General features: G+C 36.4%; 1 long non-coding RNA gene across 3 annotated transcripts; it reads right to left on the bottom strand.

The window, feature by feature from the left end:
• Positions 1–32519: 32519 nt before the first annotated feature.
• On the bottom strand, positions 32520–56724 carry LOC138920920 (uncharacterized). Of its 3 annotated transcripts, none has more exons than XR_011432931.1 (4): positions 56331–56724; positions 50880–50935; positions 50295–50439; positions 32520–32923 (listed from the first exon to the last, which is right to left on the bottom strand). It is a non-coding gene; the product is annotated as an uncharacterized lncRNA (long non-coding RNA). The 3 variants fall into 3 exon arrangements; XR_011432932.1 differs by lacking the exon at positions 32520–32923 and adding an exon at positions 47654–48046; XR_011432930.1 differs by lacking the exon at positions 32520–32923 and adding an exon at positions 48150–48796.
• Positions 56725–72089: the final 15365 nt, after the last annotated feature.

Raw genomic sequence — 72089 nt, 5'->3', positions numbered from 1 at the left:
GGGTCGCTCTTGCCACAACATGGCTTGATGAGTGGTGTAGGTCCACACCTGGGATCCGAACCTGCAAACCTGGGCTGCCAAAGAGGAGTGCGCTGGACTTGACCATTATGCCACAGGGCCTGACCCGAGAGTATTCTTTATGTGTACTGAATTTTCTTGTAATTCCACAGAAAATATTTAAGGTGATTTGTCAGAATTATCTAAGGCTCTACAAAACCCTGAATATATAGAAAATACTGGCTTAGTCAAATCTTTGATCTTCCAGGAAGTGCTCTTTATCTGGAAAAAAGTTTTCTAGGTTATCGGAAGTTAATGACTAATGTGATTCTATATAGGATAGTACATGAAGTAGCAAGGAAAGATTAGGTGCAGGGTAAAGTAAGCCTGGTATGGGGGCAGGCAGTGAGATCCTGTGACACCCACAATACTGCAGGAGGGCTTGAGGCCACAGCATACAGGCCCTAGTATTTGACATATGTTGGTAGTAGTCAAAATACCATTTTAAAAATACTTTCTTACATTCAAATAGGAGGTACAATGATAATGTAAAGAGGTTCAAATGAGTTAAAAATACAGTAGTAATTCATGGTTAATAAAATGAATAAAGTTTATTATTCTACTTGTGTACATTTTTTTACACCATGGTCTGATTATATATGTCAGCAATTACATATATTAACATGCAGAAAAAACGTTCTAAGATTAAGGTCAACTTGACACCGCTAGAGTTGAAATGAATCATAAGAGTGTGGCAATTTTTTAAATAGGAAGATTTATGACAAATTTCAGCAGACTTTCCAATATTTTTAAACTTGTACTTAAGTCTCATAATGCATGTTTCATAAAATACCTGAGAACTGGCTACGTGGCTACTTGGGGTGATTATTTTGTCTATGCGAATTCCATCTAAGATAAGAAAAACCTGGTTTTCTAACATCTTGGCTTACGAACAGACTTGTGTAAAGTTTCCGTACATAAATGATCTGTCAGTTTCTAAGGGGCATCAAGGGAGAGAAATTTTTTTGTACTGTATACGTACAAATGGGGTGGTGCAGCTAATTGACGTAGGAAAGTTAATTTTTCTGTGCTCGTGACCGATCGCCTACTTCATTCTGAAATTGTGTTCCATCTCATGCTTTAAAGCTGGTGACACCAAAGGCATTATGGGCAGTCGGGGAATGATTATATACTGAAATGAACACAGTAAAAGTGAATATAACAAGTGTTGAGGAAATCATTGGCCACGGAATTAATGTCTCATGAAGTAAAGTGAAAAAAATAGATAATTTATGTACAGTTAGAAAGAGAAGATGATCGATTGATCATTTATTTATTTATTCAGATATTGCATGAATATTGGCTTGATACCTGGATCTTCGTTCTCTACACTACTCCAGAACATTCACTCAATTACTCCACAAATACATATTGAATTTTTACTATTTGATGTGGTCACATACTTTGGACTGTAAATTTCTAAAAGGCAGTGTCTAAGGAAATCCTTGTGATGCAATGCAACTGCATCAGCACATGTAGTTTTGGGTTTTAAGATGATGATAAGGATGGTGATTCTGTTGATAGAAAATATTAAAAAATCCTCTTAAAATACAATATTGAAAAATAATACAGGAAAGACAGTGAAAAATAAAGCAGCACACTTAGTTTTACATTATTTTGTAGGAAAGGAAATGGTTACCATTGAGGAAAGATCATGAAGATATAAAAATACTTTGTATCATCTTTAAAAACTTGCTAGTATAATTTTAAACCTTGCATAATAATCCATTTTATGGCTGTACCATAATTTACTTAGTCATTTCCTTACTGATCATCATACAACACATATCTTGGCATATAAATATTTACCAGTTTAAGCTTTAACTCAGCATAGATTCTCAGAAGTAGAATTTTGACTCAAAGGGCATGATTAATTTTACGGTTCTTTGCCTTTACCATCAAATCAATTTCTAGAAATTTGCACCACTTAATATTCAAGCCAGCAGTATATGGTGAAGATTAACATAGACTTGTGTGACTAAGAAGGGAAAAGAAAAGTTACACCTAGTATATACCTACTGCTCCAGGTACAGTGCTTTCACACATACTGCATTATTTAAATAGCACAGCTACTCTGTGGAAAGTTTTGTGGTTGAAGTTAAGACTTGAAAATGGGCTTGAATGATGCATAGATTTGGAAAAGGTGAAAAGAATGAGGAAGTGCCTTCCAGATGGCAGACACTCCTGGAACTTGAAGTTATGAACAAATATAATTCTGTGGTCTTTGAGGCGACACTGAAATAGCATCCCTGCTATGTGTTCCAGACCAAGTGAAAAATAAGACAGTAGTAAGGAAGAGGTGAACAAAAGTGCTCCTTCTGTGGTCAAGGGTTTTCTAAAACTGAAATCCCCAAATCAGTCAGCAAACATAAGACTTCCCCCTCTACCCCACCTCACTCCACTGCTGCTAAGCTTTACACAGGATCCTTTAAATTTGAGGCATGGAATAAAAAAGGAACATGTGTGTCTCCTGCAGGTAGGCTCATTCACAAGGGTGGAGATAGAGGAGTTGAATTATGGGTACCTGATTTCTCCTTCCATTCTCAGCAATGGGTAAATTCCTGGAAATGGGAAAAAGAATGAGCAAGAGAGGGAGAAAAGGCTAGGATTCCTATAGCTAGAAGAGTTCCATCCACATGGAAGCAAAATTAGGAGTAGAGAGTAGTTTGCCTCCAACAACCACAGGATTAGTGCAAAGACTGGCCAGTTTAAGGTTAATGTTGGAAATTGCTAGAAGGCTGAATTGTGGGCCATCTGAAGTAACATGTTGAGGCATCAGCTTTTGCCTTTTAGGGACCTCTGGTGATTCCTGAACAGTAGAGACCTAGCATAACATTTCTATCTCTTTCATATTGTAATTTTCTCTTTTGATTTCTCCATTTGTTGAATTCCACACCAATGGAGAAGATGCAAGGTCTTAAGTAACAATTCTGATTTATCTTGGATTGGGTCCTTCCTCCAGGTGGCATTCTGTCTTCCACTATGTTCTTCTTCTGTAGGCCCAAATCAACAAAACAAAAATTGGCAATGAAATAATTCCATTATAGAAATCCTCCTAAAAATATGTCTCAGAATTACAAATAGTCAGTGGCCACAGACAAGGTAATAAAATTACTAATTTAATCTTTACTGTGAGGTGACAGGGTGACTCCTGGGTCAAATCTATTTTGCTCATCACCAACTTTCATTTCTGAGAAGAGATAATTCTACAGACAATTCAATGTGCCTGTCAAATACAGCTTATAGATCAGAAGCATGAATTATGTCTTCAGAGTGGAACATCTGAGTAGGAGAATGATGGTGCTTCCAGAAATGAATGGAAAGTGATGCCCACTATGAGTTTTTGGTTAAAGCATAAAGCTACCCTCAGCAGCAGGCAATGGTTTCATATATGTGTCCCCTACAGAGTCAGATGTAGGTTCTGTTCCAATTTACGACTGTAATAGCTGTAAAACATCAAGAGGTAATCTTTGCTGTTGTGGACTATAACCTGTGTTTTAGGGCTCTGCTGCAACAAAACATCACCCCCAGGCCTTGGACTCTCCACTTCCTGTAAATAACCAAGACGACACATTCTTTAGGGCCCCGAAACAGCTCGAATCTGGAACAAAGTATTTTTTCCCCATAGATTTTAGAATATTGTTGTTGAGTATGTTTGAGCATAGTATTTTCCCCAAGAGATTAAAAAGAGTTGTTGTTCTTAATACTTGGGGATTATTAAAGTGGGCAGTGAAAGCCATGGCACTATTTCTTGGAGTGAACGAGTTTCCCTTAGCAAGGCCAGAAGGAAGGAAAATCGGCTGTGGGTGTGTATCACCACCTCACTGCCCTCAGATGATATTTCCCATCTTTTCCCCACATGAATGTTCCTCAGTGGATGATAGGTTTGTCTCCATCTGGCACTTTCATAGTGTCATCTATGAAGTAACGTGTTGAGGTATCAGCTTTTGCCTTTAGGGACCTCTGATGATTGCTGAACAGTAGAGACCTAGCATAACATTTCTATCTCTTTCATGTTGTAATTTTCTCTTTTGATTTCTCCACTTGTTGAATTCCACACCAGTGGAGAAGATGCAAGGTCTTAAGTAACAATTCTGATTTATCTTGGATTAGGTCCTTCCTCCAGTGTCATCTGCATTCTCCCCACAGTAGTGGCTTTCATTCTGCTGTTGAACAAGACCACTCTTGGGCTTCAGCCTCTATTCCCAGAGATCCCTGAGCAACAACTGCTCTTTATCACAGAACAGAAAATGGTTTGTGATTTGCAAATATAATGTTCATAATTTGCTATAGAATGCAGCATTTTCCTCCTCTTTTTCTCCTCATTCTTCTTTTGGTGAAAGAAACAACAAAATCACATTTCTTTTCATCTCAGTACATTGTTGGAGATAATTTTAGCAGACTAGGAAAGTGGCAGAGTTTGAGTGCACCATTTTATTATGAGAAGGGGAATATATCACTTATAATGTAAATTTTTGTCAATAAGAGGTCTTAAAATATTTTTTTTCTATATTTGTGAAAAGACGTACATAATTATAGAAACTATGATTGCATGGCAAAGAAACCCAATATATACCCGTAACCTGGTTTAGGACAGCCAAAAGTCCAAAATGTTTTCAGTTATGTTTTACATAATGACAAGGAGACAGTACCAACACCTGATCTTCACACTCCACCACACAAGAGAATAAGAAGGCCATTGAGCACCGAATTTTCCCATTGTACTGCAATTACAGGAACACCTGTGCTACCTAGCTGTGCAGTAAACCCCATGAAATGCAATGTTCCAGAGCTGTCAAAATGTCTCATTTCTTGCCTTTAATTCAGGGCCCTAATTGTGGTCGATCTGGTTATTATGTTGTACTATGCTTCATTTATAAGCATACAGCAGAAAGGCTAATATTTTAGATTAAATTCAGAGGCCTCTTATAAATATTCACCCAGATCTGTGTACCTTTCTTTAAATAGGACTCATGGTATATTTGCCAAAGAAAAATGGAATTTGTGTAATATAAAAATAATCATGAGGATGCTTGAGCAGAAGATGTTAATCTGGACTCAAATGCCTGTTCTTTAATATACTCAGCTCTAAGATCTGAGTTATATAGTTTAAGCTCTGTCCAAACACAAGTAGCATGGAAGGTTGACTTCAGTCACTGGCTGATATGGTGTAATTGCAACATCTGAACCAATTTACAGTGAATTTTTAAAAAATCTCAAATCAGATCAGGTGGTCTGGAAAGTATATCGCCTAATGGATGAAATTATTTATATGATGAATTTAGAAAGGAATAGAATTTTTAGGTTATATATTTAATAAGTTAGTTTTACTGAAATGGATACAGCGCTTAAGAATCAACACTGTACTGGAAACCTCCTTAGAAATGGGATGTATCATTTCCGCATTTAATAGCTCTCAAGAAGATGGGTTAGGAGGAAAATGGTATCAACTGGTAAATATGGCAATAAAGTCAGATTACGAAAAGATAAACATTCCATGGTACAGGCGTATACCAGGTAAAAAAGGGAGCTCTTGTTAAATTTTTCTAACACAGACTTTGCCTTTCTACTTATTCTTTTATTTAATATAAAATTTTACTGGGCTATGAGCCCTTTGAGGTTGAGGCTGTGCTTGGTCTCTACTCTCTGCACTCAGCAGATCCTATGACACAGAATAGGCCCACAAATGTGGGTAACATTTGTTGAATTGAAATAAGACTCACATTTGGTTATTGAGTATTTTTAGTGAATCTTATATCTGTGAATTGCTCTGACAACTGACTTTCAATATTTCATGAGTATCCAACTGAGTTGTTGGATTTTCATTTGGAGAAAACTGAGACTGTGGCGCATAAATTACCCTCGCACAGCGCTCCCATGTCGTCTTATGCTTATCTCTGAGTGTGAGGCCGTGTTGTTCTACAGCCATGTTCATGTGTCTGTCACTTCAACTACCTGAAGGGCAGATGATGATCTTTTTCATTTTTTGTATTCGCTGCTTGGCACTATTTGCCTTGCAAATAGTGGGCTTTTGAGTTTAATTAGTTAATGTTTAACATTTTGGTGATGGTAGGTACAGTTATTGGAATAAAATGTCTATTCCGTTCATTGATATAGATACTTATGCTTAGAAAATTAATCATAACAATGGATTTTTTACATTTTAATATACTTCAACCCTTTTGTGTATGATTTGTCAATATTCTAGAAGTGCTTTAGGATCCTTGGGAATGTTAGTCTATAAATTTGTTAAATTATTTTGAAAAATCACCACTGTTTCAAAAAGAAAAAGAGTTAAACTCTGTTGCTTAGCCTTATTAGATCTTGTGTTATTTTATTTCTATTCTTAGGTCGAGCTGCAATCCCACTTATAAATGTGTCAGTTAAAGTCATCAGCACCGTGTGCATTACATAACGGGATTTTCCTGTTGCTCTCCCACCAAGGAGAGTTGATGCTCCATTAGAAATAGAAGTTAAACTAAGGCATCAATTTTCTTTAGTTTTGTTTTTTTCCTTTCTGAAGCGAGTGCAGTTATGGAGCTAGATCAGAATTTTTTTTAGTCAGAGAAACTAATTGATTCATATGGAGATGGCATCTGTGATATTAACCTTATTTGTGCCATTTGTTGGTCAACAAATTCAACTCTCTAAATGAGTAAATTGAAAAATTGAGTAAATGGAAACCATTTTTGAAAACATCATGTGTTTACTCTAGATTTTCTAATGCTGTGGTAAATTTCAGCTGCATACTTGATACAAAGATCGGTTTTGAAAGTAACACCTATAACATAACCATGTTATTATGCTAATGTGGTATTAAAACCTTTTATGCTGTAATGAAAAATGTGCCCCAAATATCCTCTAATTAAAGGGTATGATTTAGCCAGAAATAAAATTAAATTCATGGAATGGAGAGACGATAGCAATGTTTATACACAAATTTTATATAATTGAATAAAATATTTACAAAGTAGTTCTAAGTCCAGATGAAAAGATCCTTACTCTGTCTATGGAATTAACACGTTATGTTGGATCGACGCTTTTCATTAAGCTTGCCATCTTCCTTCTCATAAAGCAAATCTCGTCATTTGTGCCACTTTTTAGTATTCAAGTGTGTACCAGGAAGCAAGATAATTCTAGAGCCATTCCTGAAGACATATTGGGTGTGAAAGCAAAGAGCTCTCAGGTCTGTGAAGTGGCTGTTTGAGTTCAAAAGCAAATGAGACTAAGTCACTGTCATTTAAACCTTCAGACGGTCCCCACTGCTCTCTGGATGAGCTTCAAACATCCTAGTGAACTCCTTCCTGCCCCCCAACTTCTGCCTTTCTCCTCTGCCTCCTGTTGACCAGACTGACTTCCTTTCACTTGGGTTTCAGCCAGACCTATTTTCCAATCCCCCAAATACCCCCCACTCTCTTGCTCCTAGGCATTTGTACATGTTTGCCTTGCCTGGAGTGCTTCTGTTTTATTTTTGCCTGTTAGTTCCTTAACCTTGAGGTCTCAGTCTAGAAGAAACTTGTTCTAAGAGTCTCCTCTCATCCCCAAAGTCATGGTTGGTGCTCCTCTGATGGACCCTCCTAGGTGCATGGTGCTTCCACTCTGCAGCCGTCACTGCTCAATGGAATATTGATCGCCTCTTTACTCCTCTGACTTCCTCATTTGATTTCACACTCTGTGAGAGCAGGAAGAGCAGGAACTGTGTCTTCCTTAATTCTACAGTATCCCCTGTAGCAAGCACACTCAGTGCCTGGCAATTAGAAGGCTCTCAGTAAATGTTTCTTGAATGAATGAATGATTGAATGCATTGAACCCATTATAGATATCTATCCTTTCTTCTGAAAAGGTTTTTGTTACATTTACAAGTGCTACTAGTTTAGCTTAAGAAAATATTTAATAATTGCTATAATTACACATATTTTTGAAGGTTTAAGACTGAAGTTATTCATCTCTTTTGTAGATTTTAGTTTTCTTTTGTAGATTTTAGTTTTCTTTTAGTTGTCTCATTAATGCCGTTTTTTGAAGTTAGAAAGAAACAAACAAATCAGTCCAATTCTACCACTTGCCTGAGATTAGCACTCAAAATTAAATGAGTAAAATGTGGCCGCACCTCACCACAATCTGCTTGCTTTTATAGTTTGCCATCAAGGGGCTATTATCTAAATATACCTAAAGGACCTTATTACTCAAAGCAATCCCCCACATAGATGACCTTCAACTTCGACTTGCCAAGCTCTGTGATAGAGCAAAGGCTTACTACAGTTAATTTTGGAGCTTATGCTAGGTGAATGAATTACATTTTTAAAACAAGACTTTTGTTAGAATTTTCATTATATGAATTTCTTTTATAGTAAAGAAAATGAACATTTTTGTGTAGATTTTAAAAATAGGAAGCTGCGAAGTCTACTATCATTACATAGCACAGTAGGGCAGGGTGTTAAAGATCACTTGGGTACCCATAACATAATTTTGAATTTAATGGAGTTCTTTGACATAACTTTCTTTATATTAATTTCTTACTTCCTACATGAAAATATTTGTTTCCTGAATGCTTTGATTTTATGGAAAATAACCTTAGACTGAAAATTCCTACTCCTTTCTTGCCTTTATCTGTTGGAACAAAAGGTGTAAAAATAATTCACCCAGTTGAAAAAATAAATTATTGTGAATTTCTTTATCTTTGCTGATGGAAACCTGTCCCCTGGAAGCAGAATTAGCCTAGCACTCCAGGGACTCTGCCCATTTTCATCTGTTCCATATTGCGTGGCATTAGTGTCCCTCGCATACACTGGGATTGCCTTGCCTCTCCCAGGGTCTCTGTCAATTGTTCTCTCCTTCGCTATATAATATAACATCCTTGGCTTATACTGGGATCACCATTCTTCCTAAGTGTACTTTGTGTTGATGGAACACCCAGCATATAGCCAGGGCATTGTGGTTGCACCTGGGAATGTCAGCCTGAATTCCTGCATTTCTTGCAAGTTTACTTAAAAACTTGTCATCTTTATCTTGCATAATGATACAGTATGACAGAGCACACTTAATAGGAACAAATACAAATTAAGTGAGCTTTTTAAATAGCTATTGTTTTTCACAGTATATAACAAAACTGTGTTATAAAACTACTATAACTGTGAGATTTTAACTTTGTTGACCTTAATTTTGCATTCTCCTATTAAAGCATAGACTCATTGTCTTACTGAAAAGAGTTATTTTATTTTAATGATTAAGAAAGCAATAGGTACTGCCAAGAAACCAGTAACAGATTTTATTTCCAAATGAAGGCAAGGACTACCCACTAAGAACTGGAATATTCTCAGCTTGAATAAAACTTCTTATTGGCGAGCACAAAGTGTTTAAAATTGTCTGTGCTGAGTATTTAGTAAGTTAAATCACTATTATTAGAAAATTGGCATTTTGATAAAATATATTTTTTTTAAAGGACCCAAGATACCAGGCTTTTACACTGATGTATGAAATAAATGAGCATTTCTTGAGCTATGCTTCAGGGAACACTAGTGTCCTGAGAACTATTAATAGGTGTTTTGGGGAAAAAAGGATTCCTTGGCCAAATTAGATTGTTAAATGTTGCAAGCTAAATCACCATCCTAACTATTCACAATGTGCACTAGCATCTTAAAGGCAATAAAAGCTCCCAAAGTAAAGAAACCTGTTTAACCATGTTCAAAGCAGTATTTCTTAAACTTCTTTTTAAATTTTTAGTCTTAGCATTCAAATATGTGAATTCAGAAAATCCAAGATGTGTACAGCTTAACGAATTCTAAGATGTACATCCTTGTAACCACCATCCAGGTCATGAGATACAACATTCCCAGCCATCTCACGTACTTTCCATGTGCTCCCTCCACCTCCAATCAAACCTCACCACTACCACTCCCACCAAAAGGAAATACTATTCTGTCTTCTTTGGTACTCTCTTTCTTATGTTTCTTTCCCACACAAATGCCACTGTAATTTAGTTTTGTCTTTTTATGTATGTATTTAAACATTTAAAAATCCCTCTTTCCTTATAAATATATATCATAATATTTCTAAATATAAATATAAATTTAAAAGATATATATACTTATTTCTTCCTCCTATTATAGTTTTATGTGCACCTTTGTCCTCTGGTTTTCCTCTTTATTGGCAGGTTGATTTAGAAATTTAATGAGATTCACGTTCAGTTATTTGGTAAACCTACTTCGTAGGTGGCAATAAGTCTTCCATCAGGAGAAGCTTAACCATTCGTTGCCTTTCTTTGTGATGTTAGCAGTCATTGTTACTCAATGACTGGATCCATCAATTTATTAAGGCTTACAAGATGATTATTGGGTTTTTAAATGTCTTCTTCCTTTATCAGCTAGAATACTTCTATGAAGAAATATTTCACTTCATTTGTTCTTTGGCTACCCGAAGTTGTGTAGTTAAGATAGGAATTACAGAATAAATGCCAGATACTTTCCCCTTATCAATTTTTAAAATCAAGAATTGATTTCTTAGCATTTTCCACAGGTGATATTTTAAACATATTTGATTTGCTTTGATCTACTGAAGACATAATCCTTATTGATGTTCAAATTGTCCCATCTTTGGCCAGTAGAATCTCTTCAAGTTTGTTCCTGTGTCTTCTTGATTCAACCTCAATAGCCTTTTACAGTTTCCTTACTATCTGAGGTGACAAGATGTTTCAAGTTTATCTTTTACAGTCTTGGAATCTGTCTCTTCTCCAGGAAGCCCTGGAGGCTTTTAAGACCATGATCTGGGGACTAGGGATGCTCTTGTTACTGAGTTAGTCATTGTTTCTGAGCCTTTTCAGTGTTTAAATATAAAATATCTTATGGATTTATAGGGATCTCTCAAATTATTTCTTTCATTTATGGCTAATTTACTTGATTTAAAGTTTTCAGTATTTGTTCTGATTTCTTGCTTGCTCTTTTCCCCATTGGCGACTCCTGTTACATGATTTGATCTTTTTTGTCTTGCTTTGTCTTTTTCTCTCAAATCCTTTTCATCTCTTTCTTCATTTCTTTTTAATTTTAAAAAATTTTCTCCACTTAATCTTTTATTTTTCTAAAGGCGTTATCTCATGTCTATTTGCTCTTGTGTTTCTTTTTGTGTTTTTTGTATTGCCTTTATTTCTGAAATATTTTTTTTTATTTCTAATTCTTTCCAGAGATTTATCACCTCACTTCTGAATTTTTCTATTCTGATGTATATTATTCTTTCATATCTTGTATCATTGCTTAATGTCCATGTTGTCTTTTGGCTTATTTAGAAATGTCTGTTTATGTTCACCTCTCTTGCGGGTTTTTCTTTGGTGTGGTTTTGATGCGGGCTTGGGGAGTCGAGGAGTTGAAAGAAAGATTTCTTGGCTCTCAAGGTCTGGCAGTAGTACTCTTTTATTCAGACAATAGTATGGAATAGCATGGGGACAGGACCCATGGGCAGTAAAGAGCTTCAGGCACGGGTTGAGGGTAGGGCTAAATTTAAGGCATAGGTATATGAATTATCTGTTTACAAGACAAAGGAAAGATTATGTAAAAGAAGTCGTTAAAATGGTATCAGTGCAGGTGGGGTCTGTTTATTGGGTGGTCCTATAACTTTAGATAAGAATCAGATCAGATTAAGTAAATGGCTGAAGCCACCACCTTAAATATCATCTTCAGCTAAAGACAAAGGAGGATGTTGGTGGTGGGGGGGAGGGGTCAGTTATATGAGCTTACCAGACAAGTACAGCAAACGAGAGCAAGATTATCATGCAGATTTAAGTCCTTGCCTTCCCCATTAAGAGTTTCTAGAGATAAGGTCATCCCCCCTTCTTCCTGGTACAGAGAGGGAGACACCATCACAGATGGAGATTTCCTTTACAAATGTAAATGTCTCTTAACAAAGGGCAAGCAAATTCTACTTTTCAGAGTTTCCCTCCGGTCTGCAGTTTTTAAAAGTAACCAGCCCCAAATGATCCTCAGCAGTTTCATTTCGTATAAACATGTTATTCTGCTCATTATGTTCTATTAGTCATTTTTACACAAACTGAGTTCACTGAACTTTTAGAATGGGCATGTGGTGCACAGGAGGTTTTCTAACTTCACTGCACTAAAGCTCCCCTTCCTGATGTTTCCATAAAATCTTCAAGAATAAGCATAGTGCTTCATGAGAACTCCAGAATTTATCTTTTCCTCCAATTTCATCTGGACATTCTTGATCCTTTGTGTCTAGTCTTCCTATTCTGCTCAATTTATCTTTTCTTCCCAGGTTTTGTTCTTTAAGTGGCCTTTGTGTTCTAGGGAACTTTGGCTGGTTCGTTTTGAGAGTTTATAGGGCCCAGATTGCTTCCATCCATCACATTTTACCTTGAATTCCTCCTTCCCTACCGTGAGTATTTTGTAAGCTGAACAGAACTAAACAAACGTAATAAAGTGCTTCTTATTGTCATTGTCTTTCTTGCCTTCTGTCTAAATTATTAACTGTTGGAGGAAAAGAGATAAATTTCATTTAAATTTTGTACATTGATAGTGTGGGGAAGGAAAAATAATTTCCCCACTACCTTTTTAGGTTCTTGGCTGGGAACCCCCTTATAATAAAAGACAGGTTAATAGAAGAAAAACCAATAGAAGTTTAATAATATGTATACCTCCTGTACACATAGGAGATACCCAAGAAAAGTGAATGAGTCTCTGAAATGGCCAAAGCCATCACCTTAAATACTATCTATGGTTAATGATAAAAGATGTTGGTTGGGGATAGGGGAAAAGCGAGCCCTGGTGGTGGTCTGGTGGCTAAGATTTGGTTCTTTCACTACTGATAAATAAATGACAAGCAGCAGGATATTGGAATATAGGAAGAGGCCATTTGGTGTAAAACTAATTCAGCCTGAACTTTTTTTTCCAAAAGGGATTGATGTGGCTGGTGACCAAGCATTGTATATCTGATTCAAATATATTGTAAAAGGGACATTCCAATTATATGTGATACATGCTCGTTGAGGGTATATCACCACTCTGTCAACACCCACTTCTTTGGAGTCCTCCATTCCTTTGCAAAAGGCCTCTCCTGGGCAATATGGTTCTCAGATATGGCTCATAATAAACTCACCCTAATTTTGATTTATCGATTGGTTATGGATTATTTGTGTTGACTCTGCTATGGCTCAGGTTCTTTTCTGGTCAGGGAATCATACCACCTATCTGTTGACTGTCACACTGTAATGGCTGCATGTTGCTGGGATGCTGAAAGCTATGCCACTGGGATTTCAAATACCAGCTGGGTCACCCATGGTGGGCAGGTTTCAGCAGAGCTTCCAGACTAAGACAGACTCAGAAGAAGGGTCTGGCCACTTGCTTCCGAAAAGATTGGCCATGAAAACCCTATGAACAGCGGTGGAACATTGTCTGATACAGCGTGGGAGGGTGAGAGTGATGTGGATGAAGGCTGCCCCAGGTAGAGAAGCCCAAGGTGACCTGGCCTACATGCCGATCTATATGACCCAATGGATTTTATGGTGTGGATTAAGGCTGCCTCAGGGAGAGAAGCTCAGGGCATCCTTGCCTACATGCTGATCTATATGACCAGATTCATATTTAAAGTTATACGACCACACAATAACCAGACCCCATCTGCACTGAAACCTTTTAATGACTTTTTACATCATCTTTTCTTTTTCCAGTAAAAATAAGTCACATACGCATGCTTTATACATTTAGCCCTAACCCTCAACACATTGCAGCAGCTCTTCACTGCCCGTGGGTCCTGTCCCCATGCAGCAGCTCTTTACTGCCCGTGGGTCCTGTCCCCATGCTATTCCACACTATTCTCTAAATAAAAGAGCACTACTGCCAGACCTTGAGAGTCCAAGAAATCTTTCTTTTGACTCCTTGGCCTGTATCATTTCTGGTGGCCCGTAGGGGGAACTTGCTTCATCGGCTTGTGAACTCACGTTCTAGTAAGTGCCCTTTTCTTCCTTGTGCCTTTCCCTTTTTCAAGGATGGATCTAAATTCACTTCTTCATCGGGAACTTTTTTGGACAGCTGTATGAATCCACGTTTGCTGCCCATGGCTACTCTATCAGGCAAATCATGGCATTCAGCTTGAAGAGAATCAGTACCTTAAGCCTCAGGGTGATGAAGAATGAGTTAATCCATTCCTTCCTAATCCTATCTCTAATATATAAATTTTACATGGGCGTGGGTCTACCACATAAGTCATTAGGATGGTCGCCAATCTCCAAGACTCCCGTGGCAGGTTTCTTTTCCTAAGGCTGGATTGGGACCCCTCCCTATGGCTCCCGACCACACTCCGAACTTCGGGAAAGTCTCAATCCGGACTCCGGTTCAAGGAAAGTACCAAACTCTAAACTTTGGTTGAGTATGGGAACCCCTTCTTGGGAGAATGGTTCCAGGATGCAATTGGGTAGAACGTCCCCCAGACCGGTGGAAAATTCCTCACTGTTTTTCTCTAGCCTTTTATCTGGGACCATTCACCAGGCACTTATTACTGCCAGGCATAATAGGGAAGGTACACAAGGGATGCAATGCTGGGGGACGCCCCCATTTCCCCTTGCTATAGGAACCCCACAGGAGGAACAACGGGTAGCATGCTGCCCTAGGTTCAGGGGGGATTTTCAAGATAATGGACCCATTTCTTTCATCTCTCTTAGAGTTACAGTGGCCATTTTGGTCTCCTTTTGAGCTTTGCAACTGGGAAACAAAGAAATCTTTAAAGAGAAAAAGTCTCAATCCCTGGGAGCCCCAACTTTGGGTTTGTGGGCCTGATCGCCCCAGCAACCCCAAGTGGGGTGCCCTCTCTTGACGGTTGACTCATTGAGTATTTTAGTCACCTACTGAGTCAGTTATGAGGTTAGGGGACCTGTGATTCATTCTGTGAGCTGTCCTGCTGGGGTAGTGTGCCCCAGCATGGGAACTGTTGTGTGACTCTTATCTTGATAACCCTCTGGAAGAGGCCATGAGGGCGAGGTCTGATCTCTTCTTTTCCTTTCTTTGTCTGTTTTATTCATCATCTCCTCTGTTGTCACCAAGTCGAGGTTAAGTTCAGGCTGGACCTGACCAGAACCTGGACCTTCTGTAAAATAGAAAACTTGAAAACCTTTTGCCAGGGACTTAAGTCTCAACCCTGGCTCTGGGAGCCCTGGCCTCCAGCCAGTTCCAGGCCTTTGCCTCCTGATTCCCTGCTTCACCTTGTGCTGGCTCAGGGACAAAATACCCTGGCTAAGTGGGACTTGGCTAAATCTTATAACTATGTGGACACCCGCAATCGGGCTCTGCACCCTTTCTCCAGTCCACTGTCAGTCGGACACTGGCTTTACTGCCGTGGGGAATGCCCTAACCATCCCCAGAGACTCACCACTCCGATGCATTCTAACTAGAAACACTTTCAATTAGATGAGTTATGCCCCAGAAACTCCAGCCAGGAGAAAACTTGAGGGGTTTCTCTGTGCCTTTATGATGTAGTTGGACAGGTAGATCAACCTAGAATGTCATTCAAGTTACAATCCAGTTTCTGGGAAATCAAGAGCAACTGTCCTTAGGAAATCCTTGCAAGACTGGAAATACAGCTCTAGAGGCAGTTCAGATTCTGCCCAATTCCTTTATCTCAAAAAGGATTATCATCTTCCCTCTCCAGGAACTACTACCTAGCCCATCGCTAATTCCTAAGACTGAAGAAAAAAAAGCAGGGGAAAGGAAAAAACAGCCATAAGCGTGCCCTTGCCAAAAAACCTAGCATCTTGAGTGTCTTCTCCACAAATATTGGTAAAAAAAAAAAAACTAGCTGTGGAGATTCTGTGTATGTGTGTCTGTATGTATGTTGTGTATGTGTGGTATTTTACCTCCGGATGGTATGGCCAAAATTAAGAGCTCTATTTAATTGGCTTAAAGTAAGCACTTACATAAATTCTAAATGCAGTAGAAATTAATCCGATGTCTTTCAAGTTAACGTGATGTTAATTAATCTTTGGTAAATGAAAGCTTGTTTAAATTTGTTGGTTTGATTGAAAATAGTCTTGTTGTCAGAGTTGTTGGTATTTGCATATGATTTGGGTTTACTAGTCAAATGAGTTCATGTTGTCTGTTAGAAATTCATCAGAAAAATAATAGCTTTAAATGATGACCAGTTTTGTCTAATGTCTCATGAGGTTTTCATAGGTAATCTGAACATAATTGTTGGAAATGATTAAATAGATAAAAGTGGGTACAATAACTGTTTTATGGTCTGTATACTTGGAAAAAAAAGAAAACAGCTTCCAAATTCTTTTGATAACAATCTTGAGTTAAGTTAAATGATAAAAGCTAAGTTAAGTTAAATGATAAAAATTTGAGTATCTGGGTCATTTTTGGATTGGATAGAACACAAACATTATTGCTAAACATATCTAAGTTATCTACTTTTGGTTTCTTATTGCAGAGGGGCTAAAAGTCTTTGGATCTGTTACTGTAAAATGGTGTGTTTCTAGAAATTATGAAGTGTTTAGAATGCTGATATAAAAGACAATTTGTAATGGCTTACATTTTTAGAGTTTACTAGGGTCTATTAATGGTTAAAAGTTCTAATTAACATACATAATTAAAGCTACTGGAAATTAATAAGGAAAACAGCTCTATATTCAAGGAAAGTTAAAATGTATGTTTTCAGTAAAGAGGGTATAAAGAATGGAAGTTTTTTTGTTTGTTCGGTTCAGAAAGATAAATTTGTCCTAATGTACTAGAAGGGAAGAAAGCAAGCATGGGACAAATTCTGAATGTACAAAGAAAGTTGTAGAAGGTTTGTGAAAGAGAAATTCAGAAAGGAGTTTTATGCCTGGTCAAGTAGACTAAGATTAAAGTAAATCCAATCAAGTAAATGAATTTTAATGTTAAAAATCAGCTGGTGCAGAAATTAAAATTTGGTTTTCTTTCAAAGGATAATTTTCTTGAACTTTTGGCCTGCTCTAACTCTACCTAAAAGACAAAAATTTATGTTTTGTTAAAACGGTTTCCTATATTCAGAAAGAAAGAGGTCTCTTCTAGAATTTTTTGACTGTGTTGTTTGCTCTTGCCTGTTTCTGTTGTCACTTTGAATGAATACCTGAGCATTGTTTCACAGTGAGCATTGTTTCCTATTTGAACAAGTATTTTAAAAACTTTTGACATTTTCAACAAGCCTCTCCCTCAAAAATATTTAAATCCTGAATGAAGGCTTTCTTTTGACCTGGTAGAAGGAAGAAAAATTTCTCTGAGGATTTTCAGAGGGCCCCTGAGACTTCTCAAAGAATTTGTTCTCTCTCTTCCTATAAGGAGGAAAATACTAAACTAATTAGGCTTATTTGGTCTATTAAACAACATGGGAAGCATTGTCAAATAAGTGATGATAAACTTTCTTAGGTGGTATTATGTGGGTGAATGTTATTGATACAGGTGTCTTAAAATTACATGACATCCCTAAAATTCTGATCTGTCCTGGTTGTCAGTCATAATTTCAATTATTATCTTGAAGTGTTGTATGTCACAGAAGTAGTCAAGTTTCTTTGTCAATTTCCCTTTTGAGTCTTTTGTCCATTTACAGATAGTTGCTGTTTTGCTGTGATGCTTTTTGCTTTTGCAAATATGTTTCATCTTTAGAGAAATTCCTGGAAAGGATTCTGACACAAGGGTTCTAAACTACAGGTTTCTGATAAATTTTCAGATTGTAAAACTGAACTGGGTAAGAAATTATAAACTTCTAAGGGAGAAACTGAGCTCATAGATCTGCTAACAGAAAGTTAAGCTCAAGAATTGATTATACAGGACTGTGTGAACTGATTATAATTTTTTATGACTTCTGTTTGAAATATTGTTGAGTTTTCATGTGTTTTGTTTTCTCAGATTTAAGGAAATCTTTTCTCTTATGCTGACTATGACTTACAGCAATTTAGTGAAATTATACCTTTATGAGCAAAACTGAAACATTTATCTTTTTCTCCCTACCTGATCCCTCTAGAATTTGGAAACTCTTTGTGAGTATGGTTATTTCGTGGCAATATAATTATTCACATAAGTTCACTAAGAATTTGGTCTCCTTATAACAGGACACATTGGTTATCTTACCAAAGCTTTGACTGGAACGTCATATTGGAGAGAAACATACAGGCTCAGATATGACAAGACAGCTTTTCAGGAACAAAGATTGGACTTTCTGGAAATAAAGCCACTTGGAAATATTGACCTGGTGCCTTGTTTACAGAGATTCTGGCAATATTGCCTGGTAAGTAAGGAAGCTTGCTTATCTGGCAGGTGCAAGGAACCTCAGAATATTTTGGGGGACCTCGAGAAGAGAGCAGTCCACCCAAATCTGTAGGTACTGCAGGCAAAATCTGATGGAAAGTCCTTGGCTTGGCTTTTCTGGCCTCGAGAGACCTTTACAGTTCAATCTGAGATTCCTCATAAAAAAATTCCAGCAAAGCAGATTTAAAAGAGCCTGTATAATCAATTGCTATTCCTGCTGCACTTATGTAAATAATTGGACCAAGTTGTATTGAAACTACACTTTATTTGCAAACCAATTAATCTTAATTTGGCTATCTTTTGTAAAAATGAGGGTGATTTTAGAGAAAAAAATTATGTTTCATAGAAACGATAATACTCATTCATGGATATTAGATTCTAGCTCTTCTCTTCTACAAGATTGGTCTATTACTAATCATAATGTCTCCTTGTGGTCATCCATCTCTGATACCTGGGAGCTCTTTGGGCACAAAGAAACCTTTTCCTTCAACACTACTGCCCAAATACTAACAAGATTTGCCTTGTCACAGAAGAATCATAAAAAACAAGTTCCAAAGGTAAAGTCCCCAACTTATCGATACACACAGGATGCACTATATCAAATTTGGGATGAATATATTTGGCTCACTCCTATTAGTGATCAACTCAGTCAAAAGGCCACCCTATGTTGGGAACGAACCAATCACACCTGTGATACATGGCCTAATAGCACCCGACATATGGGGAAAATTCCCCATTATATGTGTTCTCATATCATAACCTTAAAAAAATACTGATTTATTTGGGACTGACTGGGATAGGTGGCACAGCATACGTTGGTTAGCCCCTAATGGCACTCAGTGGCTGTGTGTCTCCAACTTATGGCCTTGGCTACCATCTGGATGGATTGGATGATGGACCCTAGGCTTCATCTGGATGCAAGGTAGAACTACATTTACTATATCTCCTCCTGCTAACCTCCCCAGCCTGCAACAGCGCTGGACCCGCTTTGTCTTCCACTGGTATGACCACGTTTCCTCAATTTTCCTTCTCCAATTAGGAATTGAAAGTGTCATCTGGCACATGGAAGCTCTAAAAAAATTTACTATGAAGGCATTAAATGATATACAACATAGCCTTTTGCTGCTTGATTTAGAAGTATCCCAAATGTGTAAGGCAGTCCTCCAAAACCGAATGGCACTGGATGTCTGGACAGCAGCACAGGGGGGCACTTGTGCCATTATAAAAACCAAATATTGTGTCTATATTCCTGACTACCATCAAAATATCTCTGGCTTCCTATCTGATATGAGCCACCAAATTAAATCCATGTCTGACCCTACTCTATCCCTAAATGATTGGTTGAACTCTTGGTCAGGACCAGGTTTCTGGACTACTATCAAAACCTTACTCATTGGGTTAATCATATTGCTTGTATTTCTTATTATAATTTGTTGCCTATTTTATCGTTTGTTTTCTACATGTCAACAAAGTTTCACCTCCTGGACCACCTCTCGTCAAATGATTCTCTCATCTCCAGAGGATCTGAACACCTTGTCAACCTTGGACTCCACAGGTGAAGTCTTCTGGTCTGCTGAACCTCCTACCTGTACCTATGGCCCCATTTAGGGACGGCTCTATGACCTTGTACAGCCAGAAGTAGTTACAGAAGACTGACCATCATCCATATCCCCAAAAGATTTCAGGGCCAAATGGATTCAGGGGGGATTTTATGATGTGGATTAAGGCTGCCCCAGGTAGAGAAGCCCAAGGTGACCTGGCCTACATGCTGATCTATATGAGCCGATGGAGTTTATGGTGTGGATTAAGGCTGCCCCAGGGCGAGAAGCCAACGGTATCCTCGCCTACATGCCGATCTATATGACCAGATTCATATCTAAAGTTATACGACCACACAATAACCAGACCCCATCTGCACTGAAATCATTTAATGACTTTTTACATCATCTTTTCTTTTTCCAGTAAAAATAAGTCACGTACCCATGCCTTATAAATTTAGCCCTAACCCTCAACACATTGCAGCAGCTCTTCACTGCCCGTGGGTCCTGTCCCCACGCTATTCCACGCTATTCCACGCTATTCTCTAAGTAAAAGAGCACTACTGCCAGACCTTGAGAGTCCAAGAAATCTTTCGTTCGACTCTTTGGCTCGCCTTTGACCCGGCATCAAGAAGATGGCACAATAAGACTGGGCTGGGTTCTGCTCTCCTGTACACAGGGCCACTAGGAGTTGGAATGACAAAAACTAGGAAAAGCACAGTAACAAGGATTGGGTTGTCATGCAGACCCAAGTTGTTGCCTTCTCCATTGAGAAGAGTTTCTAGAGATTTAGAGTCATCCTTCTCTTCACCCTTCTCTTCCTGGTACAGAGAAGGAGACACCCTTACAAATTGAGATTTCCTGGATAAATAGAAATGTCTCTTACAAAACGATATGAAAGGACAACTTCTACTCTGTTTTCAGAGATTCTCCTGTGTCTGCAACCTCTCAAAAATAATCAGCCCAAAATAATCAATGTGCCAAAGAGGCACATTTTGGAGTGGCAAATTTTGCTCCCTTTCAAAGTGACCAAGGCCATGTTAATGTTCTCTTCAGCTTGACTAAACTTTAGGCAGACTTCTTTACTCTAGGCCTCCCTTCTCTTGGAGAATTTACTTTAGGAAACTTGTAATTGTAAATATTTTTCTATGCCCCTTTGAAATGTAAATCTTTTTAAAAGCCTTTTGCTAGTTTTACAACCCAAGACTGTCTTTCAAAGGGAGCCATGCCTTTCAAATGTAATCATCAAGAAAGATAGCGCCCCATCTCTCAGTCTTTTGGGGAAGGTAGGAGCCTAATTTTGATGGGTACCTTCCTCCAAGTTGTGAAACTACTTCTTGACATGTGGGTAGGACTAAGTTTATTTTTCCTTTGGGTAAGGAGAATTAGCAAACACAGATGGCATTTGATCCCCCAACCCTTCCTACCCTTTGCTTTGGCAGAACTGAGTGTCAGGACATGATCTGTGTTCTCTCTCCTGTTGCCGGCCACAGTATTGGAATAAAATCATATCTGTTTGCTCATCTTGTCTAGTGCAATTTAACAATAATATTTGATGATTATAATGAACACTGCTAAAGCAGTTGGTGATGTTAAAAATTAACGTACTGAAAAATCCAGCTGAACGTGTATCTAAAACTCGAATTTTAGAGTCTGTATGTTTGTTATTAGTAAATGTGGTGGGATTCTGTTCACACATATAGTGGGATATGGATATGGCAAATAAGCCTTTGATCAAACAGTATATTTTCCCATATACAAAAGTAAGAAATATATTTGATGTTAGGGTTGAAAAAAATGAAAAACTCTCAATTCAAACTCACGGGCAAAGAAGACTGGTTTAAAAACAAGAACAACAAGAAAACAACTTTGCAACTACTGGCCGGAAAGTATTTGCCCTGCATTCTTTAGACAGTTCAAGCAATTGTATGTTGTTTTCACAAACATCTTTCATCTGAGAATTCTATAACGCTCTGAACTAGTAAGCTTATTACTGCCATCTGGCAGGCAAGGAAAGCAAACACTTAAGTAAATCTTCCAAGGTCACATAATCAATTAATGGTAGTCTTGTGCCATTTTCCATCATTTGTAAACTTACTCAATGGCAAAGCTCATTTTGAAAGCAATATTTCAATGTGAAGCCTTGGGGAAAATCATTTGAACAATTAAGGAAATCACTTTTTAATCAAAAGGGGAAGAAAAATCAGTGATAAAGATTTAAATAGACATATGAAAAAGCAAGCCAAAATGCCTAGCCTTGAGTATTAGAGGTCAATTTTCTATCTTATCATTCCTTCTCATTTTTAAGCTGCTTTTTTTGACTATTTCCCTTTTTCTTCCTTGTGGCATCTCTCTGATATGCTGATTACTTAATGGCTGTTTATCTTTGTGTACACAACTTGAGAATGTTTGTATTGTTGGATGGTACTTCTGTAGTTTTGCTTTTAATTGAGCTACAGATGTTACACTTATGAAAGTAATGGTAATCTCATTAGGTTCCATGTATGTGTTTGCAGTGTAAAATACCTAAGAATAGAGCACACAAAGTTTTTTAATAGGAAATAAGGTATTATTTGTAGAAACAAGCAAACAGATATTTAGGCATTTTACAGTAACTATAAAAGTTTTGTGATAGCCAATATTTGCTCAGAAGTTAAGTTAGAAGTTTCTTTACAACTTTAAATGATTTCAAATTCTAGGAGGATTCATTATTACTGACCCTGGTCTATTTTATTTCAGAATGTCAGTCCTTTAAATTTTACAGTTATATTTATTTTGAATTACTTGAAAAGGAGTTAAACATTCTGAAAAAGTGGGGGTATTGGCTACACCACCTTTATTCATGATGTTTTAAAAGTGTTCTTTTATTTTTAAGAGCATTAGTAGCTTTGCAATATATTCTGTTATTTCTTCAACTGATAAGATAGTTAACTATTATTTATACTATATGTAACTTAGTTTTTTCCAAAGTAGTTCCATAGGATGATCTCTGAAAAAAAGTCCAGAAACCTCTGTGAACCACTTCAGATCCTCCTGGCTCCTCTTCTTTCCTAGAAGTTGTTGCAGCCACCAGTCTGAGAAGGTTCTGAATAACTTATGGCAGGCGTAATCAGACGGCACCTCTCCTCAAGCCCTATTCATATACTTTTCACTCTATCTTCCATGTTCCTCTGACACTAGGGAGTGGACTGTTCAAGAAAACTCACTGTGTACTCATACAGGAAAATTCTGGAAATATGGGGGAGTTGATACGCATGAGGGTCTGAAGTCTGGAAGATAAGTAATTGCCCCTTAAATCCCCTAAGTGTAGAGTTTTAAAACTCATTTCATAAGCCATCTTAGAAGATTCCAGAGAAAGCCAGCTCTAGTTACCCATAACAATGACAAAATTGTAATGAAGCCCTTCACTAGTTTTTTTTCTTCTGGTTAATACTGGCTCAACACAAGGTTGACATAAGGGAAGCCATGTTGTAGGAAAGAAACCATATTGTAACTTTGAATGACCTCTGATTAACTAACCCAGACATGCTCTGTAGATTTTAAGGCCTCTCTCAGGTGCTGTAAGTTGATAACTTTGTTCTTTTGAGTTCCTGGGAATGTGATGACCCCTGAGCAGAGAGTCTATGCTGATAGCCATCATCAATGACAACTTAAAGATCAGGGTGTAGAGCGTTGCTCTGGTCTCTGATGCATATCCAGTAAAACAAAAGACTATTAGGAACTAAGACCAGATGCCTCCCCTACCTGGAGATCAGATGGATGTCCCCACCTGGATACCAGATGCCTCTCCCACCCAGAGATCAGAGGGATGTACCCACCCAGAGACCAGATGCTTCCCCTACCAGGAGACTAGCCCCCTATATACCTGACCTGTAGTCTTTGATCTAAAAGATGGTTCTTTCACCGCTTAGTTGGCCATCTTCTCACTTGCTATCAAGCTGTAGTAAAGTCCTTTCTCTCCTATCACCTTGCCTCTCGACTATTGGCATGTCTTATGGGAGGCAGACGATCCTCCCCTTGGGCGGTGACATGGTCTGTCATACTTGCTCCCTGAGATTAAAGCTCAGGAGAGAATGCAGGATAAGATGTGCATACAGACACCTTGGCAGATGCCATCATATCTTCCTCAATTAATTCATAAAGTGTATTTATCATACTGGAGGCTCTGAGAAGTCCTGCAGTAAATAAACCTCTTTAGTTTTGTGAACTGTAGAATTTCTCAAAGTTAGTGCTCCACAAACCCCCACTTTCACCACCTAACACCTGTTTCTATTCTAATACTTTGAGAAATGTTGAGCTAAAGATGAGTAATGGAATTCTATGTTAAAAGCATGGTTATCATTGGGTTAGCTGTAGCTCTGCTCACATTTCAGTTTATTATTAATCACACTGAAACATGGGAAAGGCTCATTCTGTTTCTTACTCTATTGAGAAGAAACAATCTGCCTATATAGCTTTGACATTCATCTTCAAGGCTATCATTCAAAGGGCTAATGATTATGATTTCGGCAGTTATTACCTGTCTCAAATAACTCAATAGAAACGGTAATTTCTTTAGATTAAATAATAATCAATAAAAATAATACTTAAGTGTTTATGCTGTGTAAGACATTATGGAGAATTCTTTAAAAAATAAGACCATTTCTGCCCTCAAGAAGCTTATAAACTGAAGAAATAGACACATGACGTAAAAATTGTGGTAGCCTTTTTACTATTCATAATTATTCTTTTCATTTTCTTCTAGCCACATGGGAATATTGTACTTCTCCTTAACATTACCTAGTTGTGACTGAGAACTTCCTTTTACCAACGAAGGTGAGAGGAAGTGAAACATGACACTCGTGGGGGAAAAGCATTTGATTTCAGATGCTCAACTCTCCAGGCAACTATTTCTCAGAAATTGTGGCAACAGCTGTTTATGTGGAGAAAACATAAGACTGGAGCTGCCAGAATTTAGAGCCTACATGTGGAGGACTGCTGCCCTGGAGATTCATCTGGAACTACTACAGACTTTGCCTGAGTGAAATATTGGGTTAAAGTGTTGTTTGTTACTGCAGCTTGCCTTAGCCTGTGCTAACTAATGTAATAAAGAGGATAACAAAAAGAAGCAACTAGGTAGTATTTGTCAGGAACTATGAAAGGCCTGAGATTTTATCTTATATTCAAGCTAACGTGTTACACAGCTTCAGTCTAATGGATGCTGGCAGAAGACACAAGACTCCTGGGTCAGAGAAAAAAGACTCTTTACTTGTAGTAAGGGAAGTAGCCAGAGTATTAGCATTTGTGCCAGTTCCCTGAGCCCCAGGTCCCACAGGGAAGCACAAAGAGCAGACGATAATAACTGGAAACACAGTAGGGTGTGTTACAGGATAGGAACTCTGAGTGTAGGGAGTCTGAATCTTTTATAAGGGTCAGTAGGCCTGCTTGAACCTTACCCTGGAGGGAGGCATTATTATACTAGGTAGTGAGTTTGTCTGATTTCTCTCCAAAATAAGTCACTATCTCCATCTTCCAAGGCTGGCAATAAACCTACCCTTGGCTCCAGAGGGAGACACTGTGTTTATCTTTCCAAGACTACTCATATACAAACTTCCTTGAAGAGATAGTCTAACACAAAGATAGTCAGTGCCTCTGCTTATACAATATCTAGGAGCATGGGAGACCCACAGAAAATTGTCTCCCAACAGCACTTGACATAATCCTCAGATAAGCTATTCATTCATTTATTCATAAATATTTATTGAGTATTTAGTATAGATTCGGCACTCTTCCAGGCTCTGGAGATTGAATAACTAAGATAAGAAAGGTTCCTGATCTCAGGGAGCTTATGGTCTAATGTGGAGACTCAAACAACAAATACAGGGTAATTACAAATAGTGATAATCATTAAAAAAAAACCCAAGATAATAAATGGAGAGTAATTTTGATGCAAGAACAGGCAACTAAATGGAAGTTAAGGTCTCTCTGAAGAGGAGGCAGTACTGGATTCAGGCCTGAATGACAAGAAAGATCATTTCAAACAGTAGTGGAATGAACTTGGCTTTTATGAGGAGTGGAAATTCTGCTAATCTTACCACTTCTACCAATTACTACTACCAACTTCTACTACTCCCACCAGCTACTATAATAGTAACAACATGGTGGATCTCTTCCAATCATTTTACATGTTGACATGAGAAATCTAAGGCTCAGAGAAGAAGGAAGGTGGTGATGCTTAGATAGCACCTCGCATCTGTCAGGATGGCTGTTATCAAAAAAACATAAGACGAATGGTTGTGAAGTGATAGCTCAGTGTTTTTATTTGCATTTCCCTGATGATTAGTGATGCTGAGCATTTTTTCATAAACCTGTTGGCCATTGTATGTCTTCTTGGAGAAATTTTTAGAAAGTGAGTTTTTTTTCCTTTCCCTTGCAGCTCCATATTGGCTTGTGAGAAATACAGTAATTTAACTAACACCAAACATAGACCAATGGTTGTAACCGAGAGCAACTGTCTGGAAGTTCACGAATTCTAGTGCTGTTTATGGTCTATATAATAGTTTTGTGATAAATTAGGGATGATTCTATACATTTATTATGAGTATAAAAAGAAGCAAGACATATAAATCTTACTATTGTGAATACATTTCATTGCTTTGGTATAATAACACTAATGAATAGCTCACATTCTCCCAGTCTCCCACGACTCAAAATATTAGCTTCATCTGGACTCCCTCGTTTCTAGCATCCAACACATTCAATTTGTCAAAACATTCTTCTAAGTCTTCCTTCTTTTTATCATTCCAATATCCCAAACGCAGGGCCTAATAAGCTCTTTCTGCAATTATTATAATTGTCTCCAAACTGATTTTTCTGCTCCAGTCAATCCTACCTTTTTTGTTGTTTTAATTGACAGCACCATCAGTTTTTCCTGGAATGTGCTTAATCTCAAGGTACCTGCCAATTTTACCCTTAGTAGAAACTCATATACATATGTGTGTGTATATGTGTATATACATATATACACACACACACACACAGTATATATAATATATATATATATAATGTATATATATATACACAGACATACACATATATATGAAGACATTTATTATAAGGGATTGCCTCATGCAATTATGGAGGCTGAGAAGTCCAAGATATGTAGTTGGCAAGCTAGAGATCCGAGACAGCCAATGGTGTAGTTCCAGTTCGAGTCTGATTTTGAGTCAGAAGGCAGGAGAAGATCAATGTCCTAGCTTGAAGATAATCAGGCAGAAAGAATTCTACCTTACCTACCTCTTCTTCAATCAACAGATTGGATGAGACCCATCCTCACTGGGGAGGGCAATCTGTTTTACTCAGTCTACCCATTCAAGCGTTAATCTCATCAAGAAACACCCTCACACACACACACCCAGAAAAATGTTCAACCAAATATCTGCACACCCCATGGCGCAGTCATGTTGATACGTAAAATCAACCATCACATTTCCTGTGGAACCTTCCCTGATCTTTCCATAGAGAAATGCTGCCTCAGGTTTGTGAACTCTCAGAACATGTGGAGCATATGTCCTTTTTAGCTTTGTGCACAGTCAATGCATTAATGTTAGTTAGGTACATGATCTATCCTATCTGGCTGATGGTTGCTACTTAATCTATGGTTATTATTATCTATGCTTATTACCTTTGGTTTTGAATATTAATATGAAATCCCAGGTTCTTTCTGCCTCTCTGCTCAGAATGCTGTGAAAGCAGAGCTCTAGTGAAAAGCTGCTAGAAAAAGGATTGACTTTCTCTGTTTTGAACATTAGCTGAAGTGTGTATAAACATGCATACACAGTTTCTAGACCTATGGTTTGGAGACTAGACTTTTACTTTGGCGAGAAGAGACTCTGCTTTGTCTCCAGCCTATGGACAAATTCCTACTTTCAAATCCACGCAGGTGTTTTTTTTTCCCCCTTAATCTCTAGCTCTGTTTAAACCAGTATGACATAACTAGATAGAAGACTGTTAAGTAAAATAAAGGAAAATAATATAAAATTCTTTCTTGTTGAATTGGTTTAGTGACAATTGTTTTCTGTTCCCTTGAGACACTATTTTCATGCAGGAGTACAATTAAAAGAACCTTTAAATGGCAAAGAATAAATCTCCTATAAAACAAAGACATCCAAAATTTTTGCTAAATGTAGGCTACCAGAATAGGAAAAAAAAAAAATGGAATCTTTAAATTACATTGACCAGGGTATTATTTTATGTAAGAGAAGATTCTAGATCAGATTTCTGGATTCTTGGGACTGCAACTCAAACTTGTTGGCATTTCCAATGTTCTTTCACCATACTTTTCATCTGTTAGGTTTTGAGTTTTGCAAATAAGCCTTAGCAGGCATGATCAATTTTAAGGAGACATATGGCAACCGACTGGTATTTTAGTGACACAGAGTACTATTAAACGATAGTCCCATGATACAACCAACCACCATGTACATGAGCCTAACTTTGTTTTGCCGTCTTTGTATTGAAGATGATTTTCAACTCTCTTTGACCCAGCTTGTTTTTTTGCCAATATTTAAGCTCTTGTGAACATAATTAAATAGGAGATAATGTAGTTTTACTCTGTTTATCTCTCCTCAATTCACACAGTTTGAGGATGTCTTAAATGATTTTGTTTACTCTTACACTGGATGTAATCTACAGCTTTTGCTACCAGGCAAGGAATTCTGAAGCTCTCTTAACCAAATCAGACTCAGCAGCAATGAAAGTTTTTTAAATAGAAACAAAACTCCTGAAAACAGCATCCAAATGAGAGAGGTTGATAATTCTAGACAAGTAGAGGTGGGATGAGGAGTCTTACCAGTTTTCTGGCATTTTGACCTAGATTTTCACAATCACTATATGATTTGAACTATTGTCAATATCTAGAAAGTTTACACGTCTCTTCAAATATACATGTGGGAGTATAAACTAAAAATAAAACTAACTTTTGGATTGTCTTCTCATTTGAATTCTTCACACTACTGCTTTCTCTTATTGAATTCCATGCAATTCAGCATTTGTTAGCTGACCTTTGAGGTAAAAATATGTCTGATAAAGTGAATAGAGCTTCAAAGAAATCAATGTTGTTTTGTTGATTAAATTACACATAGGTCTTCATTGATTTATAGGCACATTGTATGTTCTCACAAAATTCTTGAGGAAAAGAAAGTGTTGAGATTTCAAAAGCATATTTATAAAACCATCGTTTATGCTGCTTTTATAAAATAAGAGACAATCCAATGTGAATACACCATCGGCATTAGGGATTTTTTTTTAGGCATTCTTTTAAGGAAACCCTCCAAAAAGTTCTTGAAATTTTGAATCAGATTCTTTAAGAGTTCTGATACTTAGTTAACTATAAATGCATGTTTTGATGACTAATTTTACTGACCCTAAACAAGATTTCACTCATGGTCTTAGATATTAATTGAAAAGGTTTTTGAGAACTGGAATTCAAATATTTTTATATTTACACAAATGGTGCACAGCAAGTATAGGATTTATAGTTCCATAATACTTATATTCTTATTCAATATGAATCACAAAATCTCCTCTTTTGAGTATGAGGCAACACATTTTAAAGTTAATGTAACCACCTACCTTAAAATGGAAAACTAAAGAACGCTCCACACAGCACCATATTCTTGACGTGGGCTGTTATAGTTCAATCCACTGTAACCCCAGGGGGGCAGGCCCAGTACTGTGTGATTGGTAAGCTTCCTACCTATAAAGCTGGAAGAAATACTCAGCTGCTGCACCATAGGTGGCATAAAAATTATACTTTCAGATAACACTTCTGCCAGAGATGAATAAAAAGTTAGATCCTGAAGGCTTAAAATTATTTGATACTTTCTTGTGCCCACTCATTATGATCCATTCACAGTAGGAGAGAGACAGCACGACAGACTATATTGAACAGACTCTGCAGCTAGGTTTCCTTTAGCAGGATGATTAAGAGTGGTGCATGACTCAGAAACTTATTCCCATGGTCTCTTATATTAGTCCATCAAGACAAACACTTGCAGACTGCCTTTAAAATTTTTTTTTTTTTAAAGATTTTATTTTTTCCTTTTTCTCCCCAAGGCCCCCCGGTACATAGTTGTATATTCTTCACTGTGGGTCCTTCTAATTGTGGCATGTGGGATGCTGCCTCAGCATGGTTTGATGAGCAGTGCCATGTCCGCGCCCAGGATTTGAACCAACGAAACACTGGGCCGCCTGCAGCGGAGCGCGCTGACTTAACCACTCAGCCATGGGGCCAGCCCCTGCCTTTAAAATTTTTAAAGAATATTCACACATGGGCTGGGGCCAGCCTAGTGGAGTGGTGGTTAAGTCTGAGCCACCTACTTTGTAGGCCTGGAGGTTGCAGGTTCGGAACCTGGGCATGGACCTACACACCGCTCATGAAGTCATGCTGTGGCGATGTCCCACATACACAATAGAGGATGATTGACTCAGATGTTAGCTCAGTAACAACCTTCTTCAAGCAAAAAGAGGAAGATTGGTAACAGATTTTAGCTCAGGGTCAATCTTCTTCATAAAACAAGAGAGATTATTTGAAAAGATGAAAAACATTGTAAATGTCTTTTATTTTGTATCTAAGTCTCATTTTTTTCAGTCATTACTAGGCTCACTTTATTTTTCTATAAGAATTTAGAAGTAGCTCTAATATGAAGAGCTTAATTTTTCTATAAGAATTTAGAAGTAGCTCCAATATGAAGAGCTTAAATTATACTTTTTTCCTTCAACATTGCATCAAGAGATTGAAAGTTCTACTCTTTATGAGTGGATAACACTATTGCAGTTTCTGAAAAAAATGAGAAAAATTTGAAAGAAGCACAGATTGGAAAAGAAACACCAAGATGTCATGGTACTGACAGTAATAATAGAGTGACAAGATGAGTGACATCGGGGTTCTTTTGGCAGGTGCAGTTATCTTAAATTGCCAGCCTAACAAACTGAATTACTACCTAGGCTGCAAACAAACATATTATTTAAGTCTGAGAAACTACACAGTAGTTCTATACTTATTAGGTACTGGAAAAGGGGATCCACACAATTTGCTATAATGTAGAGGAATAATCTCTCTCTTTCCTTTGCTCTTTGTCTCTCTCACAAATACACACACAGAGTTCACTTCATAACATAGGTGTGAGTTCATGTATTAGGTTACAAAATCAGAGGAGGGAGCTTAAGTTCAATAAAGGACTCTAAATTTTTCTTGAAAGCAAAACCATATTTCCCTGGTACCTCCATGTTTTGAGTCAAATGCATATAAGGATAGGTGTTTGCCTGGGAATGGGGGCAGGGAGCAGGGAATGGGGAGAAGGAATGACTATAAAAGGACATAAGAAAATTTTGGAGAACGATGAATATGCTTAATGTCTTGGTAGTGGTGGTGGTTTTGTGTGTGTATACATGTGTTCAACCTTCTCAAAATTTGCATTTTAAGTATCTGCAGGTTATTGTGTGCCAATTAAACTTCGACAAAGTTGTTTTAAAAAACCAAGTAACAGCTATGACAGATAAACTGACTGCATTTCTCAGTCCAACCTAACCTGTCTTTGTATTTGTAAGATGTGGCTCATATGTCTATATTCTTGCCTATGTTCCCCAATAACATCACGGTTGATTTGATCTTTACATGAATGTCTCCAAAGCTGGATGAGTGAGCATTTTGAAGTCTTAAAACTTTAGCATGTGGCTAAGTGAAATACTTCAGGGATACTCATTCATATATGGTCTGATAACACCAACCTCTTATGTTTATACAATATTTCAAATTTTCTCAAGTGCTTTTACGCCTGTTAATTCATTTGATACCTTCATAACATTCCTTTGAGGAAGTTTATTATGTCAATTTTCCAGGTAAGGCAACAGAAATTCAGAAGATTCAAGAGACTTCCCAAAGTTGTAATTCTAGGTGTACCCATAATTTTATCCACCATTATGTTCACACAGATGAGTTTCCTCTTCCTTATACCCTCAACCCTACATTGAGCTCTAGTCTAGTCAGTGAAATTATTCATTAGTATTCTGATCTTTTTGTATCTGTGTCCTCAAATAGTTATTTTCCATAACCTTTTTATCATAGCTGAGTGACGGCAAACAATTAACAAATGGACAAACTTTTGTTATCCCACTTCAAGAGCTTGTCATTGTGATAGGATGCTGTAATGGGGCTCTTGCCGCCTTTTTTTAAGCAATGAAAGTAAATTCTTTGGCTCCTGAAGTTGGGAATCCAGGAGAATGCACCTGACTCAATTTCAGCAGATTTGACATGCCTCTGTCATTCTCTTTCTTTGGTCCGCTTTCTTTCATAGCCACAGGACGGGCATCTGCACCTGAAGATCACAGCATCTCTGTACCTATGATTCCAAAGAAAAAAGGAAAGTTCTCTCTGCCTCAATATATCATTATTCCTCAAAAGTACCCACACAGATACTTCTTGCTTGGTGTTGAACTAGTTTGCTTGTGCTCCCTCAGTGATGTGGTGGGAATATGGAAAAGGCTGCACTTTATTTTTAAAAACTTTTCATGTTCAAGTGATTTTAGACTTATAGAAGAGTTACAAAGACAAAACACAGAGTTCCCAAATCCCCCTTCCTCAGCTTCCTATAATGTTAATATCACACACAATAGCAAAATAAAGACATTAACATTGGTACAATATTATTAACTACAGTACAGATTTTATTCCGAGTTTACAAATTTTTCCATTCTATTCCAGAATGCAATCCAAGATCTCACATTGCATTTAACTATCATGTTTTCTTAGTCTCCTTCAGCCTGTGAGTTTTTCTATATTTCCTTGTTTTTCATGAGTTTGACACTTTTGAGGACCGCTGGTTATGGATTTTAGGGAACAATAGCAGAGAGGTGATAAATCATAGCAGATGCTTCTCTTTGGATCCTATGAGAGTATTTATGATATTAACCTGGATTATCAATGGTGATGCCAACCTTGATCACTTGAGGAAGGTGGTGTCTGCCAGGATTCTCCACTGTAAATTTACTCTTTTCTTCTTTCCATACTTTGTTCCAGAGGTCTGGAAACTTTTTCTGTAAACAGCCAGATAGTAAATATTTTAGGTTTTGTGGGCCATATGGTCTCTGTCACAATGACTTAGCTCTGCCGTATAGCAGGAGAGCAGACATAGACAATACATAAACATGTTCCCCCGTGTGTTCTAATAAAACTAGCTGACCCCTGCTCTTTTCATTAGAGGGGAGTTATTAAGTCAAGCTACAAATTAAGAGGAGAGGAATTAAACTATACCTCCTGGAAAGAGGAATATCAAAGAATTTGTGGACACATTAAAATCATTGCAGTAATTAATTAATGTTTTGGAGGAGATTCTTTGAGGCTGTACAAATATTCCCTTTCTCCTTAAAGTTTCTGTAATTTTAGCATTCAGCAGTGGATCTTGTCTGAAGCAATTATTATTGTGTCCTAACCCTGATTTTCTACTTCTTATTCCTTCTACATTTATTAATGGGAATTCTTCTGTAAGGAAGAGTTTTCTCTTCTTTTCCATTTACTTATTATTCCAATCATTTATTTGTATCCATATGTTGTCTTGGACATTTATTTTATTCCTTGAGAAATAATACAATATTACTTTATTTATTTTATTGCTCACATTATTACAGTGTTTGCCATTGGGAGCTCTTCTAAGTTGGCTCCTGTGTCCCTTTGACGTGTGCATATCCATTTGTGTTTTGAGCACTTCTTTAATTTCTGATACTGTAAGATTTTTTAGGTACATCTTGTCTTTTTTCCTGCCCCAGTGCTACAGTCAGCAATTTTTCCAAGGAGTACTGGTTCCTTTTGTTGGAAAATAGTATTTAAAAACCAATACCTGGAGCTAGATGTGTTCATTGCCACCAGAATTTCAATACCTCTGGGTCCTTTCACTGGATAGAGCTAGGAAACGTTATATGTTTACTAACTCCTGTATAGGCATATATCTTATATATTTCTATATCTATCTATCCATCTATTTATTAAAATAACCATGAATTCATATTAGATATATACAACTTCAATCTGGCATTACTGTTTTATTCTAACATTCCTATTTTTCTTATTTGTAACTTCTTTCTCCTACAGTGAGAAAAATAGCTCTTGTTACCAACAATACATTTACTCATTTGTTCAGTCCTAGTATATACAGGAAGTTGTCTCAGAATTTTTAATGTGTACTCTTGTGAGAAATAATTTACCAACCAGAGTGCAGTGTTTGTGTACAGTTCCTTTTGTCTTCAGACTTACAGTATCAAGTCAAAACATCATTTTTCAAAGTAACTTAGGAAATGTTATTCTCCACCCCTTCCATGAGGTTATGTCATACATTTTAATATAGTTATATTCATCTGTCACAGTCTGCATTCTTTCTAGTGTTCTCCTGACTCCTGATTATTTTTAAAATTTCACTATTTGTGATATACAGTTCTAATAGTTTCATGAATGCATAATTCATGTACCCACCATTCCAGTGCCATATGGAACTGTTCCATCACCTCAAGGAAGCTCTAAGTGGCCTCTTTTCCACAATCTCTAACCCCTGAAAACCACGAATCTGTTTTCTGTTCATACAGTTTTGCACTTTCTGGAATGTCACGTAAATAGAGTCACACCATAGGTAAACATTTTTCATCTGGATTCTTTTACTTAGCAAAACACATTAACATTTATCCATATTTTTGTGTGAATCTAGTTTGTTCCTTTTTATTTCTGAATAGTATTACATCATAGGAACATATTACAACTTGTTTATTCATTAAGTTGTTGAAGGACATCTAGATTGTTGCCAGTTTTTAGTGACTATGAATAATGTTGCTATAAACATTTCTGTACAAATTTTACGTGAACATAAGTTTTTGATTTACTTGGCTGAATACCTAGGAGTGGGATTGCTGGCTTGTGTGAGGAAGTGAGAAACTACTAGCAAGCTTGACATGGCGATGGGAAGTAGAAGAAATATAATAAAGATAAATAGAGAAAAAATTCACTGTAGGCTTCCTGCCCGAAGCAGACCTCGTCTTGGTGAGGAGAGAAAGCACTAAATCAAGATCAGATTTTCAATTACTATATTTTGGGGCCGGGCGTAATTGAACTGAGAATGTTTTTGTGACTCTTCAGGTTGAGTGAGCAGAGAAGGCATGGGACATGCCAAGCTTTTATCCTGGGGGTGAATAAAATTTAAAGGGGCAGAGGGAAACCCAAATGTGCACTTAAAATCATTATAAATCATGCCTTTCAACACGCCACTTGTACTTTTCAAAATCACCCGACAACCAAATCACATGCACTTTTTGGTGACTAAATTACTTTTCAGTCATTGGATATAACAAAATTGAGTCAATTTCTCATTACTTTTCTATTATGAAAACAATAGCAATGATTTCAGGTGAGGCAATGACAAAGTAAACACAATACTAATTCTGAGACAGAGGTTAGGTTAAACTTTGTTTTGAAATCAGTGAAATGATTACTAAATTTTCAGGTCCTGCAGGTAAGAACTCTAAGGGAGAATCAGGATATATACCCCTTTTTACCCATTATCGTGTGGCACACTGGCTTATATGAAAGGGTCTGAAGTATTTACTGAATGAATGAAAAAATGGAAACATTTATACAAGAAGTGCTCAGTAAACACTAACATTATTTATATACATATACAAATTATTTACACTAATATTACCCTAAATTATGCTATTTCCTTATATTATTATATATATTATTATATATTATATTATATATATTATATATTAATTATATATATGTATTATATTACTTGTTTCTGAGAAAACAGTATATAGAGTCTAACAATTTATTCTATTTAAAAAGTAATATGTTAATAATCAATAATGTAACAATTAACAGTGTTTAAGAGTTCAGACTTTGGATAGAGAGAGGTGAATTTTATTTCTGGGTTCACGCCTCTTGGTGAGCCCTGGGGTACATAACTTCTTTGAGCTTCCTTTCCTTGTCTACAGTATAGATATTCTAAAAATAGTGATCTCAGAGGTTATTGAGAGAATTAAAGGAGATCTAGACGCAAAGAAGACCTGGGACATGGCGAGCTCCCATAAATGTTAACTCTTGCAGCTCTTGTCATGTTACTAGTTCAAGCAATAGTGTTCCTATCTGCTTCAGAAGACTATGCAGGTGAGCAAAAGATCACTCCTCCATGGGATTCTCATTTTGGCCACATGGGTCCAGGGACTCTTGTTTGCAATCTGCTTATTTGTTACTTGAATGAGGGCCTATGCGGTTCACCAGTCATACAGAGATACACGTGGAGGCTGAACATATTGATTAGCTAGTAATCATAAGTTTTGGCTAGAATGGTCTCTTCGATATGGTAGAAGAGATTATTTTGAAGCAAATGTTTTATTGAGACATTTCCTCAGGCGGATCTTGCTCCCCTGTGAAGAACAATATTGCCCATACATAAATAGCTAAGATAGGCACATTTGTGAGTAGAGAAACTCCCTCTAAAAGACATTTCTTCTGCTAAATTAAGGAAAATGAGGATTACTTGGACCACATAACACATTTTTTAGATAAATTTGTTCTTAAAGTAAAAATATATGTATATTACTTAAAATTTAGAAATAACACAAGAACACGGATTGCATATAATTTGTATTCATTTTTAAAACTTTTAGTTTCAAACATATACAAATGTAGACCAAATAATATAAAGATCCTCCCTTTCTGCTCCCCAATCCCCCACCATGAATTCAACATTAAAATGACTTAAAAAGATCCACTCATGGCTAGTCTTGCTTCATCTGTTACCCTGCATTTACTCCCCCTACTCTTGGTTTATTTTAAAGTGAATCCCAGAATCTCATATCCTATCCGGCTCCATTTTTTCAGTCTCAGGAAAATATGATTTTATAATTTTTACAGACACAAGTGTTATGTTGTGTCATTCACTCCATCGTTGTCAAACAGGGAACACATTAAAAACTACCTTTATATTTTAAAGTAATGCAATATGCTATTTATATCATTCTCTTTTTTTTTAGGAAGATTAGCCCTGAGCTAACATCTGCCACCAATCCTCCTCTTTTTGCTGAGGAAGGCTGGCCCTGAGCTAACATCAGCGTCCATCTTCCTCTGTTTTATGTGGGACACCTGCCACAGCATGGCTTGACAAATGGTGCGTGTGTCTGCACCTGGGATCCGAACCTGTGAACCTGGGCCACCGAAGCAGAAGGTGGGAACTTAACCGCTGCACCATTGAACCAGTAGTATCATTCTTGAGTTATTTTTTTAACCAAAATATTGTAGTTGAAAAGCTTTCAAAAAAGTTTTAAAACCATCTTTTAAAATGAGTATCTAATGGCAATCTAAAGACTTTATTATGACATATTTAGTTTCACATAAAAAAGTGATGCATAAGTGTATTGGAGCTGTTATATTTTTAAAAACCTAAATGTTAATTTTTATTAGACATATAAGGAAATAAATTCAAATATGATTATCTTTTTGTCCTTAAATGGAATACATTAATTTTTTTTCTTGAAAGCACATACCTAAGAGATCAAGTGGCTTGATCTTTCCATTCTCTATGATCATATTTTCTTGATGGCAATCATTTTTGGAAATCACTTTCTCAGCAGTAATTAGATTTCTTTTCGTGACTTTATGAAACGAACATTGGTAATATTAGTTATATTAGGAGATTTCAGAGTTCAGAAATGCATAGAACTTACAGTTAAATGTCTGACCAGGATAAATTATGGCATTTGAGTTTTAGAGTATCATGAATTGTCATAGAAAGAAAATGAATGTTGTCTGAATAGTAGTCATTCCATACAGTTGGGATTTAATGGAATAAATAATTATTTTGAAGGGCATAGAGATTTATTTTGCCTTGATATGATAAATAACAAACACATGCATTATGAAATAGTTCACTTAAAGCACATATTTCAAGAAATATTAAATAATCTTTCCTAAATACTCAATATTGAATGAGATTTTAAAAAGAAAAGCTTCACATTCGAATTAGCATTTATATTCATTTTCCTTATAACCAATTTCTCATTTTTGGGAAAAAATATTTCCATGCATATTTTCAATTCCAAGTTTCTTGTGAAATGTAAAAGACTTATTTTTTTTTTTTAAGATTCCAAATAATGCCTTAGTTCAGAATCATATTCTAACTTTACCCTAAACTCTTGATAGTTCTTTTGTGTGTGTAATTTTGATGATAAATTATTCAGTAAGTAAAGAGTACAGTTTTGATTTTGATAGTAAAGAAAAAAGCAAAATGACTATTTTGAAATTGGCATAAGAGAATACAAGTATTTGCCAACTTAACCACATTATTTTTGAATCAGTTCTTTAAAAGTTTGCATTTGTTGAAAACAGAAAAGAGAGTAAATTTAGATTTCTCTTCAGATTAACTTTTTAAATTAATATTGGGATCACTACACTAAACTATTATGAAATTCCTATTTATTGTTAAAAATAACACTTTTATAAATTAGATCAGCTGGATAAAACCATTTGAGTTAATGAAATACATTTGAAACATCTTCAAATGAGAAGTTTCTTAATTAAAAATTGTTGTTCATTATTGGAATTGAGGGAAGAATTAGAGATTCATTTTGCGATTCTATGTGTTTATTTGGGTAGGTTAAGATAATAAATAAAAGGTTAAAATTTCAGTATCATTTGTGTAAATTTGCCTTATAGATAATTAAAATAAATAATCCTTCTTTGTGTTTGTATTATGTCCAAATGATGGCAGTAACTATTATGGGGTCTAAAGATGAAGAACATAGGGTACTGTCATCAGATATGATATTCCAACTCACTGCTCACTTTCTAGGAACTTGTGTTACACTGAAAATAAAATGTCTAAAACCAACAATCTTTACTATACTGGTTATTTACCAGATTTTCTCCCTAACAAACAGGCAACCTGCTTGCTGGGTTTTAGTTTTCTGGACATGTTTATTCAGTTACTATTTACTATATTGTATGTGGAGGATCTCCACCGTACATTGTCTCTGTCATATGCTGCTTCTCCATTCAGTTTGACATGGGTGGGTCACAGGGGATTAAATTGGGTCAGTGGAATGGTTACATAAAAAGATCAAAGGGGAAAGCATCAGAGGAGGAGGACAGGTGTGTTGCAAGGAATACTGAGTCAAGAAGTCCGTGTCTGTCCTGATATCTCAGGCATGAGTTCAGAGCAAGAAATGTGAGATGAACACAAAAGATTCAGCAGCTGGCTGGACACTGGGACAGAATGGGATTACAGAGAACGCTGAGCAAAGCCAAAGGTGCACAAAAGTGCTGAATGGATGTAGAGGGTCCCAGGCTCATGGTGGGTGCACACCTTCTCACAATATTTCTTCTCCGCTGAGTAGAAAAGAATGCATTTTCTAAGTGGTCAGCTGCTTCTTAAAAAGAGCAAACTCCAAAGGCTGATAATTATTCTAAGCAATTCACCATGAGTCACCCTCTCTCTGCCCCATTTGCTCCTGACTAGCTCTCATCTCCCAGACCACGACTCCAAATTCCAACTTTATAGCCCACTTCTGAGCCTTCTCACTTTGGGATACACTAGACCTTGTCTCCATCTGCAGAGCTGTATCAGAGCTGCACTGTCCCTGTCTTTGTTCTGTGGTTTTTGCCACTTCCAGTTGCTGTAAAGACTGCCAGCTTCTGTTTCAGCCCGATAGAATCCTGCCTCTAGCCCCAGCACCTGTTACAACCCTCTTCATCCATGGAAAAGTGAGCAGAAGTTGAGGGAGACATAAGACTGACTAAAGAACAATGGGGGAGAAATGGGCTAAGTTTGAATTTTCCCATAAGAGATAGCATTAGTTTTAAAGACATTTAGCTTTTAAAATAGCCTTGGATGAAATGATATATGTGAATTGTGTGTGTGTATATTATCAATACTAATTAAACCTTTAAGATTTGTGCTTTTTACTTCAACAACAACAAAGATCTGCAAAAGCATGTATACTAACAACCCATTCATGAATAATGAAAATATACATGTATCCATTTACAAAGAAGAAGGTAAATTATCTGCATTCCCACTATCCAAAGGTAACCAATACACTCATTTTGGTAAACATTCCTTCAGATACCATTGCTGGTGCACATGTGCATATAGATCAGTGGTTCTCAACCAGGGTGGTGTGTCGTTCCCCTACCCCCCTCCAGCTTTCACCCCAGGAGATATTTGGCAATGTCTGAAGAAATTCTTGGTTGTCATAACTGGGAGATGCTACTGACATCTAGTGGGTAGGGGCCAAGAATGCTTCTAAACATCCTACAATGCACGGGACAGCCCTCTCTCTCACTCCCCAGCAAAGACTTATACACTCAAAAACATCTATAGTGCCAAGGTTTAGAAACTCTGATATAAATAGAAGCATGTATGCATATTATCATTATGCATGAATGGGTTCATAGTATAAATGCTTTTGGAGATCTACTTTTTATTTTTTATTGTGGTAAAAAGTATAAATAATAAAAAGGCACAAAATCTTAAAGTTTCAGTTTCATTAACTGACAATTAGATACATCCATGTAACCACCACCAAAAATAAAATGGAGAATATTTTTATCACTTGAAAAGATCTCTTATGTGTTCCTCTAGTCAATTTCCTCCATACACAGAAATACCATTTCTGACTTTCCATTATCATATTCTTGGAAGTCCTATGAATGTGATCATACAGTGTGCGTGTATTCTTTCAGTAAATGAAAGTATTTCATTAAATGTTTCTGAAATTTATCCACGTTGTTGTATCAATTGGTAGTTTATTCCTTTTTCATCACTTAGTGGTATTGCGTTGTATGGATATAACACAATTTGTTTCTTCTTTTTTTGTTGATAGACATTAAAACAGTGTTGCACAAAGCCTTAGAACAAGCAGAAAGTACAATTCAAAAGAAAACATTAGCAAATATTATAAATTAAGCTAAAATAATATTATAACTGATTATTACAATTAGTAGCAATACTGATCATGATAGATAATAATATCTATATGAAACAAATCAAATTGTGAAAATATCCTAAACATTATAAAAATAAAACAACTTTTTCGAAGTAAAAAACTTTGCTTCAATAAAATATTTTTGAAGGAAGGTAGTCGGTGGTAGTAAAAAATAAGAAAATTAAGGATTAGTGCGATAGCCTGCTTATCTACATGTATATGTATTACAAAATTTATTTGAAGGGGTTTGAACATCGTTCCTACTGACAGATGATTAAAAGCCAAGTAAAATAAAATAGAGATCCACATGAATTTAAAAATGCCATTAAATCAGCCAGTAAGTTTTGGGAGGGAATTCTGTCTTTATTACTCATTTGAGATGCGTCTGTTGAGCCATCTCTTAAACCAGAATTGTTTCAGTGGTCTGAACAGACACAATGAGCTCAGCCGATTTGCTTGGAAAGTATTTATTCAGAACTAGCCCAACTTAGAAGGGGAGCAGGCTTTCAACTGTCACTTCTGGAGCAAATATTTGATCTAATATAGAGTAAAATGGATTAATAAAAATGCCAAGTACTAGAGTATTCATAATATTAGGACAAAGTACTGGCCATCTGGGTTTGAATTCCAACTTCACCATCTATTAGGTCTGGGAGCTTGGGTGTTTTTTTTTTTTTTTTGGGGGGCGTTTTTACTTTACCTCTCAGTGATTCAATTTCCTCAAGAGTAAAGTAGAAATTTCACCTAGGTTTTGTGAGTTTTAAATGAGAAAATGCTGGTGAAGTATTTAAAGCAATGTCAAACACCTAGAAAACACTAAAAAATATTAGTTATAATTAAAGTACAACAAGTGTCTGATAGAAAAATGATGCTCAGTTTTTAAAAGGAGCTGTGTATGTTTCAAGTTGGGAATAAAATTTAGGTCAGCATCAGTCTGTGTTCACTGAATTATATTTAACTTCTCCAAACCCACAAAATTCTTAAGTGCCAGAGATGAGAGTCAAATCAAGATTGGTCTGGCCCCAACCCTTGCTCCTGAGCAATATGCTGCATGAGAATGGCTTCTCAGCCTTCTGTGCTGTCTGCACACCTCCTCACCACCCCAGGTCTCCTGTCCCCAGCCTGAGCAAAAGACTGAGAAAAGAAACTCCCTATCAACCAGCCTAGAAATTTCAGATGTACAGAAGTAAATGCATTTTAAGTGAAATTTTATAATAACAGCATATAGAAGGCTGATTTTTTTCTCCTCTTCTTTTCCACTAATATTTTCCCTTTCAGCTTTGGCTTACTTCCTTGTATTTGTTGTGTGATATTATCTTAATTTATTTTCTTGTCTGTTCTCCCTTCTAGACTATGAACTCCTTAAGGATCTGCCTCTTGGTCATCTCTGTACCAGGAGTCCCGGCATAATAAATTGAAGATAGTTTTGAATGAAAGAAAATATGTCTGAGATTGATGTGAAGCTTGAACATGAATCAGTTTGAATTACAGCCTTGGGAACAGGAATCTGATCTATCTATCGTCTATCTATCTATCTATCTATCTATCTAATCTCCCTTCATCCATCCATCTGTCTATCCATTTATCTATCTATCTATCTATCTATCTATCTATCTAATCTCCCTTCATCCATCCATCTGTCTATCCATTTATCTATCTATCCATCCATCTATCTATCTATCATCATTTATCTATCCATTTTCTGTCTCTGTTTTCTTGGTTTTGTTGATGCATCAGCTGATCTCCTGACTTGTTCTATGTCAGAGGCTCTTTAAGCATAGAGTCTCTGAGGTTAGATAATAGGGATTTGAGTCCAGGCCTTGACTCTCATTAACTGTGTAAGGAAAATTTACCCAACTTCTCTGTTTCTCAATTTCCTCATCATTAAAACAAGGAAATAATAGAGCCCATATCATGGGTTTATTGTGAAGACTAAATGAGTTAATACATTTTTACCTTTAAGAAGAGTAGGAAGCATTTTTATGTGCTCAATAAATGTTAATTGTTATTGTTTGATGCTTCTTGGAGTCAATCTTCAGCTATCCAGGTGGTTCTAGAGTAATTAAATTCATGTTTCTGGTTATATTTTATCAACTTCTTCATTAAAAAGTTTTCTACATAATGTAATAAAATTTTCCTAAAATTTGACATAGAAAATCTTGTGAGTTATTGCCAATTGCTTTTGTTAACACTCCATTGTCTGCTGATATGACATTTAGATCTTTATGAATTCTGTTTTCTCATAGCCCAGAAGAAACCCATTCTTTCTTGACTTTTTATATTGCTACGCAAATTATTATTGCTTCTATCAGAAACTAATAAACATTCTTTTTACCTAGACAACTTAATTGTTAAAATATAAAATGACACCATGGAACCCAACAAAGGGATTGGGGAAAAAAATTACTTCCACCTTGCTAATCAGCAAATACACTTCTCCATCAAAATGTAAAATGTGTCAAATGGCTTCTGGAAGCTCATATTACCTACAAGTTATAAAAATATTTGTTTCAAGTCACATATATATTTTTTCCCCCTGTTAGGCAAAATGGCCTTCTTTCCTCAGCAAGATGGCTACATTAAAGTTCTTTTCCTCTGGAAATTTACATAAACTGTTCAAGAAAAGTTTCAAATTAAAACAATTATGTTTTTACACTTTGACTATCTCACTTTGGCTATAGCCCTTCTTATGGAGGGGAGATTTAAGTATAAAACATTCCTAAAAAGCACAGCTTGTGCTACCCTTTCTTTTCTTTCTTTCTTTTTTTTTTTTTTTGCCTTTCTGAGTCACTGTGTAGCCACCTCTGTCACTGCAGCAAACGGAGAAGAAGGTGTTCAGAGAAGGACAGGATGACAGTTATTTCATGGAAGCTTAAAACATTGTTGTAAATGACAGCAGTTGGATCTGATGCTCCCTCTTCATGCTGGGGACTTGACCAGAGAGGAAAGAGCCCACTGGTTTACTTCTGACAAAGGAAGGAAAGAAAATGTTGTGCAATAAGTGTAAACATTATTATGAAGGAAAAGATTGGCTGGTAATTGTCAAGGAAGGGAGACAGGGACAGGAGAAGGGTGCAGATGGGCCACTTTGTCCTCTGTCATCACCTGTCTTTGCTCAAATCCTTGGAAACCCTGTGATCCCATCTAGATTGCGAGTATGGGTCCATGCAGGTAGCTACTGTGTTTGCCCTTTCTTCTATTCTCATAAACCTGTAAGATCTTTCTGGACTCCCTGTCAGTTCAAGGAGGTCATTCTACCACACCCTTGCCCCACATCAGGCTTCAGGACGCTGTATGGCATTATCTAAAGTCTACGCCTGTTTCATCCTACCCTCAGATGCAGTGGAAATCTTTAGTTTTTTGGGCCCTGCTGAGGAATGGGAAATTCTCTGAGTCTGTCTTAGTCCCATCTGTCAGGATACATCCCACAGGCATTTCTACTCTGCTGTTTTATTGCTGCCCAGGGTTCTAGTCAGCAAAGAGGGCGCATAGAGAAAGGTACCTTCTTCTTTCAAATATCCCAACCCTTTCTGCCTCACCCCCTCTCGTGCTCATATTAGATGGCTGGGTGGGCAAGTGTCCTTTCTCAGGGCCCCTATCATCCACTACCCTTTTACTTGTCCTCAATCTTTCCTCCACTCCAGTCCAGGGAACATTATTACATCCATGGAGTCCAGAGTCTTTCTCCATGTGCTCACATACTTTCTCTCTTCTATGGATTGTTCATACACAGGAGACTTATAGGCTTCTTCCTGAAGATTGAATTTGTACGTTTGAAAGCAAGGAAAATATTTCTTTCTTCCTTTCGCTATGTCTTCCTTTCCCTGAGGCAAAAGCAGCCTAGACAGGGAGGAAAGGACAGGGATAAAAGGAATTTTAGGGGAAAGAAATGCTACCACAAAAATTACATTGGTTAATATTTTTGAAATTTTATACTGTCCATAACACAGAGGATGTATTTGAACATGCCTGCTTCTCTGACAGTAGACTGAGAGGGAAGGAAGAAGAGTGACGTTAGTAAATTGGGACTCACACTGAAAAGCAATAATCAGTAGTTTTTTCTTGCAACACTTCTGAACTTCTTAAAACATTGATTTTCACTTTCCTTTTTTAAATCCTCACACTTCTCTTTTGTCACAGAACAAGAACTGGTTAAAATATTAAAATGAGATGTTACCTATTTTTGAGCTTTTCACACAGAAGTTGTTGTTTCAGCTGAAAGGATAAACTTTTTAACACAGATCTCTCTCTCTCTCTATATATATATATGTATTTGATTTTTTATTCTTTATTTATTGCAGTAACATTGGCTTATAACGTTATATAAATTTCAGGTGTACATCATTATGTATTTTGATTTCTGTGTAGATTACACCATGTTCACCACCCAAAGACTAACTACAATCCATCACCACACACATGTGCCCTGTCACCCCTTTCATCCTCCTCTGTGACCCCTTCCCCTCTGGTAGCCAACAATCTAATCTCTGTTTCTATTTGTTCGTTTGTCATTGTTTTTATCTTCTACTTATGAGTGAGATCATACAGTATTTGACTTTCTCCCTCTGACTTATTTCACTCAGCATAACGCCCTCAGGGTCTACCCATGTTGTCACAAATGGCCAAATTTCATCATTTCTTATGGCTGAGTATTATTCCATTGTTAACACAGATATATTTAACAAAAATGATTCTTTCGCTCCAAGTTATCAACCATTAACAATATGCACAGAAAGTATAAAGCTTCACTGGATGTTTGAAACTGTCTAAGAATTGCCTCGATAAGGTTAGTTTTTTAAAAAAAAATCTATCATAGACTTAAGAAGGAATAATTTAAGTTACTTCTCCTAAACTTCTGATTTCACTGTGCCTTTGCAGAAACAGGCTGGACCTCCAGCTCCTCTAAATTGGATCTAAGTGTTTTCCCTCATTATTTAACTCAAGATCACATGCATCTTCAGAATCCAGATAGTAAATATGCAGTTCTGCAAATAATAATTCACAGGAGGTACTCAGTGGTGTTGATTTTTTATGACGGGGACTGTTGCACAAATCTCTTGTACACTGAATGTTGAACAGTATTACCATTATTTTGACAAATTTTTCTAAGGTACTTGGCACTAGTTTTGACAAATGGTCATGATGAAGCTGATTCAAATGGATGGCAGGCAGCTGTAGTACACTTCTACCAAATGATTTTTAGGCACGGAATATTCAAAAAGGCTAAGGAAAGTGTTAATCCCCCTTTACAGTGGGAGATCCGTTTGCACTGTGAACTGCAGGAGATTGTTAATGGGCTGGAAATACTGGACACAGGTTAAGTTTGCTCGAGCAAATCAAATGATTACCATTGTCAACTCCCTACATAGTAAAAAAGGTATCTGCAAACCCTGGCCTATATGATTGTGTTTAAAAGTGTAAGTGATTATATAAAAATAAAGATAAACTTTATGTGGGCTTGCTTATCATGTGAAATGAATTAGCCATGTCATAAGGGTTTATCTAGACAAGTTGTGTGTGCATGTTTGTATATCTGTGTATGCATGTGTATGTGTATGTTCGTGCATCTATATGTGTGCGCATGTACATGCATGTGTGCATGTGTGCGTGCAAGTTCACAATGTACAAAAGGGTTTAGTAAATTTTGAGTGATGTTTTAAATAGAGAAGCCAAATAAGAATAAAATAAAATATACAGAGATATCTTCATAAAAGTACATCTCATGTATTATCTTAGTTTTCATAGAAAGTATGTTTACAAAATTTTTGTCTCTCTCCTTTTTCTTTTATCTGCTGAAGTGGCTGTGGCATAAGATAAAGAACATTGAACTCAGCCAGAAAATCTGTGTTCTAGTTCTGCTGCTGTAATTTTACATAATTTATTTAACACAGTGGTTTTAATCTTTTTCCATTATTCCCTTTCTAAAGAGGCTTTTTAGGCATATTTTCTAATCAACTCATTCCCACTGAAATTTTAAATTCATAGATATACTGTATATCTGTTTGTGAACTGTAATACATTCATAATTGAATATTATGTATGTAATATATAAGTTTTTTTGACTTTCTCAAGTGACAATCTCAGCACCCTTGGCAAGGATGTCACTCCCACTGAGAATGAATAATTTAACACTTTATTCAATAATGTAAGAATCACTTATTAAGCATCTGCTCTATATCAGATATTGTAATATGTGTGAAGGATATGAAAAAGAGTAACTCTTACCTAACAGAAATTTAGAGTCAGTAAGGATGATTCCACTGTGCAAAAGCAATTATGATACTGTGAAAACTCCAACAGAAATGTGTACCTTCAGAGGATGGGAGAAATTAATTCTGTGGGTTTGAGGGGATGAATCAAGAGGAAAATAGAGTAAAACTGGGTTTTGAAGCTTGAGGAAGAGTTTGTTGGACAAAGGTGGGTGCAGGGCTTTCCAGGTGTGTGAATCGTGTAAGCATGAGATCACAATCTTTGAATTTTGTTCTCACCTGTAAATAAACTTAAAATAACATCTACATTACAGAGCTATTAAAAGATTAGAGAAATACTACATGTGAAAACCCTTGAAGAGTATAGAACACTGGATGCATTTAAGAAATTATTAATATTACTATTCCTTTGATGATTAAACAATCTATTATTCAAAATACTCATTTAATTGGTTTTCTGTTTATAGCAGGTTTCTGGTAGACTGAAAATTAAATGTAAAACCCTTTCAGTTTCAGCACTTAAAAATTTAAATCTTAATAAATTTGAAAGGAAATGAATAATATACTGACTAAGCAAAATACAGGGATCACAATTTATTTATATATTTATGTATAAATATTTGTTAATTTTCACTGCTGCACAAAAAATTATTCCAAAATATTGCATCTTAAAACAACATTTATTGTCTCATATTTTCTGTGGGTTGGAAACCTGGATGTGGCTAACCGGGCACCTCTCAGGGTCTCTCATGAGGTTGCAGTCAAGATGTAGGATGGAGCTGTGGTCTCCTCCAAAGGCCCCACTAGTGGGATGGGGGTGGGGCAGTGGGATTTGCTTCTAAATTCACTCACTTGGTTGTTGGCAGCGTTTGGTTACTCATAGGCTATTGGACAGTTCCTTGCTTACTCTTAACCAGAGCCATCTTTCATTCCTTGATGTGTAGGTCTCTCCTTTAGGGCAGCTCACGAAATAGCAGGTGACTTCCTTCAGAGTAAGCAAGCAAGAGAGAGAGAACCCAAGATGGAAGTCTCATTCTTTTAGCAATCTAATCTCAGGACAGACATCCCATCATTTTTGTCATATCCTACTCTTTGGGAGAAGGTTGTTAGGTCTGCTCACATTGCACAAGGAAAGGCAGGAATACCATGAAGCAGGAATAATCATTGGAGGCTATTTTTGAGGCTGCCTGCCATATAATGCATTAATTAATTTCTCAATCCAACTGAGATGACTATTGAAAATAAGTAATATTTTTATTGTTTTATAGAATCATTTAGTTCTAAAATATAGTTAACATATGATTATTAAATCCTACTTGAACATATCTGGTAATAACTCACTAGTAATAAAAGCATAATTTCCATTTCTGGGCTGCTGTGATGGTAGAAAAATCTCTTTTTATATAATGTCTCAAAATGACATTAGAAGACTGAGCCTATTAACACATTTTCACGTCAAGCTGATGTGTGAGATCATTGATCAGGATGTGGAAGATATGAGCGACGGGTTAGATTGATTAAGGGGAAAGTGAGTTAAGTCCCCTTGTTTTTGCAAGAAAGTCATTCCTTTATTCCAACATTTACCGAGAATTTAAAAAGCACTGGTCCAGGCACTCAGAATACATAAAAAAAAATAATAATCTCACCTAAATTCCAAGTGAGGGGAATGGCATGAGAGCAGAAATGTCAGGACCTGGGGTCATATAGCAGACAGATACTGGACAGGAGAGTGTGACTGGAAAGAAATGGGTTGTGGTAAGTATTAAATTGCTAAACTGAAATTCTTAGTATCTCAGTGTCCCTAGAGACACTAAGGCAAGAACAGTACAATAAGTGCAGAGCACTCCCTTATGAAGAGGGGCCAGTGTTAGGGGGTATCAACCACCAGTAATAAAAGCATTAAAAGGAGTCTTTAGTAATAGAATTATTTGCAGAGTTGTTGAAATGCTGTGTGCCCTCCGTATTGCTACCTCTCTTCTCCCCAGACAGTATGGGTAAGAAGAAGGAGAGATTTCCCCTTACCTGAGGCTAAGGGAGAGGAGAGTTGAGGAGTTTGTGTGTCACCTGCATGTGAGGAGCCTAGGGACTGCATTGGAAGGTGTGTCTATATCTGCCAGAAAGAGAAGAGAAAGAGACAGGCTGCACTGCGTTGGAGATGACTTCTACTGATGGTTAAGCGACAGTCTGAGTTTTCTGTGTCCGCACTAAGACAACCTCCAAGAACATTGTCTGGAGTAGTAAGGGGCAAAACCAACTGCCAGAATCCCTGTGGCTGAGGCAGAAGCAGAAAGGAGCCAATAGAGGGCGCACGACTGCTTTACGCGAATTGCATCTGGAGGCCTCCAGTGGGAGAATCTCTGAGCAACTTCCTCAGCATTTGAGAAAGAAGGATTCAGACCTGAGTGGCTGCCAAATTCAGAGGACAATCTCATAAAGTCTGACAGCACCAGTCTCCTAAAATCGTATCCAGTCTCCTCTAATCCTCTCACCACCTGTGCCTGACTCTAGACAGGTCAGAACCTAAGCTGATAAATGAAGGCAGAAGTAGAGTAGAAACATAAACTGGGGAAAGAGAAGATGCTCATGTGTCTCTGCCCCAATAGAATCTTTCAGTCCAGGAGTGACCTCAAGCCTGATAAGGGAAGGAGCTTTCACATTAGATTAAATTAAGATGCTCAGTGATTATTTGTTGGAGGAGTAAGTGAGTGGATGCTCTTTTGAGGGTACGTTGTAGGCATGATAGTTAGTGAATGAGAGGTTGGATGAAGCGCCTCATACCCAGGCAAAGAGAAGTGCTCTCCAGGGGAGGGAGTTATAGGTCAAGACTCCAGCTCCAGGGTCAGGTCAACTTGAATTTGACTCCAGGTCCTCATCTCACCTCCTGCACATTCCTGAGCAAATTACTAAATGTCTCGGAGACTAAATTTTTTCGTATGTGAAATGGGAATAATAGTAGATTCACCTCATTAGGCTGGGATGTCGATTAAATGAGAGAATGGCTATGAGGTGCCGGGCATAGAAGAAGGCTCAATGCATATTTCTTGTTGTTGCTGCTGTTGCTAAGTAACTGAAACGTTTGAAATTGTGGTATAATAAAGATTATTAAAAAACAGCAGCTAACATCCAGCATAAGCTGTTTTTGTTGTTAGTGCCCTCAAGTCAATTCCAACTCCTAGCAACCCTGTGGACAGCAGAGTGGAACTCCTCCCAGTCTTTCTACACCATCCTCTCACCTTTGGTGCTGTATCAGACAGTACTCTGCTGCTCTTCATAGGGTTTTCATGGCCAAGTTTTTCAGAAGTCGGTGGCCAGATCCTTCTTCCTGGTCTGTCTTAGTCTGGAAGCTCTGCTGAAACCTCTCCACCATGGGTGACCCTGCTGGTATTTGAAATATGGATGGCATAGTTTTCAGCATCACAGCAACACACAGCTGCCATAGGATGACAACCAACAGATGGGACGTGTGGTTCCCTGACCAGGAAATGAACCTGGACTGTGGCGGTCAGAGCACCGAATCTTACCCACCAGACCACAAGGGTTGGCTAGTGTAGACTGTCTTTTGCCTCAAATATTAGTGAATTGACATTTTTGAATTTAGTCTTTCTGCACTACCTTTTGCTTTCTCTAAAACATTAAAACTTTTGCTAAAAAATGTAAATTGTTTGCTTCCCTGAAAAATATGCCATTTTATTTATTTAAATAAATTCTTTATTTAAATAAAGAAATCTTAGCCAGAAAAATTTCATGTTGCATATTTCGTAAGCCTAAGGCATGTGGAATAAAGAAATCTATAAAATTAAAAATAAATTGGTTCTTACAGGGTAAAATAGCTCTAGCACACAACAGCTACACTTGTGACAGGAGTTGGATGAATCTGTTGAAAAAACATAGACATTTGTCAATAAATCATATAAAATCTTAGCATCTGGGAAATATATACTTATCAATGTTATTTCATGTTCTGAAGATGTTATAACAAAAGCAAACTCAATTAAAAATGATAAAAAAACCCGTTTCCAAAATCCTAATAACACTACTGTTTTATTCTTTATAACACCCTACCTCCTTTGTCCATATTTTTACAAACTTTAAATTATAGTTTTTAGTTGATATTAAATAACAAATATATTTACATTTCAATAGTGTCTTTATCATCATCATTTAAACATTTTTAAAATATTAAAACCATTTAAAAATAATGTGTGGAACTAGAACAAATAGAAAAAAACCTCTTAATTCCACCATTCTAAAACAAGCATTATAACCACTTGATATTTTTTCTTTTCTCAAATCCAGCCCTATCTTTCATGTGTATATGTGTACTTTAAAAACTGTAGTAATTGGAGCCAGCCTAGTGGCACAGTGGTTAATTTTGTGTGCTCTGCTTTGGTGGCCTGGGGTTTGTGGGTTTGGATCCTGGGTGTGGACCTATGCACTGCTTATCAAGCCATGTTATGGCGATGTCCCACATACAAAATAGGGCAAGATTGGCACAGATGTTAACTTGGGCCAATCTTCCTTACCAAAAAACAAAAACAAACTATAGTTATTTTCCTTAGAGTAGATGCAATATAGTTTGCTGCCCTTTCTACTTGGTTGTCTACAAAGTAATTTATTTCCTGGAAGTGTAGTCGTTTCATTTTATTTTCATTGGCATTTAACTTTTGAGTCCAGAATTTTGACTGTTCCTAATTATGTCAGCAAAATATGACATCATAACTGCTCTCATTTCCATCCATATGACTATTAGTAATAATAAATTTACCCCACAAATTTGTTTCCATCTATGTTGCTTTGTATCAATAATTTTTGCCCATTTATATACAAGGAATCTTTTATATTTTTTGTCAATGTTTGTCAATATTTTATGCAATGAAATATTAGCCTACTGGTAACATTTTAAATATAAATATTTCCTCCATAGTTAACTTTTTGGTTATTATTTCAAGAATCACAATTTTCTAAAATATTTATAATAGATTTTTGAACTAATATATATAATATAATGAATATTTTTAGTCACCTTAAATTACCTCCACCTCCCGCAAATGAAGACTAAATGTTTATCTACAAATGAGTGCTGACAATTTTCTGCAATTCTGCTTAATTTAATTAATAATTTTTATTCTTTTCAAGTGTGCTATTTTAAATCACAGATTTATAAAGATCATTTATGAAATTTCTCCAGGTGACTCTTACATAGGACATAATGGCACCGTACGTAAGTGCTGGGCCAAACAGTTCCTATCTAGGTTTGAAATTCTTATGACATTTCAAGTCCATTTTTAACTTAAAGAGAATGAGAAATTGCAAGGATTTCAAATTCACAGTGTGCCTGAGGCAGAGAAGGCACTGAACTCAGCTAGTACTATTATTCATGGTAGACAAAACTAAAAAGTTGAAGTTGTATTCTTTAAATAGTGTGTTAAATGTGTCTTGAGAAAAAGTTCATTTAATGAGGGAACAGTTTTCCAATTTTAGGCTTTCTAAATGACTAGAGTCATTAAAAAAATGCAAATAATCTGAATTAAAATTATTTTTGTCTTCAGGTTTCAGGGAAAGCTTTATATGACTGCTTTATTTTTAGCAAGCAGTTATGGGTATAGATAGTAAAATCCAGTCTGTAAATTTCCACAGTTTCAATTTTAAAAAATACATCAATATTTTAAAACTGTTTTTTTAAAGTGAATTTCTTACATGTGGATTTAAATTAATATAATCAGTCAAGTGGAAAAATTACAGTATTTCATTATTAACCTGAAGTCTTAGAACATTTGGGTCATCAAGAAAATGACATCTTATACGTTATGATGGTTATTTTATGTGTCAACTTGGCTGGGCTAAGGGATAGCCAGATAGCTGGTAAACCGTTATTTCCGGGTGTGTCTGGGAGGATGTTTACAGCAGAGGTTAGCACTTGAATCTGTAGACTGAGTACAGAAGAGTGTCACCCTTACCAACGCAGGTGGGCACCCTCCAATCCATTGAGGGCCTGAATAGAACAAAAAGACGCAGGAAGAAAGAATTTGCTCTTTGCTTGAGCGAAGGCATCCATCTTCTCCTGCTCCGACATCTGTGCTCCTGGTTCTCTGGCCTTCTGACTTAGACTGAGATTTATACCATTGGCCCCGGCTCTCAGGCCTTTGGGTTTGAACTGGAACCATGCTCTAGCTTTCCTGGTTCTCCAGCGTGCAGGTTGTGGGACTTTTTGGCCTGCATAATCATGTGAGTCAAGTCCTATAATAAATCCCCTCTTATATATATCTCTCTATATGACCTATTGGTTCTGTTTCTTTGGAGCACTCTGACTAACACACAAGTTCAGGGTTGGCTAAGTGTGTAAAGAACTGTTTATAGGAGTTTGGAACATTCAGTGTCTATTCACTTGAGTTTCTTCATTATTCAACATAAAAGCAGAAGCACAGTGCACTCTAGAAGTGATTAGGTTATTCCTTTCTTATGATGATGAGCTCCCTGTTGCTTCCAGAGCCTGCAGTTCTAGAGTCTTGTATACTCAGCACCATCCTTGTTCAGTACCATTGTGCCCCTGCATTCACGTCTGTTCCTACACACCGTCCTCTGTACAGCTGAGCTCTGCAATGCTCAGCCTACAAATATACGATTCAGTTTTCAAGTCTACTCCTAATCCTTGTCTAATTTGTTTGGCTCAGTGCACTATTTATCAGTGAGTTCTCGGGGCACTGTGACCATTAAACCCTCCCATAGGCTTCTTACTGGTATCACTTTCCCTTCTCAAGAAGCCTAGTTTAATTGAACACAGCTGGCCCAAAGGTACAAGACCTTGAATCCCATCAGCAGTCTTTCTTTACCATGTAATCCACATGTGGTATGATTTAAGCCACTTCACAAGTTTTGTCTATTTAAGTACATTATCCTTCAGAGATTTGATTTTCTTCTAAGAGGGAAGTTGCTCTTTTGCTCCTCAATTACATGTGTAGATAAGATGTGGTTTATCTTCCTGGGGTAGCATGACATCTCTTTTGGAGAGACGACTTCCACAATTGGTTCACTGTGTACCTGGAGCTGTGAAATATTATAGCATCTCACATGAAAAGAAATATGATGTAGGAGGAGAAGCCTTCGAAGTTACCGCTGGTACTTAGGTCTTTAAAAAGGAGGGGATATTTTCATTGCAATATCGAAATATTATTTATTAATTTCCACATTTATCAAACTTTATTGAGTTTGTATCAAGCAATGCACCAGACAGTGGAAATACAAAAATGACAGTTGGATACCCATCTTAAGGAAACTCAAAATCTATTGATCTCATTAATGGCCATTCCTTCAACATTTATCTTATTTGTAAAAATAACCAGAGGTTAAATTAATCAAGATGCATTACACCATTTTATGCTGTGACATATTTCACTAATGAATTAAAAAATGGCTATCAACTGGACTCATTTCATTCATTCATTTACGTATTTATTTAACAGATATTTTTTGAATACCTACTAGGTGCTAGGGGGACAGACAGACAAAAAATTAATAAATATATAATATGTGCATAGAAGACGTGGCAACCCTGAGTGTGTACCACTCAGATCTCTGTTCAAGAGAAAATCTGCTGTGTTAAGTGCAATCAGCCTACAGCTTCCAGAAACAGTGCCCTTAGAATCTGCCTCAGCCCTGGAGCCACAGATGGACAGCTCCAGCCAACGACTGGGCCGTCCTGGAGAGCAGGGCACATTCATTTCTGCCCATCACAGTGCTCCTGTAACAGGCCATCTTTGCTTGGGAGTTCCCTGTTGGGCTGGTTGAAAACTGCTCAGAGTTACGCTTAAGTCTAAAGTCCTCACTCAGTCCTCTCTCTTTCCCCCTCCCCCACACCTGTCAGATCTGCACTGCATTCTACCTACTCTTGCACCCTGTCTCCTTTATCCTTCACAGGCAATACCCCCAATCAATTTCTTCTACTTCTAACTCTGTCTTGGTGTCTGCCGCCAGAAAGACTTCAACTGACACAGATGGGGATAAATATAATAATAATAATAATAATTAATAATAATAATAATAAAAAGGGCAGCATTGGTGGTGGGGTTGGGTTTGCAATGTGGGAAATGGAGGTTAGCAATTTTAAAGCTTGATAAGAGAGGTGTCTCTGAGAAGCTGAATTTTGAATAAATCTTTAAAGAAAATAGGAGTGATCTATGTGGATAGCAAGGCAGAGGGAAGTGCCAGTGAAAAGTCCCTTAGATGAGAATGAATTGTGTCAGTCTTCTTTCACAAAGAGATGTAATACTACCCTGAGAAGGCGTGTGAGGCCCATATGCAGTTACAGTGTGATGGAAGGAAATGGCACGCTCTTCACTTATCATTGAAAAAAGTTTGATGGCAGATGCATGATTTCATGAGTCTCTGCATGATTTAGAAGCCATATTTCTCAAGCCCTCAAGTCAGGGACGACGTTCCTGTCTCCAATGCAACACTTTAATGAACTCATGATTGCAGAGAAGGAATAAGCCAGTGAAAATAGCTTTCCATATATTTTTATATAATGAACAATTGTCCTGGGAGGGGTCAAAGCTGGTATAAAATTCTCTGTTGTTTTCTAGACAACTTCTAAGGATAAAGGTGAAAAATATGATGTAATAGTTATACAAAATTAGAATGTAATGCATTGTTAAAACAATATACATATACATGGTATATTTATTCTAGATTTTTGTTGATCTTTGATTGAAATTATTGTACATTTCTTTAGGAGTAACGTTTTGAAGTTTTCCTATTTCATCTCATTATTAAAACAATAAAAAATGCAGAACCAAATCACTAGATTACTTTGTGGCTCAGGATGAATATACTCCGTTGCAAATTATTCTCAAATCTCTGGAAAATTGGTTAAAATGCCCTTTTGAGAAAGAGCTAAGAAATAAAAGTGTCATGTTTTCCTCTAGTTTGAAATAGAAAACCAAATGATGTGGGGTAAATACACAGGGAGGAAATAGAAAGCATGACAAGATAAATGATATTAAATAATTCCCAAAGGTTAGATTTGCCGTCTGTCTATGTAATGGTGGAAAAAGACTGGACTGGGAGGAATAAGTCAGCGAATGAAAAGTGCTAACAGTCTGAAGACCAACATATATGCAAGAGGCAGAGTGGATGGTAAGCATATTTGAGATGAGGTGGGTGTGTAATGAAGAGTCGGTTAATATATCATAAGCACTGCAAATGCTAAAATGGAATCCACGACTAAGGTTTAAGGAAGAAGCCTAATAAATCTTAAAGCTCAAAGTACTTACAGATGAACTGGAGTGCACATATCCTTAGCAAACTTTTTAATTCTGAAACTTTCTTCCTGAAGGAGGAGCTTGTCAAAACAGGTTCCAGAGGTCAAATGATGTATTTTCTTCCCCCATAAGGAGCAATGCTCTCTGGTTTGATGAGAAAATATTAATTTTTCCCTCTGGGTGTTCAGACTCAGTCACTGCATTGCTCTTTAACACACTGTTTCCCAGGGACTGTAGCAATAAAACATGGCAAAAAAATGGATTTGTATCACACAGAGGCATTGCCAAACTCCCAAAGCTTCGCTTGCCTCTGTTAACAGAGAAAGGCAGAAGAACAGATGCCAGACACAATCAAACAGTTCTCAAGGCAGAAAAAAATAAACACTGAAGGAAAACTGTATCTTGCCAGAACAGATGATGCAGAAATTAAAACATCTGATGATAAAAGACTATATACAGATGGCATTTATTGCTGACTTCCCTAAGAAAAGAAAAAATATGGACAGAAAAGCTACAGTGCCCAGAAGTAACTTAATTCCCTATGAAACTTTGGGATATATAGAAGATAGGGAAACTAAGCATTTTTTTTTTTTATTTAGAAAGGAATATGGGCATAATGGTAGATGTTATCTGATTAAATATCAAAAATAATATTGCACATATTTACTAATTATTGCTATCAGATTAGGGCAATAATGAAAACATTAATGACTAGTTTTTTAACCTGTGGAAAAACAATCATTAATATTATGATTATAACTGCTTTTCACTAAAAATTTCTTCTCCTGGCATTCCTTGAAGTTAGATGTGGCCCTGTGACTCACTTTGATCATTGAAATGGGTTGGAAGTGATGGGTGCTACTTGCACGTGGGATATTTAATGTCCAGTGCCTGATTCATCATGTTCCTTTATTCAGTCTTGGCAATTATGGGACCCGTAGATGCACGTGGCATTCTAAATAAGAATGATGTGCCACAGAGCAAGGTACAGCAAAACCATTATGGTTCTAAGTCACTGAATTTGGGGTTGTTTATTGCCAAGCATAACCTGGATTCTATTAATGGTTATAAATATTTAGCAAAATCAGGGTACTCGTAGGATAACAACTGATTTCTCTATTCAATGGCTTTACAACATAGTTAGCAATTGTGTAGAATTCTATACAAACAGCTTTGGCTAGTAAATAAGTAGAATTAGCATATCTTGTGCAAAAGAACTTGTCATCTAATAAATATTGAAGAATGTAATACGTTTTTCCAGGAACATTAGCATGTAGACATAATCCTCGTCTTAGAATCAAAGAATAATCTGGGAGCCTATGCATCACATGCACTAACTGAGACTCAAAGAGTAATTGTACTAAGGAGGATTAGGTTGGAAAACTTAAGTAGAGGCTGAATTTAGAGCTGTAAGTCAGTCTTGGGCCTGTACTATAAGAAATGCTGGAGTTTGAACCCGGAAAATTAATCCAAAGATAGGAGAAAAATCAAAGTAGGGAGGGGAGGGACAAGGAGAACAGGCGTAATACATCACATTTTCTTTTCTTTTCTTTTTTTGTTGGTGAGAAAGGTTGGCCCTGAGCTAACGTCTGTGCCAATCTTTCTCTATTTTGAATGTGGGCTGCTGCCACAGTGTAGCCTGATAGAGCGGTGTGTAGGTTCCCCCTCAGGAGCTGAACCTGACAACCCTGGGCCGCTGAAGCAGAGCATGTGAACTTAACCACAATGCTCCCAGGTTGGCCCCTGTTACGTTTTCCAACATTAACAAAAGGCAAGAAACTGCAGATCCAAGAAGCCCAGCTAGCCCTAAGCATTATAAATATCAAAACAAAATAAAACAACAAAAATGAAAACTTCTAACACTCAGACTCATCATCATCAAACTGCTAATGACTAAAGATAAAAAGGAAATCTTGAAGACAGCCTATGGTGGGACGGATGAAGCATTACACAGAGAGCAATAAAAGGAAGAAATGCATTGGACTTCTTGTCAAAGACTGTATAAGACAGAAGACAATTGAATGGGCATTAAATACTTAAAATGCTGACACAAACAATAATAACTGTCAATCATATTTATATATCTAGTGAAAATAACTTTCAAAATTGGAGGCATAATAAATACTTTTCCAAACCAACAAAGACTAAGAAAATTCATTCCCAGAGACCTGCAGTACAGTATACAGTAAAAGAAATTCTCTTGGCAGAAAGAGAACGAAATCTGATGGAAATTTAAAATTATACAAAAAAATGAAGAGCAGTCAAACAGTAAATATGGAAGACTTTTTTTTTACTGTTAAACTCTTTAAAAGATAATTGAATTTTAAATACAAATTAGTAACAAAAATAGTTCAAAGGATGAGAGAGAGGAAGTGGAAGTATACATGAATGATGTAAAAATATTTGATGGTAAAATACTCTAAGTTAAAAATATTTCTCTTAAACCCTAGAGCAATCACTGAAATTTTAAAAAATTAGTATGACTAATGACCAAAGTATAAATAAAAGAGAAAAATAAATAGTAACTTATACAAAAGAAGGTGGGAAAGAGGAATAAGGGTATAAATAACAGATGGAGGAAATGGAAAACAAAAAGCAAGATGACAGACTTAAATCCAACTATATCAATAATTACATTAAATGTAAAAGGCAAGTCTAACAGTTTAGATAAAACAACAAAATACCACCTACAAAAAACTACAGTCAATAATCCTCATGAACATAGATAAAAATTCTTTAAGAAATGTAAACAAATTGTATCCATCGTATAAATAAATAAAACCCCAAATGGGGTTTCTCTCAGGAGTGCAAGGTAGTTTCAACATTCACAAATCAATGGCTATAATTTACTCTATCAACAGACTTAAAAGTATTTTACAAAACTCAACATCCATTCAGGATAAAAACTCTCCATTCATGATAAAAACTCTCAGCGAACCTGGAGTGGAAGGAAACTCCCTCATCTTGATAAAGGGCCTACGTAGTCCTGTATGATATGAGCTCTGTCACCTTTCTGACTCTGTCTATCCTCTTTCATTTGCCGTTTCTTAGTAGCCACACTGAGTTTCTTGCTGTTCCTCAAAATGCCAGCATGTTCCCACCTCATGGAGCTTCCATTAGCTGTTTCCTTTGCCTGGTATGCTTTTCTATCAACAGCTACACGGCTCATGCCATCTCTTGCTTCATTTTCTTGTCTAAATGTCATATTCTTGGTGAGCATTACCACAGCCATTCCTTTTAAAAATTCCAACCACTTCCTGGCTTTGAACTTATTATTTCTTTTATTAAGACTTTAATTTTTAAAGCTGTTTAAGCTTCACAGAAAAATTAAGGGGAAAGTATAGAGAAATTCCACATACCTCCTACCCATACACATGCATAGCCTCCCTCATTTTCAATATCTTCCGCCAGAGTAGTACTTTTGTTACGACCAATGAACCTACATTGACACATTGTTGTCACCCAGAGTCCACAGTTTACATTAGAACATTACAGTTTGCTTTCAGTGTTGTATATTCTACAGGTTTGGACAAATGTGTAATGACATGTATCTATCATTATGGTGTCATCCAGAATATTTTCATTGCCCTAAAAATCCTCTGTGTTTTGCCTATTCATCAAACCTTTCCCCGCCACTAACCCCTGAGATTTTTACTGTCTCCATAGTTTTGCTTTTTCCAGGATGTCATATCGTTGGAATCATGAAGTATGTAGCCTTTACAGATTAACTTCTTTTACTTAGGAATATGTTTTTAAGGTTTCTCCATATCTTTTCACAGCCTGATAGCTCTTTTTTTTTTTTAGTGTTGAGTAATATTCCATTACCTGGAGGTAACACAGTTTATTTATCCATTCACCTAATGAAGGACATCTTGGTTGCTTCCAAGTTTTGGTAATTTGTGAATAAAGCTGCTATAAATATCTGTGTGCAGCTTTTTGGGTGGACATAGTTTTCAAGTCCTTTGATTACACACCAAGGAATGTGATTGCTGGATCCTATGGTAAGAGTATCTTCAGTTTTGTAAAAAACTGCCAAACTATCTTCTAAAGTATCTGAACTATTTTGCTTTCCCAGCAGCGATGAATGAGAGTTCCTGTTGCTCCAGATCCTCTCCAGTATTTGTGTTGTCAGTGTTCTGGATTTTGGCCATTCTAATAGGTATGTAGTGGTATCTCATTGTTTTAATTTGCATTTCCCTGATGACAAACGTGCTGAAGCATCTTTTCATAGGCTTGTCATCCACGTATCTTCTTTGGTGAGGTGTCTGTTAAAGTCTTTGGCCTATTTTTTTTAATCAGGTTGTTTGTTTTCTTGTTGTTGAGTTTTAAAAGTTCTTCATATATTTTGTAAAACAGTCCTTTATCAGATGTGTCTTTTGCAAATGTTTTTTTCCTAGTCTGTGGTTTGCCTTCTTATTCTTTTGACATTGTCTTTCACAGAGAAGAAATTTTAAGTTTAATGAAGTCCGGCTTATCAATTATGTTTTTCATGGATCGTGTCTTTGGTGTTGTGTCTAAAAAGTTATTGCCAAATCCAAGGTCATCTCAGTTTTTCCTATGTTATCTTCCAGAATTTTTACAGTTTTTCATTTTACGTTTAGGTCTGTGACCCATTTTGAGTTAATTTTTATGAAGAAAGTAAGGTCTGTATCTAGGTTCATTTTTTTGCGTGTGGATGTCCAGTTGTTCCAGCACTATTTGTTGAAAAGCTTATCTCTGCTCCATTGTATTCCCTTTGCTTCTTTGTCAAAGATCTGTTGACTGTATTTACGTGGATCTATTTCTGGGCTCTCTATTCTGTTACCTATGTTTTAAAAATAGCACTTCCTTCTAACAATTGTAGTTCACTTATTTCTTATGTCTTTTGGGGGGCTTATTTTACCGTGTTGAATCCATAAGAGCAGGCATTGTTTTTGTTTTTTAGCTACTGTATCCTCAGTGCAGAACAGGTTTTAGCATTTATAGACACTCTGTAAATATTTGTTGAATGAGTATATGAATAAATCACTAAATTAGGAAGTTTTGGAACAGGGTACTGTAATACTGACTCCTCAAATTCTAATAGCTTCTCTCTTCTGGTGAATATAAATGTGGAAGAGAGATTCTCTTGCTTTTGAAGAAAATATAAAGTCTTAGATCACATAAATCTTTAATTTGCAGATTCTATGCTTAGAGCTGGTAGGAATCCAATTGTTGTTTTTCAGAATAAATGAAAAACATAAAGGGAATCTGAAAGAGAGAATAGTGCTATAGTGCACAGTAATAACTGTACTCCATCTCTTTTTTTTCTCCCATGTTACTGAAGTTTATCAAAGAAAGGGGCCATTCCTTTTCTTAAAAGAGTCCTGGTTTTTCTCCTCCTTTCTTGGAAATCCCTGTGGGTGACAGAGAGCTTACAGAATCAGGGGCCAAAGAAAGCTCTATTCTGCACTGTAGTAATTGAACTAGACTACAGTTTAAGAAGTGTCTTTTCTTTATGCTTTTCTCCCTTTGATGACAATGGCACATAGTTTTCTGAAATAACTTGGAGCATTGTATGTGTTTCATCTATAGACCTTTGCTTATTACACAAAGATTCTTGACTTAAATTGCGCTTCCGTGGACATGCCCTTGTGCCTAGAGCTGAGGGGCTGGTTTTCACAATGTTGGATATTGCATGAAGAGCAGCTTGTGTAGTAATTCAGACACAGCTAGCTCAACTTCCTTTAGCTTATCATTTTTCCATAAATTGTATTCATATTACCTTTCGTTCTTGGAGACAGTGTTTCAAATTGTAAAAGTAATGAATAATTTTAGCTGTCTCTGGTGCTTTGCAAAGGAAGGGATAATAATGAGGGAAATGTTATTAAAAAAATACTCCTTGAAGGGAAACTCTTAGAACACAAGTTAATTTTGCTGAACATATATTTGCTATTGTAGTAACATTATACTGCTTATGCTATTTCATTGGAATAATAAGGACCATTTTAATTTTTCTTCCAAACCACTCAGGAAAAAGTGTGTGTGTGTGTGTGTGTGTATTGCTTTAAAAAGACTTGTTATGTGATGTTGGTTTAAGGAGAATTTATTACTTTTATATTTAGAGATAGATAGCCATGGGATAGATTTTTAAATTACTATCTAAGGTCATACAAATACGGACAGACTATGATAGTTATTTTTAGTAAGGGCAGCTGAAGAGAAAAACTCATAACAGTGAATTCAATATAGTCAAATATTTTAGTTCATACTTCACCGACATGCAGTCTTTTCACAAGATACCATTTCTGAAATGAAATTAGACCAAGATGAAGTGCATTTCTTTTGTATTTTGTTAGGATAAAAACTTAAATAAGTAAGAGTTGGAGGTCCATAGTGGTTTTTTCGCCAGAATATAGAGGAAGAGTGATAAAAAGGGTTCTGATTCTAACTCCAATGTGTAGATGTGGGAGTGTTTCCCACACCAAGCAAGTCTCGGACACTGGCTGAGCATCCTACAGTTCAATACAATTCTGACACTGTCTACCCAGAGATAGCGTCTGATCCCACAGGCTAAGGGCTCAGTCCTACAAGACTGTCCTCCACTCTCCACTTCAGACACCAGTTGTAAATCGAGGTTGTCACTTGTGCTTCATTATAGATTCTGACCCTCTATAGATTGGAGATTCCGATGACACTCTTCTTGAGTTTGATGAATTTGCTAGAACAGTTCACAAAACTCAGAGAAATGTTTTATTTGCTAGATTACTCATTTACTATAAAAGGATATAACTCAGGAAGCTCCAGGTGGAAGAGACGCAAAGGGCAAGGTATGGGGAAGAGAGGCTGTGCTTCCATGCTCGCAGAGTGCAGCCATTTTCCTTGAATCTCCATGGGTTCACCAACCCAAGAGCTCTCTTAGCCCCTTCCTTTTGGGTTTTTATGGGGGCTTCCTTACCTAGGCATGATTGATTAAATCATTGGCCATTGATGATTGAACTCAAACTCCAGCCCCTCTCCCCTCCCAAGAGGTGGGGGGACATAAGACTGACAGTTCCAGCTCTCTAATAAATAACATGGCTGGCTCCACTGGCAACCAGTCCCCATCCTCTGGTGCTTCCCAAAAGTCACCTCAGTGACTTAAAAACCCAGTGGTGGTGGAAAGGGGCTTGTTATGAATAACAAGACACTCATTTCATCTTTATGGTCTGAAGCGATTTTAAGAGCTGAGGGCAAGAGACCAAGTATTATGACAAGAGATGCTCCCATTGCTCTTATCACTTAGGAAATTTCCAAGCTGTGAGCCAGGAACCGTGGACAAAGATAAAATACATATTTCTTATCATAAATCATAATATCACAGGTGATTAGTGAAATGGTGGCAACTTTGTAACAAGTAAAGCTAATTACTGAATCCTGCACAATTCCAGGAGAGGAGAACAGAGAGTTCCATTTTACCCCTGATTTATCAACAAATTATCTTCATTCAAACACTTTATTAAACACCTTCTATGGGCTGTGCACTGTGCTAGGTACTTGGGATGTAAATATGAACAAAATGAAAATCTTTGCTCTCGTGGAACACATACTTCAAAAATAAAACATATATGCTTTCAGATGGTATATTTCTTATGCAATTTGGTTTGCAATGTAAAACAATTAATATTTTTATCATGTATTTTCTGGTTATAGACATAGTATAAGAAATTTCCCATAATTCTACCACTTAAACCACTGTAAACATTATTTTATCTTTCTAATCACACGTATATAAATATCTTTCTAATCACACATATATAAATATACCAAAATGTTGCTTTTCATTTAGTATATATTTGTACATTTTTAATCCTGATTTTATTGGCTATGAGATTATACAGAAATAAGTAATCTATATTTTTTCTAATGTAGGTTGTTTAGGTTGTTTTTGATTTTCTGCTATTAGGAAGATCTTTCTAAATTGTCTTTGGGTGAAACAGATTATATTTTTAGGATAAATTTCTATAAGTGATGTTACTCAGAACAATCTTATGGGTATTTTTTAAACTTTTGGTAATATTTCCAAATTGTTTATAGCCTTTGCAACATCAATCTATTTTAAAATCTGTTTTAAAGCTGTTCAGTTAGGTTCTTAGATTAGTAACAATTTTCTTTTTCACTTTTGTTCTGATATTAGTTATTGTGTTGGATATTCCTTCATACTCACTCTGTGCAAAAAACAACATTTTCTCAAACGTTATGCAACCATGGGCCCATTTAGAGCCAGTTTGAACAGACTCCATCTCTTATCAACAGGGTGATTAAGAATTGTCTTGCAGAAAATTTGCTATGTCACGTAGCCAGAGAATGCACAGAAGAAGGTAACTTGTCCTGAAATGACTGCAAAATGAAAAATTCTCCCCCTACATTGAACCAAAGGACTGGAACACGACCAGAACTTGAAAGTCAGACTCTTATCAGAAGTGAGAGGTCGATCATTCAGGAAGTCTGGCGTTAAAACTCCTTCCCTACCTTGCCATAAATGTTTAAAACTTTACCATAAATGTTTAGAAACTTATAATAAATGTTTAGAACCTTACCATAAATGCTTGAAGACCACCAATCAAAACTAGCATTTCCTGCCTGCATTTCCTGTCAGCATTTCTGCATGCCAGCCTGTTTCCCTAACCTCTTAAATTTCACCCAAATTCTGAATTGGGAAGACAGATCTGAGAGCACATGCCCCCTGTCTCCCTGCAGATTGATCTTGCAGAATAAAGCTGATTTCTTTTCTCAAAAGCTGATGCTGTAATTAATCAACTTTTTTATGCTCATTGCATAGGAGAACCCCATTTTGTGTGGTGACATTATTCACTTATCTTGTTCCCTCGGGTTAGAGGATTATGTGACAGATAAATAAAACTATAGAGTGCAGATTGCTTTTTAGGATGACAAATCCTTTGCATGTGTTCAAACTTGGTTTCTCTGTTCTCTGGTTATTGCATTTTTGGAGTCAATTTTTATAGGGGAAGATTTCAACTGTGTTGAAATCTGTTCATAAATCTGTTTATGTGTTCATAAAAACTAGCAATGTTTGTTGAGCATAACTCTTCAAGGTCAGTCTATACACCACCTACTAACCCAGTTTTGGTGCTTTAAATACCATTTTTAGAACAGGAATCATCTGGTTGCTGGGGAAGTAACCTTGAACTACTTCAGTTCAATTCAACATTTATTTATCATCACCATGTACCTGACTCCACATGAGGTACAGGCACTGTAACCTTGTGAGATGGCGCCTGTTCACCTTGGGGCAATCCATTCAGCTATGGAATTTTCTCATAGCTAGCAGAAAATTCCCAATACTTGGGATTATGTCTCATAGGCTGCTCTGTGCTACTCTTTCTATAATTATGGATTTACGTGTTTCTCACAAAAGCTATCCTGCAGCATTCAATTCTGAAAAGTAAGGGAAAGAAAATATTTCATATTTTCCAGATACACATCAACTGGAAATTCACTAATTCCCTGAAGGGGCCTTTAATATTGTTTAAACAGAGTCAATACCTGTAAAGTCGTTGTTCCAGTCACTTTGAATCACCATAAAAGACTGTGAGTACAGTTCTTTGAGAATATGATGAATGCCCAATGCAGGGTAAACTTAAGAAAGAAACTCAAGGGGCTGGTCCCGTGGCCGAGTGATTAAGTTCGTGCACTCTGCTTCAGTGGCCCAGGGTTTCGTGGTTTGGATACTGGGCATGGACGTGGCACCACTCATTGGGCCATGTTGAGGTGGTGTCCCACATGCCACAACTAGAAGGACCCACAACTAACATATATAACTATGTACTGGGGGGATTTGGGGAGAAAAAGCAAAAAAAAACCCCAACAGATTTGCAATAGTTGTTAGCTCAGGTGCCAATCTTTAAAAAAAAAAAAAAAAGAAAGAAACTCAAAACATGATTTAAAAGATAGAAATGAAATGTAACTTTAAGAACACAAATTAAAGTTTGTTCTTGAAATGTATTTTTTAGGTAAATCTGGATGTTCTACCACTTATTCAATAAAATTAAAAGTATAAAGAGATAAAATCAGAGATATATTTGTAGTCTTATCAGATATTGGAGTGCCCAAGTCACATTTATTGTGGTGATACCTGGTCAGATGTTATATACATACAGCCATGCGCAAATAACGATGTTTCGGTCAAGGATGGACTGCGTATACGATAGTGATCGCGTAAGATTAGTGCCATATAGTCTAGCTGTGTGGTAAGCTATACCATGTGGGTTTGTGTAAGTACACTCTGTGATGTTCACATGACAACAAAATCACCTAACAATGCATTTCTCAGAAGGCAACCCTGTCATTAAGTGACACGTGACTATATATATATATACAAATATACTTTTTAAATAGTAGAAAGGAAGCCTCATCACATCAGATTTCTGCTCAGAAAGCTCCTGGCAAGGGACATGCCACCAAATACAGAGTGAGTGTGTATGCTCGACTGAAATCTCCGTGTGATTTTTGTCATGAAACTTAATGAGCTGACAGCTAAACCATAGCACAGATTGCCTTTCCTTCCTTCTATTTGCAGTTTTTCCTTTGGAGAATATTCTTCACCTTTGGACAGTGCTGAATTCCAAATATTTTGCTCCTTTTCCAAATACCATTTTGAAAAAATTCAATTTGCCCTATCAGATAGACAACTCTCTGATTTATCAGCTCTGGCCTCAAATTACATTCGACCACTTTTTAAAGATACACAAAATAGTGTGGCCATAAGTACACTGACTTAAAATTATCCTTTTAGTAGGAAGAAATTTATTTTTGTCCCAAAATGATTTTCAGCACTGTCTTCTGTCTGAAAGTATTTTAATGCAACAAGATAATTGTCAAATAACTAGATGCATGTGTGTGTATACTTTAACAATGCCCAGAAGTTTCCAGAACTCCTCGGATTAACTCTATCTTCTAACTAGAGAAAACAAAAACTGTTAAAGGACATACCATTGAAAGTAAAAAAAAAAAAATTTGTGTGGAAAACATATATTTTGTTCAAAAAATCCACAACTGAATATCATTGCATGTTTGGAGCAGAAATAGCTGAAGCAGCAGATTAAAAAATTTGCATATCTGTACAATAACAGTAGTATAAGTCAAAGTAGTATCTTCAGAAAATTGTGGTTTGGTGGAAAAAAGTTCAGGATTCCCGAAAGAACAATAGTAAAAGGAGCAAATTATTTTTAAATTGTCTGGTTCAATAGGAAGAATCCTTTCATTGTTTTTCACCAAAAGCATTTTTAGCCAAGCCAGTATCACTATTTCACACTGCTCTGTGTTTTTCCTGGAATCTGAGGGCCTTTGGGTCAAATCCTGGCCTTGCTATAGTGTTGTTGATTTTGGGCAAGTTACCAAAATTCTCCGAGAGTTGGTTTATTTATCTGTTAAGTAGGGGTAATAATAAACAGTTAGTGTGAGATTTCACTGAATGTATGTAAAAAAAAACTCAATTTTATTAGATTTAAAATATATTGGTTCACTTATTCTGTCACTTAAACTGGAGAGCTACCAGCTGAACTCTTGTCTCTTATCATATATTTTACTTTTATTAAGAATTAATCAACTTCCTCAATCTGGTAAGGGATATTTGCAAAAATCCCACATCCAACAGTATACTTAATGGGGAAAGACTGAACACTTTTTCCTAAGATTCAGACCAAGACAAGGATGTTCACTCTCACCACTTCTATTCAACATTGTACTGGGGGTTCTAGTTTGGACAATTAGGCAAGAAACTAGAAAAAATAAAGGCAGCCAGAATGGAAAGGAAGAATTAAAATGATCTCCATTTGAAGATGACATGATCTCATATATAGAAAGTCCTAAGGAATTCACTAAAAAATTATTAGAACTAATAGCAAGTTTGCAGGATTCAAAATCAATATGCAAAAAAAATTGTATTTCTATATGCAATTCCAAAAATGAACATTCCAAAAATAAAATTAAGAAAACAATTTTATTTATAATATCATCAAAAAGAATAGTACACATGTAGGAATTAAACAAAAGAAGCACAAAACTTATACTCTGAAAACTACATAGCATAGTTGAAAGAAAATAAACAAGACCCAAATAAATGGAAAAACTCCCTATGTTCATGGACTAGAAGACGTAATATTCTTAAGATGGCAATACTTCCAAGTTGATCTACAGATTCAAGGTAATCATTATCAAAATCACAGCTAGCTACTTTGCAGAAAACAACAAACTGATCCTAAAATTCTTATGGAGATTCAAAGGAGCTAGAATAGCCAAAATGACCTTGAAACAAAAAGAACAAAGTTAGAGACACACTTTCAGACTTTAAAAATTGCTACAAAGCTACAGTAATCAAGATAGTGTGATACTGGCATAAGGATAGACATATAGGTCAATAGAACAGAATTGAGAGTCCAGAATAAATCATCACATTTTTGATCATCTGAGTTTCAACTATAGTGCCAAGATCCTTCAATGGGGGGAAGAATAGTCTTTTCAACAAATGGTCCCAGGACAACTGCATATCCACATACAAAAGAATTAAATTGGACCCCTACCTGATACTATATACAAAAATGAAATAAAAATGGATGAAAGACCTAAATATAAGAGCTAAAACTATAAAACTTTTAGAAGAAAACATAGGCATGGATCTTTCTGATTTTGAGTTAAACAATGACATTGAGAGCACAAGCAACAACAGAAAAAAGAAATAAATTGGATTTTATCAAGATTAAAAACTTTTGTACTTCAAAGAATACTATCAAGAAAGTAAAAAGACAAGCCACAGAATGGGAGAAAATATTTGCAAGTCATATATTTGATAGAGGACTTGTATCTAGAATATATAAAGAACTCTCACAAAGCAACAATAAAAAGACAACACAATTAAAAATAGACAAAGGATATAAATAGATATTTCTCCAAAGAATATATACAAATGGCCAATAAACACATGAAAAGATGCTCAACATCTTTAGTCACAAGGGAAATACAAATAAAAAACACACGATACTACTTCATACCAAGTAGGATGGCTCTAAAAAAAAGACAGATAACAAGCTTTGATGAGGAAGTGGAGAAATCACAACCCTCATACACTGCTGGTAGGAATGTGAAATGGTGCAACCGCTCTGGAAAATAATTTTAAATTTCCTTAGAATGTTAAACATAGAGTTACCATATGAAACAGCAATTTCACTCCGAGGTATATACCAAGAGAAATAAAAACACATGCACATGCAAAAATTTGCACCTGAGTGTTTATAGAAGCATTATTCATAATAACCAAAAAGTGGAAACAACTCAAATGTCTATTATCAATACTTTAAGAAAATGTGGTATATCCATACAATGATGTATTATTTAAAAATAAAAACAAATGCAGTACTGATACATGCTACAACACTGGTGGACCTTGAAAACATAATGCTAAGTGAAAGAAATTGGTCACAAAAGACCACATATTGTATAATTCCATTTATGTCAAATATTCAGAATAGGCAAATTTATAAAGACAGAAAGAAGATTAGTAGTCGCCCAGGGCTAACGGAGGCCTGGGGGGAATGGGGAGTTAATTGATTGTAATTGTGGTGGTGGTTGTACAACTATGCTAATATGCTAAAAACCATTGATTTGTACGCTTTGAGTGGTAAATTGTATAGCATGTGAATTATGTATCAATAAAACTGTTAAAATCGAATTAATGAATATAAGAGGTCTTTAGTTTGTGCGGCATAAAAAAATTTTTAATCATAGCATACTTTCTATAAAAAGCAAATATATTTAGAGAAGACATATCTAGTTGGAACAAATGGCTAAAATCATGTGGGCAGCAAGAGTAGTTTAATTTGGAGCATTTTCTGTTTGGCTGGAATAGCCATTCGACCTAAAACAAAGAAAACTGGACCAGAAAGTCAAGCTAACCTTAGTTGATTTACTAGGAATCTTATGTATTGTCATTCAGACAACAGAAAATTAATGTTATATATATCTACCCACATATATATTCACTATACATGTATATAGTTATATACATGCATATCCATGTAAGTATAGATAGTTATATATATTTATATGTGTGCTTATATTATTATTTTTTAATGTAAACAATTTTAATACTTTGGGTTGGATATTTTCAATTACTTTTTAAAACATATCTTTATTTCTATATACTGTGGAGATCAAGGAAAAAAGGTGAAATTCAATGATTGTTGTGTATGTGTGTCTGTGTCTATATGCATATATATGTATCTATCTCCCTGTATCTATCTGTATACTTCACATAGTGAATGAGTTAATGATGTTAAATTTATTATATTTTCCAAGCATGTCATTTTTTTTACATTTTAAACCTCTGAAAAGAGCATCTAAATAAAGCAGTGGAGTGAATCCAGGGACTTCTGGGCATATCCAGTAATGAGTGCTCCTGAAATGATCCAATTTCAGCTTATACTTCAATATTTCTTCTCCTGAGGGTACGTTAAGTTTGTGCTATTAGAAAAGTGTTAAATTATTGTTTGCATCTTCTGAAGAATATAACACCTGAGAGGAGCCAGACCCATTTGTATTCAGAGGCATGTGCAAGTGGGAAGTTCCTTCTTCCTGATCTTACCATCCAGGAATATAAATCAGAGAACAAAATAGGTTAATAAAAAAGAGGGAGTATAGGACTGATTGATTGCTAATATAAAAATTAGCAAATGTCCAATGTAGATACCTGGCTTGAAAATTATTCTAAACTAGTCATTGCTGCTTAACTACAGACATGCCTAAGCATCCAACTCAGACGATTTCCAAATGACACAAGTGCTTCTTGTACTATGACGGGAACGCGGGTCAATGTTCCTACATGGCTAGAGTACAAACAAAGGTTCAGTTTCAGATGCTTAAGTAAAAGCTATGCCATACTGATTTCTTTCTGATTTTCCTCACCATGTCTGAATACAGAATACTGGCATGAATGTACATTAGCGTATAGCTTATAAAGAAGATGGAAGCAACAAAATTAACCATGTTCTCTGTTGATCTTTAAAGCATGTACTATATAAAACATACAATGCAAAAATGGTAAAAGGGTAAATCTTTGTATATTTTTTAAAAGTTGCAATCTGATACTTTAAGTATTTTGAAAACCATTTGAAAGTGAAATAAAAAATATTTATTTCAGTTGATATTGGGGTTATCTTTGATTCGTTAATATAAAAGAATTAGATAAAAATTATTTGAAATGTTGGCAATGTTTACATGATTAGAACTACATATTTTACTTCCCTTCTGGCTTTGTCCTCCACAGAACTATTTAATAATTAAAAGCAAGTGATATCTTTTTTTTTGGTTACCTTGACAACCCTTAAAATTTGGTTCAAGGATCATATTATCTGTCATTCCACGCAGTCTAGCTGGGGCTCCACTCTCGTCTCCAAAGTTTGCAAAAGTGACCGAGGTCAAAGCCATTTTATTTAGAGGTGAGCACATAACCAAAACTAAGCTTTAAGCATGAATCATATGACCTATGCAGGAACTCTCAGCAAGAAAGCTTCCTTCTTATCTTTTGGAAATCAGTTGGTTGCCATCACGTAACCATGAGGGAAGGCTCTATCTGAGATTGAGGAGCAAAGCTGATGTTGCCCAAGAAAAGGTAAAAAACCAGATCCCGATTATAATACTAACATTCAGCCAGTAACACAAACCAATAAACTCACTTTTTGCATAAGACAGTTTCAGTCAGGGTTTCTATCATTTCCACCAAAATGAGCCCAATTTTACATATTGTGGGAAATCCTCTTT

The sequence above is a fragment of the Equus caballus genome, chromosome 26 (assembly GCF_041296265.1).
Source record: "Equus caballus isolate H_3958 breed thoroughbred chromosome 26, TB-T2T, whole genome shotgun sequence".
NCBI classification, from domain to species: domain Eukaryota; kingdom Metazoa; phylum Chordata; class Mammalia; order Perissodactyla; family Equidae; genus Equus; species Equus caballus.
Note: the sequence above shows the minus strand (reverse complement) of the source record. Positions and strands in the feature narration are given on the sequence as shown.